The sequence below is a fragment of the Protopterus annectens genome, chromosome 10.part0 (genome assembly GCF_019279795.1).
Source record: "Protopterus annectens isolate FY-2018-M chromosome 10.part0, PAN1.0, whole genome shotgun sequence".
Classification (NCBI taxonomy): domain Eukaryota; kingdom Metazoa; phylum Chordata; order Ceratodontiformes; family Protopteridae; genus Protopterus; species Protopterus annectens.
In genome coordinates this window covers 1,807,890,936-1,807,963,024 of record NC_056744.1, presented here as the reverse complement: position 1 = coordinate 1,807,963,024, position 72,089 = coordinate 1,807,890,936, and the positions used below count along the sequence as shown (strand labels likewise).

Below are 72,089 nucleotides of genomic sequence, written 5' to 3'. Positions count from 1 at the left end.
GATACAAGTCTAAAATCTGTATTTGCCATTATTGCTTTTAGTAGTCAATTTCCTACATTCATGCATGTAACTGCAGTGCTGTTCCCACAGACATAGCTTGGGTGAGGATAGCCAGCCTGGGAGAAGGGTGTAAGTGGTGCCATTGTTAGATGCTGATCAATCGGTAGTGTAGTATCACGAATCAAAAATGAATGCTGACACTCCATATGTGGTGAGGGCTATATGGCCTAAGCTGTTGAACTGTAGTAAACCATGTAGTACCACGATTCAGAAATGAATGCTGACACTGCATTTATGGTCAGGGCTATGTGGCCTAAGCTGTTGAAATGTAGTAAGCTCTTTTTTTTGGTTGTCAGGTATAAGAGGACTTTTTTAAACTTAAAAGTTGAGGTTTTAAACTTAAAAGTTGAGGGGAGATGTTTCTTTCAGTGTTATCTTTGGCAATATTTGGTTATAATCAGTAGAAGAAACTACACAGAATGATGTCCCCACTCTTTAGTTCCACTCTTAGCTCTACTTCTAATATCGCTGGGATGACTTCTACAATTTTCTGATCATCCTTAGTACCACAATAATTACAAACATTATAAAACAGCTTTTCCTCTTCCTTCATCCCAATCCTTTGTACCCTGAATTCGTATCATTATATCTGCCATTAATCAATATCAATTTCTATATCGTCAATCAGTATAATTAGTGGGGTCATTAAACAATGTCACTGTCTGTATTATGAATCAGTATCATCTGTGTCGTTAATCAGTGCCACTGTCTGTATTATGAATCTGTATCGTTATCTGTGTCATTAATCAGTGTCACTGTCTGTATTATGAATCAGTATCATTATATGTGTCATTAATCAGTGTCACTGTCTGTATTATGAATCAGCGTCATTGTCTGTGTCATTAATCATAGTCACTGTCTGTATTATGAATCAGTGTCATTATCTCTGTCATTAATCAGTGTCACCATCTGTATTATGAATCAGTAACATCATCTGTGTCATTAATCAATGTCACTGTCTGTATTATGAATCAATATCATTATCTGTGTCATTAATCAGTGCCGCTGTTTGCATCAGAAATCAGTATAAAAATCTGTGTCATTAATCAGTGTCACTGTCTGTATTATGAATCAGTATCATTATCCGTTTCATTAATCAGTGCCACTGTCTGTATTATGAATCACTGACATTATCTGTGTCATTAACCGGTGTCACTGTCTGTATTATGAATCGGTATCATTATCTGTGTCACTAATCAGTGTCATTACCTGTATTAAGAATCAGTATCATCTGTGTCATTAATCAGTGTCACTGTCTGTATTATGAACCAGTATAATTTGTGTCACTGTCTGCATCATGAATCTGTATCATTATTTGTCTCATTAATCAGTGTCATTGTCTGTATTATGAATCAGTATAATTATCTGTGTCATTAATCAGTGTCACTGTCTGTATCATGAATCGGTATCATTATGTGTGTCATTAATCAGTGTCACTGTCTGTATTATGAATCAGTGTCATTATCTGTGTCATTAATCAGTGTCACTGTCTGTATTATGAATCAGTGTCATTATCTGTGTCATTAATCAGTGTCACTGTCTGTATTATGAATCATTATCATTATCTGTGTCATTAATCAGTGTCACTGTCTGTATCATGAATCGGTATCATTATCTATGTCATTAATCAGTGTCACTGTCTGTATCATGAATCGGTATCATTATGTGTGTCATTAATCAGTGTCATTGTCTGTAGTATGAATTAGTATAATTATCTGTGTCATTAATCAGGGTCACTATCTGTATTATGAATCAGTATCACTAACTGTGTCACTAATCAGTGTCACTGTCTGTATTATGAATCAGTGTCATTATCTGTGTCATTAATCAGTGTCACTGTCTGTATCATGAATCGGTATCATTATCTGTGTCATTAATCAGTGTCATTGTCTGTACTATCAATCAGTATCATCTGTGTCATTAATCAGTTTCACTGTCTGTATTATGAATCAGTATCATTATCTGTGTCACTAATCAGTGTCACTGTCTGTATTATGAATCAGTGTCATTATCTGTGTCATTAATCAGTGTCACTGTCTGTATTATGAATTGGTATTATTATCTGTGTCATGTGTCACTGTCTGTATTATCAATCACTACCATTATCTGTGTCATTAATCAGTGCCTCTGCCTCTATTATGAATCAGTATCATTATCTGTGTCATTAATCAGTGTCACTGTCTGTATTATCAATCAATATCATTATCTGTGTCATTAATCAGTGTCACTGTCTGTATTATGAATCGGTATTATTATCTGTGTCATTAGGCAGTTTCACTGCCTGTATTATGAATCAGTATGATTAACTGTGTTATTAACCAGTGTCACTGCATCAGAGTTCAGTATCATTAATTGGAACCAGTATCATTATCTGTGTCATTAATCAGTGTTGCTGTCTGTATTATGAATCAGTATCATTATCTGTGTCATTAATCAGTGTCACTGTCTGTATTATGAATCAGTGTCATCTATGTCATTAATCAGTGTCACTGTCTGTATTATGAATCAATAATATCTGTGTCATTAATCAGTGTCACTGTGATTATTCTGAATCAATATTATTATTTGTGTCATTAATCAGTGTCACTGTCTGTATTAGGAATCAGTATCATATGTGTCATTAATCAGTGTCACTGTCTGTATTATGAATCAATATCATAATTTATGTCATTAATCAGTGTCACTGTCTGTATTATGACTCAATATCATTATCTGTGTCATTAATCAGTGTCACTGTCTGTATCATGAATTGGTATCATCATCTGGTTCATTAATCAGTGTCACTGTCTGCATTATGAATCAATATTATCTCTGTCATTAATCAGTGTCACTGTCTGTATTATGAATCGGTATTATTATCTGTGTCATTAGTCAGTTTCACTGCCTATATTATGAATCATTGTCATTATCTGTGTCATTAATCAGTGTCACTGTCTTTATTATGAATCAGTATCATTATCTGTGTCACTAATCAGTGTCATTGTCAGTATTATGAATCAGTGTCATTATATGTATCATTAATCACTGTCACTCTCTGTATTGTGAATCATTGTCATTATCTGTGTTATTAATCAGTTTCACTGTCTGTATTATGAATCAGTACCATTATCTGTGTCATTAATCAGTGTCACTGTCTGTATTATGAATCATTATCATTATCTGTGTCATCAATCAGTGTCACTGTCTGTATTATGAATCAGTATAATTATCTGTGTTATTAATCAGCGTCGATGTCTGTATTATGAATCAGTATAATTATCTATGTTATTAATCAGTGTCACTGTCTGTATTATAAATCACTATCATTATCTGTGTTATTAATTAGTGTCACTGTCTGTATAATGAATGATTGTAATTATCTGTGTTATTAATCAGTGTCACTGTCTGTATTATGAATCAGTGTCATTATATGTGTCATTAATCACTGTCACTCTCTGTATTGTGAATCATTGTCATTATCTGTGTTATTAATCAGTATCACTGATTGTATTATGAATCAGAAGCATTATCTGTGTCATTGATCAGTATCACTGTCTGTGTTATGAATTGATATCATTATCTGTGTCATTAATCAGTGTCACTGTCTGTATTATGAATCAGTATAATTATCTGTGTTATTAATCAGTGTCACTGTCTGTATTATGAATCAGTGTCATTATCTGTGTCAGTAATCAGTGTCACTGTCTGTATTATGAATCAGTATCATTATCTGTGTCAGTAATCAGTGTCACTGTCTGTATTATGAATCAATATCATTATCTGTGTCATTAATCAGTGTCACTGCCTGTATTATGAATCAGTATCATTATATGTGTCATTAATCAGTGTCACTGTCTGTATTATGAATCAGTATCATTATCTGTGTCATCAGTCAGTGTCACTGTCTGTATTATGAATCAGTATCATTATCTGTGTCATTAATCAGTGTAATTGTCTGTGTTATGAATTGATATCATTTTCTGTGTCATTAATCAATGTCACTGTCTGTATTATGAATCGGTATTATTATCTGTATCATTAATCAGTCTCACTGTCTGTATTATGAATCAGTATCATAATTTGTGTCATTAATCAGTGTCACTGTCTGCATTATGAATCAATGTCATCTGTGTCAATAATCAGTGTCACTGTCTGAATTATAAATCAATATCATTATTTGTGTCATTAATCAGTGTCACTGTTTGTATCATGAATCAGTATCATTATCTGTGTCATTAATCAGTGCCATTGTCTGTGTTATGAATCACTATCATTATCTGTGTCATTAATCAGTGTCACTGTCTGTATTATAAATCAATATCATTATTTGCGTCATTAATCAGTGTCACTGTCTATGTCATGAATTGGTATCATTATCTGTGTCATTAATCAGGGTCACTGTCTGTATTAGGAATCAATATCACCTGTGTCATTAATCAGTGTCACTGTCTGTATTATGAATCAGTATCATTATCTGTGCCATTAATCAGTGTCACTGACTGTATTATGACTCAGTATCATTATATGTGTCATTAATCAGTGTTGCTGTCTGTATTATGAATCAGTGTCATTATCTGTGTCATTAATCAGCGTCACTGTCTGTATTATGAATCGGTATAATTATCTGTGTCATCAATTAGTGTCACTGTCTGTATTATCAATCTTTGTCATTATCTGTGTCAATCAGTGTCACTGTCTAAATTTAGAACCATTATCATTATCTGTGTCATTAATCATCGTCATTTTCTGTATCATGAATCAGTGTTCATTACCTGTGCCATTTATCAGTGTCACTATCTATATTATGAATCATTATCTGTGTCATTAATCAGTGTCACTGTTTGTATTATGAATCAGTATCATTATCTGTGTCAGGTAGCGACAACGTCCCACTAGAGATACAGCGTTCCTGCTGATAAAAACAATAAAATCAGCAAACCAGTCTCGTGCAGGAATGCTTCAGCTTGTATACGATACAACCATCAATACCCAACAAAATCAAGTAATGAAATAATGGCTCCAACTCATAGGATTAAACACCCAGGAACGTTCTTTATTTATGCCAGTTAGCGCTTATCATTATCTGTGTCATTAATGATTGTCACTGTCTGTATTTTGAATCTGTATCATTATCTGTGTAATTAATCAGTGTCACTGTCTGTATTATGAATCAGTGTCATTATCTTTGTCATTAATCAGTGTCACTGTCTGTATTATGAATCTGTATCATTATCTGTGCCATTAGTATGTGTTGCTGTCTGTATTATGAATCAGTGTCATTATCTGTGTCATTAATCAGTTTCACTGTCTGTAGTATGAATCAGTGTCATTATCTGTGTCATTAATTAGTGTCACTGTCTGTATTATGAATCAGTATCATTATCTGTGTCATTAATTAGTGTTGCTGTCATTATCATGAATCAGTATCATTATCTGCATCATTAATCAGTGTCACTGTCTGTATTAAGAATCTGTATCATTATCTGTCATGAATCAGTGTCACTCTCTGTATTATGAATCTGTATCATTATCTGTGTCATTAATCAGTATCACTGTCTGTATTATGAATCAGTATCATTACCTGTGTCATTAATCATTGTCACTATCTGTATTCTGAATCAGTACCATTATCTGTGTCATTAATCAGTGTCACTGTCTGTATTATGAATCAGTATCATTATCTGTGTCATTAATGAGTGTCACTGTCTGTATCATGAATCGGTATCATTATCTGGCTCATTAATCAGTGTCACTGTCTGTATTTTGAATCAGTATTATTATCTGTGTCATTAGTCAGTTTCACTGCCTGTATTATGAATCAGTATCATTATATGTGTTGTTAGTCAGTATCAGTGTATGTATTATGAATCAGTGTAATTATCAGTGTCATTAATCAGTCTCACTGTCTGTATTATGAATCAGTATCATAATTTGTGTCAATCAGTATCACTGTCTGCATTAGGAATCATTGTCATCTGTGTCATTAATCACTGTCACTGTCTGAATCAATATTATCAGTGTAACTAATCAGTGTCACTGTCTTTATTATGATTCAGTATCATTATCTATGTCATTATTCAGTGTCACTGTCTGTATAATGAATCAGAAGTATTATCTGTGTCATTAATCAGTCTCGCTGTCTGTGTTATGAATCATTGTCATTATCTCTGTCATTAATCAGTGTCACTGTCTGTATTATGAATCAGTATCATTATTTGTGTCATTAATCAGTGTCACTGTCTGTATTATGAATCATTATCATAATTTGTGTCATTAATCAGTGTCACTGTCTGTATTATGAATCAGTATCATTATCTGTGTTATTAATCAGTGTCACTGTCTGTATTATGAATCAGTATCATTATCTGTGTCATCAATCAGTATCACTGTCTGTATTATGAATCATTGTCATTATCTGTGTCATTAATCAGTGTCACTGTCTGTATTATGAATAAGTATCATTATCTATGTCATTAATCAGTATCATTGTCTGTGTTTAGAAGCACTATCATTATCTGTATCATTAATCATTGTCATTTTCTGTATCATGAATCAGTATTCATTACCTGTGCCATTAATCAGTGTCACTATCTATATTATGAATCATTATCTGAGTTATTAATCAGTGTCACTGTCTGTATTATGAATCAGTATCATTATCTGTGTCATTAATCAGTGTCACTGTCTGTATTATGAATCAATATCATTATCTGTCTCATTAATCAGTGTCACTGTCTGTGTTATGAATCATATCATTATCTGTGTCATTAATCAGTGTCACTGTCTGTATTATGAATCAGTACATTATATGTGCCATTAATAAGTGTCACTGTCTGTATCATTAATCAGTATCACTATCTGTGTCATTAATCAGTGTCACTGCCTGTGTTATGAACTGATATCATTTTCTATGTCATTAATCAGTGTCACTGTATTAGGAATCAGTATTATCTGTGTCATTAATCAGTGTCACTGTCTGTATTATGAATCAGTGTCACTATCTGTGTCATTAATCAGTGGCACCCTCTGTATTATGAATCAGTATTGTTATCTGTGTCATTAATCAGTGTCACTGTCTGTATTATGAATCAGTATCATTATCTGTGTCATTAATCAGTGTCACTGTCTGTATCATGAATCATTGTCATTATCTGTGTCGATAATCAGTGTCACTGTCTGTATTATGAATCATTATCATTATCTGTGTCATTAATCTGTGTCACTGTATTATGAATCAGTATCATTATCTGTGTCATTAATCAGCGTCACTGTCTGTATCATGAATCGGTATCATCATCTGGTTCATTAATCAGTGTCACTGTCAGTATTATGAATCGGTATTATTATCTGTGTCATTAGTCAGTTTCACTGCCAGTATTATGAATCATTAGTATTATCTGTGTCATTCATCAGTATCACTGTCTGTATTATTAATCAGTATCATTATCTGTGTCATTAATCAGTGTCACTATCTGTATTATGAATCAGTGTCATTATCTGTGTCATTAATCAGTGTCACTGTCTTTATTATGACTCAGTATCATTATCTGTATCATTAATCAGTGTTACTGTCTGTATTATGAATCAGTATCATTATCTGTGTCATTAATCCGTCTCACTGTCTGTATTATGAATCAGTATCATAATTTGTGTCATTAATCAGTGTCACTGTCTGTATTATGAATCAGTGTCATCTGTGTCATTAATCAGTGTCACTGACTGTATTATAAATCAATATTATCTCTGTCAATAATCAGGGTCACTGTCTGTATTATAAATCAATATCATTATTTGTGTCATTAATCAGTGTCACTGTCTATGTCATGAATCTGTATCATTATATGTGTCATTAATCAGTGTCACTGTCTGTATTATGAATCAGTATCATTATCTGTGTCATTAATCAGTGTCACTGTCTATATTATGAATCAGTATCATTATCTGTGTCATTAATCAGTGTCACTGTCTGTATTATGAATCAGTGTCATTATATGTGTCATTAATCAGTGTCACTGTCTGTATTATGAATCAGTATCATTATCTGTGTAATTAATCAGTGTCACTGACTTCATCATGAATCGGTATCATTATCTGTGTCATTAATCAGTGTCACTGTCTGTATTATGAATCGGTATCATTATCTGTGTCATTAATCAGTGTCACTGTCTGTATTATGAATCATTGTCATTATCTGTGTCATTAATCAGTGTCACTGTCTGCATCATGAATGAGTATAATTATCTGTCTTATTAATCATTGTCACTGTCTGTATTATGAATCAGTATCACTATCTGTGTCATTAATCAGTGTCACTGTCTGTATTATGAATTGGTATCATTATCTATGTCATTAATCAGTGTCACTGTCTGTATTATGAATCGGTATCATTATCCGTGTCATTAATCAGTGCCATTGTCTTTGTTATGAATCACTATCATTATCTGTGTCATTAATCAGTGTCACTGTCTGCATCATGAATCAGTATCATTATCTGTGTTATTAATTATTGTCACTTTCTGCATTAGGACTCAATATCATTATCTGTGTCATTAATCAGTGTCACTGTCTGTATTATGAATCAGTATCATTATATGTGTCATTAATTAGTGTCACTGTCTGTATTATGAATCAGTATCACTATCTGTGCCATTAGTAAGTGTTGTTGTCTGTATTATGAATCAGTGTCATTATCTGTGTCATTAATCAGTTTCACTGTTTGTAGTATGAATCAGTGTCATTATCTGTATCATTAATTAGTGTCACTGTCTGTATTATGAATCAGTACCATTATCTGTGTTATTAATCAGTGTCACTCTCTGTATTATGAATCAGTGTCATTATCTGTGTCATTAATCAGTGTCACTGTCTGTATTATGAATCAGTATCATTATCTGTGTCATTAATCAGTGTTGCTGTCATTATCATGAATCAGTATCATTATCTGCGTCATTAATCAGTGTCACTGTCTGTATTAAGAATCTGTATCATTATCTGTGTCATGAATCAGTGTCACTCTCTGTATTATGAATCTGTATCATTATCTGTGTCATTAATCAGTGTCACTGTCTGTATTATGAATCAGTATCATTACCTGTGTCATTCATCATTGTCACTATCTGTATTCTGAATCAGTACCATTATCTGTGTCATTAATCAGTGTCACTGTCTGTATCATGTATCAGTATCATTATCTGTGTCATTAATCAGTGTCACTGTCTGTATCATGAATCGGTATCATTATCTGGCTCATTAATCAGTGTCACTGTATGTATTATAAGTCAGTATCATTATCTGTGTCATTAATCAGTGTCACTGTGTGTATTATGAATCAGTATCATTATCTGTGTCATTAGTCAGTGTCACTGTCTGTATTATGACTCAGTATCATTATCTGTGTCATTAATCAGCGTCACTGTCTGTATTATGTATCAGTATCATTATCTGTGTCATTAATGAGTGTCACTGTCTGTATCATGAATCGGTATCATTATCTGGCTCATTAATCAGTGTCACTGTATGTATTATAAGTCAGTATCATTATCTGTGTCATTAATCAGTGTCACTGTGTGCATTATGAATCAGTATCATTATCTGTGTCATTAGTCAGTGTCACTGTCTGTATTATGACTCAGTATCATTATCTGTGTCATTAATCAGCGTCACTGTCTGTATCATGAATTGGTATCATCATCTGGTTCATTAATCAGTGTCACTGTCTGTATTATGAATCGGTACTATTATCTGTGTCATTAGTCAGTTTCACTGCCTGTATTATGAATCAGTATCATTATCTGTGTTATTAACCAGTGTCACTGCATCAGAATTCAGTATCATTAATCGGAACCAGTATCATTATCTGTGTCATTAGTCAGTATCAGTATATGCATTATGAATCAGTGTAATTATCAGTGTCATTAATCAGTCTCTCTGTATTATGAATCAGTATCATAATTTGTGTCAATCAGTATCACTGTCTGCATTAGGAATCATTGTCATCTGTGTCATTAATCAGTGTCACTGTCTGAATCAATATTATCTGTGTCACTAATCAGTGTCACTGTCTTTATTATGATTCAATATCATTATCTATGTCATTAATCAGTGTCACTGTTTGTATTATGAACCAGAATCATTATTTGTGTCATTATTCAGTGTCACTGTCTGTATTATGAATCATTATCATAATTTGTGTCATTAATCAGTGTCACTGTCTATATTATGAATCATTGTCATTATCTCTGTCATTAATCAGTGTCACTGTCTGTATTATGAATCAGTATCATTATTTGTGTCATTAATCAGTGTCACTGTCTGTATTATGAATCATTATCATAATTTGTGCCATTAATCACTGTCACTGTCTATATTATGAATCAGTGTCATTATCTCTGTCATTAATCAGTGTCATTGTCTGTACTATGAATCAGTATCATTATATGTGTCATTAATCAGTGTCACTGTCTGTATTATGAATCAGTATCATTATCTGTGTTATTAATCAGTGTCACTGTCTGTATTATGACTCAGTATCATTATCTGTGTCATTAATCAGTGTCATTGTCTGTACTATGAATCAGTATCATTATATGTGTCATTAATCAGTGTCACTGTCTGTATTATGAATCATTATCATTATCTGTGTCGATAATCAGTGTCACTGTCTGTATTATGAATCAGTATCATTATCTGTGTCATTAATCAGTGTCACTGTCTGTATTATGACTCAGTATCATTATCTATGTCATCAATCAGTGTCACTGTCTGTATTATGAATCATTGTCATTATCTGTGTCATTAATCAGTGTCATTGTCTGTATTTAGAACCACTATCATTATCTGTGTCATTAATCAGTGTCACTGTCTGTATTATGAATCATTGTCACTATCTGTGTCATTAATCAGTGTCATTGTCTGTATTTAGAACCACTATCATTATCTGTGTCATTAATCATTGTCATTTTCTGTATCATGAATCAGTATTCATTACCTGTGCCAGTTATCAGTGCCACTATCTATATTATGAATCATTATCTGTGTCATTAATCAGTGTCACTGTCTGTATTATGAATCAGTACATTATATGTGTCGTTAATCAGTGTTACTGTCTGTATTATGAATCATTGTCACTATCTGTGTCATTAATCAGTGTCATTGTCTGTATTTAGAACCACTATCATTATCTGTGTCATTAATCATTGTCATTTTCTGTATCATGAATCAGTATTCATTACCTGTGCCAGTTATCAGTGCCACTATCTATATTATGAATCATTATCTGTGTCATTAATCAGTGTCACTGTCTGTATTATGAATCAGTACATTATATGTGTCATTAATCAGTGTCACTGTCTGTATTATGAATCAGTATCATTATCTGTGTCATTAATCAGTGTCACTGTCTGTATTATGAATCAGTATCATTATATGTATCATTTATCAGTGTCACTATCTATATTATGAATCATTATCTGTGTCATTAATCAGAGTCACTGTCTGCATTATAAATCAGTATCACTATCTGTGTCATTAATCAGTGTCACTGCCTGTGTTATGAATTGATATCATTTTCTGTGTCATTAATCAGTGTCACTGTCTGTATTAGGAATCAGTATTATCTGTGTCATTAATCAGTGTCACTGTCTGTATTATGAATCAGTGTCATTATTTTATTTATTTATTTATTTACATTTGTTGACCGGGCTAGCCCAACTGGATACATGTCCTTTTTCAGTGGAGGCCCGAGGAGAAAAGCTCCAAGTACACAAAACATTTAATATCACAAGTTAGTTAGATCAACAGTACAATAATGTATCACAATACATTAGGAAAAATAAGATTGGTACATAGCATAATGGGACTTAATTATATTCAAATGATAAGAAGGAAAATACTAAAGAAAAGGTAGGGAAATAAAGGATAGTAGAGACATCTTCAGGATAAGACAACACTTGAAAGGATAGTTCGGTAGGTGGGTTAGGTTGAGAAGCTAGTGAGTAAAGCAGTTCTAAGAAATAAGTTTAAATAAGAAATTTTGAAGGAAAACAGGGTAGTACTTAGGAAAAGCAAGAGAGGAGAGATTAGTTAGGGTTATTGCAAGAACATAACCAGTGGTTGGAGAGGAAATGTTTAAGGTTAGATTTGAATAGAGGGAGAGATGTAATAGCTGTAAGGTCAGTAGGTAAGTAAGAGAAAGACGTTTGCATCTGCATTTTATTAGTAGAGCGTAATTTTTTTAAGTTAGAATATGGTGTTATGAGTGTGGAGAGAATTGGGATGTTATTGGGTTGATGAAGGACTTCATGGGCAATAATAAGTTGGTTGAATTGTAAAAGGTGAGGTAACTCTAGCCAACCTAGTTGTTTAAGGTTCTGACAGTGATGAGTCCAATATGGTGAGTTAGTGGCAAACCTGGCAATGTTATTATATGATCTAGCTAGTTTCTTAAGATTGTTTTGAGACAAGTTGGTATAAATGGGGGAGGCATATAATAGGGTAGAGATTAAGTGAGTTCTTGCAATTGTAGTTCTGGCTAGTGGTGTAAGAAATTGTTTGATTCTATACAGGGATCCTAGTTTTTTGTTAGTAGATTGTATTGTAGTGTGTATGTGAGTGTTGATCTATCTGTGTCATTAATCAGTGTCACTGTCTGTATTATGAATCAGTATCATTATCTGTGTCATTAATCAGTGTCACTGTCTGTATCATGAATCAGTATCATTATCTGTGTTATGATCAGTGTCACTGTCTGTATTATGAATCATTATCATTATCTGTGTCATTAATCTGTGTCACTGTATTATGAATCAGTGTCATTATATGTGTCATTAATCAGTGTCACTGTCTGTATTATGAATCCATATCATTATCTGTGTCATTAATCAGTGTCACTGTCTGTATTATGAATCAGTGTCATTATATGTGTCATTAATCAGTGTCACTGTCTGTATCATGAATCAGTATCATTATCTGTGTCATTAATCAGTGTCACTGTCTGTATCATGAATCAGTATCATTATCTGTGTCATTAATCAGTGTCACTGTCTGTATTATGAATCAGTATCATTATCTCTGTCATTAATTAGTGTCACTGCCTGTATTATGAATCAGTATCATTATCTGTGTCATTAATCACTGTCACTGTCTGTATTATGAATCAGTATCATTATCTGTGTCATTAATCAGTGTCACTGTCTGCATCATGAATGAGTATCATTACCTGTCATTAATCAGTGTCGCTGTCTGTGTTATGAATCATTGTCATTATCTCTGTCATTAATCAGTGTCACTGTCTGTATTATGAATCAGTATCATTATTTGTGTCATTAATCAGTGTCACTGTCTGTATTATGAATCATTATCATAATTTGTGTCATTAATCAGTGTCACTGTCTGTATTATGAATCAGTGTCATTATCTGTGTCATTAATCAGTGTCACTGTCTGTATTATGAATCAGTATCATTATCTGTGTCATTAATCAGTGTCACTGTCTGTATTATGAATCAGTATCATTATCTGTGTCATTAATCAGTGTCACTGTCTGTATTATGAATCATTGTCATTATCTGTGTCATTAATCAGTGTCACTGTCTGTATTAGGATTCAGTATTATCTGTGTCATTAATCAGTGTCACTGTCTGTATTATGAATCAGTGTCATTATCTGTGTCATTAATCAGTGTCACTGTCTGTATTATGAATCAGTATCATTATCTGTGTCATTAATCAGTGTCACTGTCTGTATTATGAATCAGTATCATTATCTGTGTCATTAATCAGTGTCACTGTCTGTATTATGAATCAGTATCATTATCTGTGTCATTAATCAGTGTCACTGTCTGTATTATGAATCAGTATCATTATCTGTGTCATTAATCAGTGTCACTGTCTGTATTATGAATCAGTATCATTATCTGTGTCATTAATCAGTGTCACTGTCTGTATTATGAATCAGTATCATTATCTGTGTCATTAATCAGTGTCACTGTCTGTATTATGAATCAGTATCATTATCTGTGTCATTAATCAGTGTCACTGTCTGTATTATGAATCAGTATCATTATCTGTGTCATTAATCAGTGTCACTGTCTGTATTATGAATCAGTATCATTATCTGTGTCATTAATCAGTGTCACTGTCTGTATTATGAATCAGTATCATTATCTGTGTCATTAATCAGTGTCACTGTCTGTATTATGAATCAGTATCATTATCTGTGTCATTAATCAGTGTCACTGTCTGTATTATGAATCAGTATCATTATCTGTGTCATTAATCAGTGTCACTGTCTGTATTATGAATCAGTATCATTATCTGTGTCATTAATCAGTGTCACTGTCTGTATTATGAATCAGTGTCATTATCTGTGTCATTAATCAGTGTCACTGTCTGTATTATGAATCAGTATCATTATCTGTGTCATTAATCAGTGTCACTGTCTGTATTATGAATCAGTATCATTATCTGTGTCATTAATCAGTGTCACTGTCTGTATTATGAATCAGTATCATTATATGTGTCATTAATCAGTGTCACTGTCTATATTATGAATCAGTATCATTATCTGTGTCATTAATCAGTGTCACTGTCTGTATTATGAATCAGTATCATTATCTGTGTCATTAATCAGTGTCACTGTCTGTATTATGAATCAGTATCATTATCTGTGTCATTAATCAGTGTCACTGTCTGTATTATGAATCAGTATCATTATCTGTGTCATTAATCAGTGTCACTGTCTGTATTATGAATCAGTATCATTATCTGTGTCATTAATCAGTGTCACTGTCTGTATTATGAATCAGTATCATTATCTGTGTCATTAATCAGTGTCACTGTCTGTATTATGAATCAGTATCATTATCTGTGTCATTAATCAGTGTCACTGTCTGTATTATGAATCAGTGTCATTATCTGTGTCATTAATCAGTGTCACTGTCTGTATTATGAATCAGTATCATTATCTGTGTCATTAATCAGTGTCACTGTCTGTATTATGAATCAGTATCATTATCTGTGTCATTAATCAGTGTCACTGTCTGTATTATGAATCAGTATCATTATCTGTGTCATTAATCAGTGTCACTGTCTGTATTATGAATCAGTATCATTATCTGTGTCATTAATCAGTGTCACTGTCTGTATTATGAATCAGTATCATTATCTGTGTCATTAATCAGTGTCACTGTCTGTATTATGAATCAGTATCATTATCTGTGTCATTAATCAGTGTCACTGTCTGTATTATGAATCAGTATCATTATCTGTGTCATTAATCAGTGTCACTGTCTGTATTATGAATCAGTATCATTATCTGTGTCATTAATCAGTGTCACTGTCTGTATTATGAATCAGTATCATTATCTGTGTCATTAATCAGTGTCACTGTCTGTATTATGAATCAGTATCATTATCTGTGTCATTAATCAGTGTCACTGTCTGTATTATGAATCAGTATCATTATCTGTGTCATTAATCAGTGTCACTGTCTGTATTATGAATCAGTATCATTATCTGTGTCATTAATCAGTGTCACTGTCTGTATTATGAATCAGTATCATTATCTGTGTCATTAATCAGTGTCACTGTCTGTATTATGAATCAGTATCATTATCTGTGTCATTAATCAGTGTCACTGTCTGTATTATGAATCAGTATCATTATCTGTGTCATTAATCAGTGTCACTGTCTGTATTATGAATCAGTATCATTATCTGTGTCATTAATCAGTGTCACTGTCTGTATTATGAATCAGTATCATTATCTGTGTCATTAATCAGTGTCACTGTCTGTATTATGAATCAGTATCATTATCTGTGTCATTAATCAGTGTCACTGTCTGTATTATGAATCAGTATCATTATCTGTGTCATTAATCAGTGTCACTGTCTGTATTATGAATCAGTATCATTATCTGTGTCATTAATCAGTGTCACTGTCTGTATTATGAATCAGTATCATTATCTGTGTCATTAATCAGTGTCACTGTCTGTATTATGAATCAGTATCATTATCTGTGTCATTAATCAGTGTCACTGTCTGTATTATGAATCAGTATCATTATCTGTGTCATTAATCAGTGTCACTGTCTGTATTATGAATCAGTATCATTATCTGTGTCATTAATCAGCGTCGCTGTCTGTATCATTAATCAGTGTCACTGTCTGTATTATGACTCAGTATCATTATCTGTGTCATTAATCAGTGTCACTGTCTGTATTATGAATCAGTATCATTATCTGTGTCATTAATCAGTGTCACTGTCTGTATTATGAATCAGTATCATTATCTGTGTCATTAATCAGTGTCACTGTCTGTATTATGAATCAGTATCATTATCTGTGTCATTAATCAGTGTCACTGTCTGTATTATGAATCAGTATCATTATCTGTGTCATTAATCAGTGTCACTGTCTGTATTATGAATCAGTATCATTATCTGTGTCATTAATCAGTGTCACTGTCTGTATTATGAATCAGTATCATTATCTGTGTCATTAATCAGTGTCACTGTCTGTATTATGAATCAGTATCATTATCTGTGTCATTAATCAGTGTCACTGTCTGTATTATGAATCAGTATCATTATCTGTGTCATTAATCAGTGTCACTGTCTGTATTATGAATCAGTATCATTATCTGTGTCATTAATCAGTGTCACTGTCTGTATTATGAATCAGTATCATTATCTGTGTCATTAATCAGTGTCACTGTCTGTATTATGACTCAGTATCATTATCTGTGTCATTAATCAGTGTCACTGTCTGTATTATGAATCAGTATCATTATCTGTGTCATTAATCAGTGTCACTGTCTGTATTATAAATCAGTATCATTATCTGTGTCATTAATCAGTGTCACTGTCTGTATTATGAATCAGTATCATTATCTGTGTCATTAATCAGTGTCACTGTCTGTATTATGAATCAGTATCATTATCTGTGTCATTAATCAGTGTCACTGTCTGTATTATGAATCAGTATCATTATCTGTGTCATTAATCAGTGTCACTGTCTGTATTATGAATCAGTATCATTATCTGTGTCATTAATCAGTGTCACTGTCTGTATTATGAATCAGTATCATTATCTGTGTCATTAATCAGTGTCACTGTCTGTATTATGAATCAGTATCATTATCTGTGTCATTAATCAGTGTCACTGTCTGTATTATGAATCAGTATCATTATCTGTGTCATTAATCAGTGTCACTGTCTGTATTATGAATCAGTATCATTATCTGTGTCATTAATCAGTGTCACTGTCTGTATTATGAATCAGTATCATTATCTGTGTCATTAATCAGTGTCACTGTCTGTATTATGAATCAGTATCATTATCTGTGTCATTAATCAGTGTCACTGTCTGTATTATGAATCAGTATCATTATCTGTGTCATTAATCAGTGTCACTGTCTGTATTATGAATCAGTATCATTATCTGTGTCATTAATCAGTGTCACTGTCTGTATTATGAATCAGTATCATTATCTGTGTCATTAATCAGTGTCACTGTCTGTATTATGAATCAGTATCATTATCTGTGTCATTAATCAGTGTCACTGTCTGTATTATGAATCAGTATCATTATCTGTGTCATTAATCAGTGTCACTGTCTGTATTATGAATCAGTATCATTATCTGTGTCATTAATCAGTGGCACCCTCTGTATTATGAATCAGTATCATTATCTGTGTCATTAATCAGTGTCACTGTCTGTATTATGAATCAGTATCATTATCTGTGTCATTAATCAGTGTCACTGTCTGTATTATGAATCAGTATCATTATCTGTGTCATTAATCAGTGTCACTGTCTGTATTATGAATCAGTATCATTATCTGTGTCATTAATCAGTGTCACTGTCTGTATTATGAATCAGTATCACTATCTGTGTCATTAATCAGTGTCACTGTCTGTATTATGAATCAGTATCATTATCTGTGTCATTAATCAGTGTCACTGTCTGTATTATGAATCAGTATCATTATCTGTGTCATTAATCAGTGTCACTGTCTGTATTATGAATCAGTATCATTATCTGTGTCATTAATCAGTGTCACTGTCTGTATTATGAATCAGTATCATTATCTGTGTCATTAATCAGTGCCACTGTCTGTATTATGAATCAGTATCATTATCTGTGTCATTAATCAGTGTCACTGTCTGTATTATGAATCAGTATCATTATCTGTGTCATTAATCAGTGTCACTGTCTGTATTATGAATCAGTATCATTATCTGTGTCATTAATCAGTGTCACTGTCTGTATTATGAATCAGTATCATTATCTGTGTCATTAATCAGTGTCACTGTCTGTATTATGAATCAGTATCATTATCTGTGTCATTAATCAGTGTCACTGTCTGTATTATGAATCAGTATCATTATCTGTGTCATTAATCAGTGTCACTGTCTGTATTATGAATCAGTATCATTATCTGTGTCATTAATCAGTGTCACTGTCTGTATTATGAATCAGTATCATTATCTGTGTCATTAATCAGTGTCACTGTCTGTATTATGAATCAGTATCATTATCTGTGTCATTAATCAGTGTCACTGTCTGTATTATGAATCAGTATCATTATCTGTGTCATTAATCAGTGTCACTGTCTGTATTATGAATCAGTATCATTATCTGTGTCATTAATCAGTGTCACTGTCTGTATTATGAATCAGTATCATTATCTGTGTCATTAATCAGTGTCACTGTCTGTATTATGAATCAGTATCATTATCTGTGTCATTAATCAGTGTCACTGTCTGTATTATGAATCAGTATCATTATCTGTGTCATTAATCAGTGTCACTGTCTGTATTATGAATCAGTATCATTATCTGTGTCATTAATCAGTGTCACTGTCTGTATTATGAATCAGTATCATTATCTGTGTCATTAATCAGTGTCACTGTCTGTATTATGAATCAGTATCATTATCTGTGTCATTAATCAGTGTCACTGTCTGTATTATGAATCAGTATCATTATCTGTGTCATTAATCAGTGTCACTGTCTGTATTATGAATCAGTGTCATTATCTGTGTTATTAATCTGTGTCATTAATCAGTGTCACTGTCTGTATTATGAATCAGTATCATTATCTGTGTCATTAATCAGTGTCACTGTCTGTATTATGAATCAGTATCATCTGTGTCATTAATCAGTGTCACTGTCTGTATTATGAATCAGTATCATTATCTGTGTCATTAATCAGTGTCACTGTCTGTATTATGAATCAGTATCATTATCTGTGTCATTAATCAGTGTCACTGTCTGTATTATGAATCAGTATCATTATCTGTGTCATTAATCAGTGTCACTGTCTGTATTATGAATCAGTATCATTATCTGTGTCATTAATCAGTGTCACTGTCTGTATTATGAATCAGTATCATTATCTGTGTCATTAATCAGTGTCACTGTCTGTATTATGAATCAGTATCATTATCTGTGTCATTAATCAGTGTCACTGTCTGTATTATGAATCAGTATCATTATCTGTGTCATTAATCAGTGTCACTGTCTGTATTATGAATCAGTATCATTATCTGTGTTATTAATCAGTGTCACTGTCTGTATTATGAATCAGTATCATTATCTGTGTCATTAATCAGTGTCACTGTCTGTATTATGAATCAGTATCATTATCTGTGTCATTAATCAGTGTCACTGTCTGTATTATGAATCAGTATCATTATCTGTGTCATTAATCAGTGTCACTGTCTGTATTATGAATCAGTATCATTATCTGTGTCATTAATCAGTGTCACTGTCTGTATTATGAATCAGTATCATTATCTGTGTCATTAATCAGTGTCACTGTCTGTATTATGAATCAGTATCATTATCTGTGTCATTAATCAGTGTCACTGTCTGTATTATGAATCAGTATCATTATCTGTGTCATTAATCAGTGTCACTGTCTGTATTATGAATCAGTATCATTATCTGTGTCATTAATCAGTGTCACTGTCTGTATTATGAATCAGTATCATTATCTGTGTCATTAATCAGTGTCACTGTATTATGAATCGGTATCATTATCTGTGTCATTAATCAGTGTCACTGTCTGTATTATGAATCAGTATCATTATCTGTGTCATTAATCAGTGTCACTGTCTGTATTATGAATCAGTATCATTATCTGTGTCATTAATCAGTGTCACTGTCTGTATTATGAATCAGTATCATTATCTGTGTCATTAATCAGTGTCACTGTCTGTATTATGAATCAGTATCATTATCTGTGTCATTAATCAGTGTCACTGTCTGTATTATGAATCAGTATCATTATCTGTGTCATTAATCAGTGTCACTGTCTGTATTATGAATCAGTATCATTATCTGTGTCATTAATCAGTGTCACTGTCTGTATTATGAATCAGTATCATTATCTGTGTCATTAATCAGTGTCACTGTCTGTATTATGAATCAGTATCATTATCTGTGTCATTAATCAGTGTCACTGTCTGTATTATGAATCAGTATCATTATCTGTGTCATTAATCAGTGTCACTGTCTGTATTATGAATCAGTATCATTATCTGTGTCATTAATCAGTGTCACTGTCTGTATTATGAATCAGTATCATTATCTGTGTCATTAATCAGTGTCACTGTCTGTATTATGAATCAGTATCATTATCTGTGTCATTAATCAGTGTCACTGTCTGTATTATGAATCAGTATCATTATCTGTGTCATTAATCAGTGTCACTGTCTGTATTATGAATCAGTATCATTATCTGTGTCATTAATCAGTGTCACTGTCTGTATTATGAATCAGTATCATTATCTGTGTCATTAATCAGTGTCACTGTCTGTATTATGAATCAGTATCATTATCTGTGTCATTAATCAGTGTCACTGTCTGTATTATAAATCAGTATCATTATCTGTGTCACTAATCAGTTTCACTGTCTGTATTATGAATCATTATCTGTGTCATTAATCAGTGTCACTGTCTGTATTATGAATCAGTATCATTATCTGTGTCATTAATCAGTGTCACTGTCTGTATTATGAATCAGTATCATTATCTGTGTCATTAATCAGTGTCACTGTCTGTATTATGAATCAGTATCATTATCTGTGTCATTAATCAGTGTCACTGTCTGTATTATGAATCAGTATCATTATCTGTGTCATTAATCAGTGTCACTGTCTGTATTATGAATCAGTGTCATTATCTGTGTCATTAATCAGTGTCACTGTCTGTATTATGAATCAGTATCATTATCTGTGTCATTAATCAGTGTCACTGTCTGTATTATGAATCAGTATCATTATCTGTGTCATTAATCAGTGTCACTGTCTGTATTATGAATCAGTATCATTATCTGTGTCATTAATCAGTGTCACTGTCTGTATTATGAATCAGTATCATTATCTGTGTCATTAATCAGTGTCACTGTCTGTATTATGAATCAGTATCATTATCTGTGTCATTAATCAGTGTCACTGTCTGTATTATGAATCAGTATCATTATCTGTGTCATTAATCAGTGTCACTGTCTGTATTATGAATCAGTATCATTATCTGTGTCATTAATCAGTGTCACTGTCTGTATTATGAATCAGTATCATTATCTGTGTCATTAATCAGTGTCACTGTCTGTATTATGAATCAGTATCATTATCTGTGTCATTAATCAGTGTCACTGTCTGTATTATGAATCAGTATCATTATCTGTGTCATTAATCAGTGTCACTGTCTGTATTATGAATCAGTATCATTATCTGTGTCATTAATCAGTGTCACTGTCTGTATTATGAATCAGTATCATTATCTGTGTCATTAATCAGTGTCACTGTCTGTATTATGAATCAGTATCATTATCTGTGTCATTAATCAGTGTCACTGTCTGTATTATGAATCAGTATCATTATCTGTGTCATTAATCAGTGTCACTGTCTGTATTATGAATCAGTATCATTATCTGTGTCATTAATCAGTGTCACTGTCTGTATTATGAATCAGTATCATTATCTGTGTCATTAATCAGTGTCACTGTCTGTATTATGAATCAGTATCATTATCTGTGTCATTAATCAGTGTCACTGTCTGTATTATGAATCGGTATCATTATCTGTGTCATTAATCAGTGTCACTGTCTGTATTATGAATCAGTATCATTATCTGTGTCATTAATCAGTGTCACTGTCTGTATTATGAATCGGTATAATTATCTTTTTCATTAATCAGTGTCACTGTCTGTATTATGAATTAGTATCATTATCTGTCATTAATAAGTGTCACTGTCTGTATTGTGAATCAGTATCATTATCTGTGTCATTAATCAGTGTCACTGTCTGTATTATGAATCAGTATCATTATCTGTGTCATTAATCAGTGTCACTGTCTGTATTATGAATCAGTATCATTATCTGTGTCATTAATCAGTGTCACTGTCTGTATTATGAATCAGTATCATTATCTGTGTCATTAATCAGTGTCACTGTCTGTATTATGAATCAGTATCATTATCTGTGTCATTAATCAGTGTCACTGTCTGTATTATGAATCAGTATCATTATCTGTGTCATTAATCAGTGTCACTGTCTGTATTATGAATCAGTATCATTATCTGTGTCATTAATCAGTGTCACTGTCTGTATTATGAATCAGTATCATTATCTGTGTCATTAATCAGTGTCACTGTCTGTATTATGAATAAGTATCATTATCTGTGTCATTAATCAGTGTCACTGTCTGTATTATGAATCAGTATCATTATCTGTGTCATTAATCAGTGTCACTGTCTGTATTATGAATCAGTATCATTATCTGTGTCATTAATCAGTGTCACTGTCTGTATTATGAATCAGTATCATTATCTGTGTCATTAATCAGTGTCACTGTCTGTATTATGAATCAGTATCATTATCTGTGTCATTAATCAGTGTCACTGTCTGTATTATGAATCAGTATCATTATCTGTGTCATTAATCAGTGTCACTGTCTGTATTATGAATCAGTATCATTATCTGTGTCATTAATCAGTGTCACTGTCTGTATTATGAATCAGTATCATTATCTGTTTCATTAATCAGTGTCACTGTCTGTATTATGAATCAGTATCCCTATCTGTGTCATTAATCAGTGTCACTGTCTGTATCATGAATCAGTATCATTATCTGTGTCATTAATCAGTGTCACTGTCTGTATCATGAATCAGTATCATTATCTGTGTCATTAATCAGTGTCACTGTCTGTATTATGAATCAGTATCATTATCTGTGTCATTAATCAGTGTCACTGTCTGTATTATGAATCAGTGTCATTATATGTGTCATTAATCAGTGTCATGTCTGTATTATGAATCAGTATCATTATCTGTGTCATTAATCAGTGTCACTGTCTGTATTATGAATCGGTATTGTTATCTGTGTCATTAATCACTGTTACTGTCTGTATTATGAATCAGTATCATTATCTGTGTCATTAATCAGTGTCACTGTCTGTATTATGAATCAGTATCATTATCTGTGTCATTAATCAGTGTCACTGTCTGTATTATGAATCAGTATCATTATCTGTGTCATTAATCAGTGTCACTGTCTGTATTATGAATCAGTATCATTATCTGTGTCATTAATCAGTGTCACTGTCTGTATTATGAATCAGTATCATTATCTGTGTCATTAATCAGTGTCACTGTCTGTATTATGAATCAGTATCATTATCTGTGTCATTAATCAGTGTCACTGTCTGTATTATGAATCAGTATCATTATCTGTGTCATTAATCAGTGTCACTGTCTGTATTATGAATCAGTATCATTATCTGTGTCATTAATCAGTGTCACTGTCTGTATTATGAATCAGTATCATTATCTGTGTCATTAATCAGTGTCACTGTCTGTATTATGAATCAGTATCATTATCTGTGTCATTAATCAGTGTCACTGTCTGTATTATGAATCAGTATCATTATCTGTGTCATTAATCAGTGTCACTGTCTGTATTATGAATCAGTATCATTATCTGTGTCATTAATCAGTGTCACTGTCTGTATTATGAATCAGTATCATTATCTGTGTCATTAATCAGTGTCACTGTCTGTATTATGAATCAGTATCATTATCTGTGTCATTAATCAGTGTCACTGTCTGTATTATGAATCAGTATCATTATCTGTGTCATTAATCAGTGTCACTGTCTGTATTATGAATCAGTATCATTATCTGTGTCATTAATCAGTGTCACTGTCTGTATTATGAATCAGTATCATTATCTGTGTCATTAATCAGTGTCACTGTCTGTATTATGAATCAGTATCATTATCTGTGTCATTAATCAGTGTCACTGTCTGTATTATGAATCAGTATCATTATCTGTGTCATTAATCAGTGTCACTGTCTGTATTATGAATCAGTATCATTATCTGTGTCATTAATCAGTGTCACTGTCTGTATTATGAATCAGTATCATTATCTGTGTCATTAATCAGTGTCACTGTCTGTATTATGAATCAGTATCATTATCTGTGTCATTAATCAGTGTCACTGTCTGTATTATGAATCAGTATCATTATCTGTGTCATTAATCAGTGTCACTGTCTGTATTATGAATCAGTATCATTATCTGTGTCATTAATCAGTGTCACTGTCTGTATTATGAATCAGTATCATTATCTGTGTCATTAATCAGTGTCACTGTCTGTATTATGAATCAGTATCATTATCTGTGTCATTAATCAGTGTCACTGTCTGTATTATGAATCAGTATCATTATCTGTGTCATTAATCAGTGTCACTGTCTGTATTATGAATCAGTATCATTATCTGTGTCATTAATCAGTGTCACTGTCTGTATTATGAATCAGTATCATTATCTGTGTCATTAATCAGTGTCACTGTCTGTATTATGAATCAGTATCATTATCTGTGTCATTAATCAGTGTCACTGTCTGTATTATGAATCAGTATCATTATCTGTGTCATTAATCAGTGTCACTGTCTGTATTATGAATCAGTATCATTATCTGTGTCATTAATCAGTGTCACTGTCTGTATTATGAATCAGTATCATTATCTGTGTCATTAATCAGTGTCACTGTCTGTATTATGAATCAGTATCATTATCTGTGTCATTAATCAGTGTCACTGTCTGTATTATGAATCAGTATCATTATCTGTGTCATTAATCAGTGTCACTGTCTGTATTATGAATCAGTATCATTATCTGTGTCATTAATCAGTGTCACTGTCTGTATTATGAATCAGTATCATTATCTGTGTCATTAATCAGTGTCACTGTCTGTATTATGAATCAGTATCATTATCTGTGTCATTAATCAGTGTCACTGTCTGTATTATGAATCAGTATCATTATCTGTGTCATTAATCAGTGTCACTGTCTGTATTATGAATCAGTATCATTATCTGTGTCATTAATCAGTGTCACTGTCTGTATTATGAATCAGTATCATTATCTGTGTCATTAATCAGTGTCACTGTCTGTATTATGAATCAGTATCATTATCTGTGTCATTAATCAGTGTCATTGTCTGTATTATGAATCTGTATCATTATATGTGTCATTAATCAGTGTCAGTGTCTGTATCATGAATCAATGTCATTATCTGCATCATTAATCAGTGTCACTGTCTGTATTATGAATCAGTATCATTATCTGTGTCATTAATCAGTGTCACTGTCTGTATTATGAATCAGTATCATTATCTGTGTCATTAATCAGTGTCACTGTCTGTATTATGAATCAGTATCATTATCTGTGTCATTAATCAGTGTCACTGTCTGTATTATGAATCAGTATCATTATCTGTGTCATTAATCAGTGTCACTGTCTGTATTATGAATCAGTATCATTATCTGTGTCATTAATCAGTGTCACTGTCTGTATTATGAATCAGTGTCATTATCTCTGTCACTAATCAGTGTCACTGTCTGTATCATAAATCAGTATCATTATCTGTGTCATTAATCAGTGTCACTGTCTGTATTATGAATCAGTATCATTATCTGTGTCATTAATCAGCATCACTGTCTGCATCATGAATGAGTATCATTATCTGTCTTATTAATCAGTGTCACTGTCTGTATTATGAATCAGTATCATTATCTGTGTCATTAATCAGTGTCAATGTCTGTATTATGAATCAGTATCATTATCTGTGTCATTAATCAGTGTCACTGTCTGTATTTTGAATCAGTATCATTATCTGTGTCATTAATCGGTGTCACTGTATTATGAATCAGTGTCATTATATGTGTCATTAATCAGTGTCATGTCTGTATTATGAATTGGTATCATCTGTGTCATTAATCAGTGTCACTGTCTGTATCATGAATTGGTATCATTATCTGTGTCATTAATCAGTGTCACTGTCTGTATTATGAATCAGTATCATTATCTGTCTCATTAATCAGTGTCACTGTCTGTATTATTAATTGGTATCATTATCTGTGTCATTAATCAATGTCACTGCCTGTATTATATATCACTATAATTATCTGTGTCATTAATCAGTGTCACTGTCTGTATTATAAACCAGTATCATTATTTGTGTCATTAATCAGTGTCACTACCTGTATTATGAATCAGTATCATTATCTGTGTCATTAATCAGTGTCACTGTCTGTATTATGAATCAGTATCATTATCTGTGTCATTAATCAGTGTCACTGTCTGTATCATAAATCAGTATCATTATCTGTGTCATTAATCAGTGTCACTGTCTGTATTATGAATCAGTATCATTATCTGTGTCATTAATCAGTGTCACTGTCTGTATTATGAATCAGTATCATTATCTGTGTCATTAATCAGTGTCACTGTCTGTATTATGAATCAGTATCATTATCTGTGTCATTAATCAGTGTCACTGTCTGTATCATGAATCAGTATCATTATCTGTGTCATTAATCAGTGTCACTGCCTGTATCATAAATCAGTATCATTATCTGTGTCATTAATCAGTGTCACTGTCTGTATTATGAATCAGTATCATTATCTGTGTCATTAATCAGTGTCACTGTCTGTATTATTAATCAGTGTCATTATCTGTGTCATTAATCAGTGTCACCGTCTGTATTATGAATTGGTATCATTATCTGTGTCATTAATCAGTGTCACTGTCTGTACTATGAATCAGTATCATTATATGTGTCATTAATCAGTGTCACTGTCTGTATTATGAATCGATATCATTATCTGTGTCATTAATCAGTGTCACTGTCTGTATTATGAATCAGTATCGTTATCTGTGTCATTAATCAGTGTCACTGTCTGTATTATTAATCAGTGTCATTATCTGTGTCATTAATCAGTGTCACCGTCTGTATTATGAATTAGTATCATCATCTGTATCATTAATCAGTGTCACTGTCTATATTATGAATCAGTATCATTATCTGTGTCATTAATCAGTGTCACTGTCTGTATTATGAATCTGTATCATTGTCTGTGTCATTAATCAGTGTCACTGTCTGCAGTGCTTTGTCTAGGGATAACAGGTTGAAATGCATTGCTGTAAGTATTGTTCTTTTTCATTTTTTCTTAATAAAGTAACATACATGTATTCTGCTGGCTATCACATGGGGATGGAGTAAGGGTGCATGCTGTGTGTATATGTTGAACAGCGACATGTTGAAATATGTTATTGTATCTATTTGTTCATTCCCTTAAGTTTTTGTCTGGCATCAGAAGCATACATAGAAGATGAATGACTTTTAGGGATAGAGTTGAGGAGGCATGTTGTATAGATGCAGAACATCAGCAACTTGAAATATATTGCTGTGGTCATTTCTTTTTCTGCTTTCATACTAGACTAACACCAGAGGGTACAAGGCAGGTGACTAGCTCTTTTTTGGGGGTGAAGGTGGAATTGCTGGAGACCATCACTATTCACTTATATAATATATGTATTGTCACAGGTATGTTTCCTCATTTTACTGGGAGCTACTTTTATGTCCGCATTGAACAATATGCCTTCGACACAACTTATTTCATCCTTGAAAGAAAAAAAATGACACTGTTTCTTTTTAGTCCTGATTTTTGTACACTTCATAATTGGCTAAATAGTTTGGAAAGAGATCTGAAATGCTTCTTATAACATATAGAACCCAGTGGCTTCCAAGGGGTCTAGAAGCACATAGGCCACTGGCTTAATTTAGTCATTTCTTCCACAATTATTACAGTACAGGGTTAACCAGTTGGGATGTGTTGAAAGCGTGCAGGAAATGGTTGAAGAGGATTAATGATACTTTTCCTTTATTTATTTATGTTTCATTTATGGGCTGGGCTTGTAAAGGCTGCAGGGCCTTTAACCTAGTACACACCTATGAAGCTATTTCCTTCCACAGTCATGATTTTTGTTCAGGTCATTATTTGGTCAAAATGTTAGGGGGGAGCTCTAAACCTCACCTCCGAACATCTATGAACCTGGGTTCTTGTCTGTGGCTTCTTCTCAACACTCTTCCTCTATCTGTGTGGCTCTGTCCACGTGCTCTGGTTTCCTCCAACACCCAAAAGATGTGACATAGATGAACTGATGTTCTCATCAATGAAAGAGGGGGGTTGTCAGGGTCAGTTTTCAAGATGTTATAAAGATTCTGTCTGTCGCTGGAGGCTTTGTGGAAACTACCACTCATCTTGAAAGTTGGAGACAGAGGTCAGTAATAAACTGTGTGCATTTAATATATTTTGAAAATGTTTCAGACAAAGGATTCAGTAGTCCATTTGAAGTCTGGCAAACTCATAATTTTTAAATATAGTTTCTTGTCTGAAGAGGGATTATCAGCAGGCCAGGTCAAGTATCTTCCCCCAAGATGATGACAGACATTGAGAAGGTAATGTCTTCTGGGGCTGAAAGAGGGGACTGGGACTCGGTGTAGACAAGGTCAGAACCAGGATAAGGAGAAAAGCCAGTCAGGCCAAAATAAAACTCCTCTTCCTCCTAAGACAACATGCAAGATGGGCTCCTTTTTCTGATTAATTTCACTTATATGAAAATACGACAAAAAGGCCATTAAAAAAACTTTTGATATAATTGTTTTCTAAGTATAATAGAAAAACAGTATTTAATGTTTGTTTTAGATATTAATTAAAGTGTTTTATAATTGATAGTTAATGTTTGTATAAAATGGCACTGTTTTTTCCTTACTGATGTACTCCTAGAAGGCATTTCTTACCAAAGAGCTAGAGACTTGAGACATTCTTGTTAATAAACTGCAAGTTGGTGATTTTTATACTTTTTACTGGCCTTTTTCTTGTATTTTCATACTTTTGGGACTTTCTTGTTGTATTTTAATTTCACTTATATTTCTGTTGCTGGTACTGCTGAAGGTTTACATGTTTCCATATGAAGTACAGACCTTCTCTGATCCATTGCAGATCTATGCTACTGACGAGTGGTCTTTTATACCATGTAGGAGTATTCTTTATACACTCTGGAGTAGAAACAGCTGGAGTATTTGTATTCTTTATACACTCTGGAGTAGAAACAGCTGGAGTATTTGCAGCATATGCTCTGTTGAAGAGGTTTGTGAATTTTTGGTTTCTCTGCTATGAAGCAATCCTGGTCTGGAACCTCTTTTATTTGCAGAATTATTGGCAGTGTTTATTGAAGGATTTAACATTTTTCCACCAAAAATGAAGCTAATACATTACTTTTCCTCAGCTTGGCAACTTTGTTAAATTTAGCATAAACAGAAAAACAATTAGAAATGCACCTGGGACCAAAATAAAAATAAGGAGCAATCTTTTGAGGCAATTTATATACTATCAGCATGCCTATTATAGATGTAAGAGACAAAATCCTAATTTTAGTTCATGTAAGACTTTCTTGATGATGGTGATAGAGAAAAGCTTGTTTTTGTTTCAAAATTATCAGCTTTCTTTGGTGCACAAACCACTGCAAAGTGGAAGTTATTCTGGTGTAAACTGAACTAACAGCAGTGGTTAGATGGTGAGAAGTGAAAAAACAGGATGGCATCAGTATTTTGTGGGAGGCTTATGCCACAGGAGTCAGTAGCAATGGATACAGGAGACCAGCACTGGTCATCACAGGAAAAAGGGACAACTACGGAATGTCCAGCAGGACCATGGGATACAAGGGACAACTAAGGAATGTCCAGCAAGTCCATGGGATACAAGGGGCAACTAAGGAATGTCCAGCAGGGCCATGGGATACAAGGGACAACTAAGGAATGTCCAGCAAGACCATGGGATACAAGGGACAACTAAGGAATGTCCAGCAGGGCCATGGGATACAAAGGACAACTAAGGAATGTCCAGCAGGGCCATGGGATACAAGGGACAACTAAGGAATGTCCATCAGAGCCATGAGATACAAGGGACAACTAAGGAATGTCCAGCAGGGCCATGGGATACAAGGGACAACTAAGGAATGTCCAGCAGGGCCATGGGATACAAGGGACAACTAAGGAATGTCCAGCGGGGGCCATGGGATACAAGGGACAACTAAGGAATGTCCAGCGGGGCCATGGGATACAAGGGACAACTAAGGAATGTCCAGCAGGCCAATGGGATACAAGGGACAACTAAGGAATGTCCAGCAGGGCCATGAGATACAAGGGACAACTAAGGAATGTCCAGCAGGCCCATGGGATACAAGGGACAACTAAGGAATGTCCAGTAGGTCCATGGGATACAAGGGGCAACTAAGGAATGTCCAGCAGGGCCATGGGATACAAGGGACAACTAAGGAATGTCCAGCAGGGCCATGGGATACAAGGGACAACTAAGGAATGTCCAGCAGGACCATGGGATACAAGGGACAACTAAGGAATGTCCAGCAGGGCCATGGGATACAAGGGACAACTAAGGAATGTCCAGCAGGGCCATGGGATACAATGGACAACTAAGGAATGTCCATCAGAGCCATGAGATACAAGGGACAACTAAGGAATGTCCAGCAGGGCCATGGGATACAAGGGACAACTAAGGAATGTCCAGCAGGGCCATGGGATACAAGGGACAACTAAGGAATGTCCAGCAGGGCCATGAGATACAAGGGACAACAAAGGAATGTCCAGCAGGGCCATGGGATACAAGGGACAACTAAGGAATGTCCATCAGGACCATGGGCAACAAAAGGTGGGCAAACTCATTGATTTTCTGTTACACTGATCCTTCCCAAATAAAATCATAATGTAGTTATTAACCAGGAATGTCTGATGATAATAGCTGACAAACTATCTGTGATAGAAAGCTTAGTCATCTGATTAAAATTTGAAAATGGGGTGGGAAGAACAGACATAGTCTGAGGAAATGTTACCTTTTTATAGTGGTGAACATCAGCTAATACAGCATGAGGTGTATGTTACATCTCAACAGATGGATACATGGATACACGTACTGCTGGGGGAAAAAAAACAGGAAAAGAACCAACTAAGATTGGTGCATAAAATTCACGTGCATCCTAATACTGCAATGGACCCCACTGAAGTTAGATTAGAAATAGTGGTGGACACTAACTGGGCTAATAAGGACAAGACCATTTTCTGTAAGAGCTTTGAAAATGGTCTGTACTTAGGCATGACTTCAGAGGACAGTCAGCTGTATTTATTTCATTTTGTTAAGAAGGTTAGGTAAGTACTAGGCTAGCTGTCCTTACAGGCTATTTTAGGCCTGGCTAATGTCTAGTCCAATGATGAGAATCAAACTCTGCACCTTGTGTCTAGGAGGTAAACAACTTAACCATTATACCAACTCCCACTACAGCTTCCTGGGTTTTCTTTTAGTTGGAACTCAGTACAGTATTTTACACTGAACTTTGACATGGTCACCATGGAAACATGCCTACTCTTTCATCAACAAGTGCAGAGGGTTTTTAACACCCAACTGAATTACCATCAATGCAGAAATATGGAACCTCAGCTTAACATCTTTACCTAAGGATGGCACCTCAGGAGTGCAGCAACCCCACCTTTGCTCCATAGCAATGTTAGTGCTGGAATGCTAATAGAAGCAGCAGGTGAGGCTAGAACCTGCAGCTTACTGATCTTCCTAGCTTCAAAAGTAAATGTGCAACCTGCTTAACTACTGGCATACTATTTTATCACATTTCCTGTGTTGTCTCTAATGCTTATATCTGTTTATACATAAATCTGGGTTTAATTTATTAATGTGAACCATTGTAAGTGCTCCTATTCTGTGATACTTGCTTTTACATTTGTGGTACTCAGTGATGTGGAAACCTGCGCAGTCCTGCCTGTTCCCCACCAGCAGATTGTTACCAGTTATACATCACAACAAAGCACGTTTGTCTTATCAGGACTTGGGTCAACACACAAAGGTACCATAGCATTGTTTATACTGCAAGAAACTACAAGTACTGCAAGTTTGTTTCTAAAGTGATTAGTTTTTTTGCTGTTGACAATTAAAAGGAAAACTTTTGATATAAATTTGTAAAATCTGTAAGAGGCAAACAAGAATCCACAGTTTAAGGGCTCCAGGCAAATACAGGTTTTCAAACCTGTAAGACTGTTCCTCAGCCAGTAGCTCGCTGTTTATCTTTACATCCAAAGTTCAAAGTTTATGTCAAATAAGTAACAATGAAAATCGAAACTAAATCAAGTTCTTGTAAAAATGGCAATGACTACAGACATTTCTAGCCTTGTAGAGGAACTAACGTGCGCTGTTTGCCTGAATTTATTCCAACATCCAGTGACACTGGAGTGTGGACACAACTTTTGTAGATCATGTATCGACAGAAACTGGAAAAGTAACAACATTCCATCCTGCCCTGAGTGTAGAACAGAATTTCAAACCAGGAAATATGCTGTCAACAAACAGCTAGCTAACGTGGTGGCGAAAACAGGGAAAAAATCTATTCAGAGTTCTGAAGCTCATGTTACACAAAATGTAAATCAGTTTTGTAAGGAACACGAGGAAAAAATGAAGTTATTCTGCATGCAGGAAGAGACCCCCATCTGTCTGATATGTCGAGATTCAGTTAAACATGCTGGTCATAACTTTCTGCCTCTTAATGATGCAGTCATCCCATATAAGGTGAGTTCAGTTAGTTAGTAAATATAGTATGATTTTTCTATGGGCAGTGATTTACAACAAGATTTGTATGGACATGTAGGCCAACTTCTACTCTGACTCTTCCCTGCCCCCACACTTGTCTGTCAGGTGAACGTTAACATCCTTGGTAAATAAGAATCCAAACAAAAAGTAGAAGCGACATTAAAGTCTAATATATTTTTTTATCGCTGACCATGTAACTGGTCAGTCTGTCCTTAGAATCACTTTATTAGTAATATCAGTGCAATATCACCACCACTACTTTTAATGTATTAGCATTAAAGTAGTTCAACAAAGGCCTACATGCAGGATGAGAAGGTGCATGCATTTCAATATCTTTACATCATGTGTCCCTCTGTGTAGCAGTCTCTTGACATGCATCTGTCATATTAGGACTCCCTCTCCCAAAGATTAAGAACAAAGGATCATACATCACTCACATAGCTGGCATTAGGCATCTGCCAACTAGGTGGTGGCCTAGGGTGCCACTCTAGCAGGGGCACTTTTCCAATATTTATTTCTTTATTTTTTTGTAGTAAAGAAATGGTTTCTTTAAAATATGCTAAATGAATACAGGAAAAAACTGAAGAGTAACACAAACTATGATAAAAAGGAAGAAAAAAGTAATCTGGGTAGCGTAGGTAGACCAGGATGGGGGCAGCAGGTGGTGTGTGTGTGTGTGTGTGTGTGTGTGTGTGTGTGTGTGTGTGTGTGTGTGTGTGTGTGTGTGTGTGTGTGTGTGTGTGTGTATCTATGCGTGTGTGTGTGTGTGTGTGTGTGTGTGTGTGTGTGTGTGGAGGGGGGCTGTGGAGCCCTTTTCCCTAGGGCACCAGTTGACCAAAGGCCTGCCTTGATCACCCATATTAAAACCATCCTCAAGTGACCCGGATGAATCTTGCTCAAGCAGGCCAGTCTCTTCTAACAAACAGCACTTTTGCAGTCATTATTTTTAATGCCGCCTGGTCAGTCCTGGGCACAACTTAGTAATGACCTTGTTTGAGATATTCTGGACTAAGTTAGTCAGGTAGTCGCTACCTTTGATGAGATATTGGCATACAGTGATGTCACAGTGCTGTATTTTCTTTTTCACTTCATGTATATTATCTTTACAAGGATTCTAACATGCTTATTTCTTTCACCATATTATTTCATCTTCTTGTATATCCCACATTATTACTAAGCAGTGCTGTTTTATGCTTCTGTTTTTCTGCATTAGGTTTTGGTGTGTGCATGAAATACTGTTTTTCAGTGCGTGTTCTACACTTAACAGGTGATCTTGCATTCTTTTACTAACATGAAGCACTATATACATACCACCTCTGTCTTCTTACTGGGACATGTGCATATCTGGGATCCACACTGACACAAAACCTTTGTAAATGAACTGCCTGTTCTTAATATTGTTGTTAATATGAGGTTGCAGTTCTCAGAGTCACATTGTACACCATCAGGTGAGAATGCTGCACTCATTAGATGCCATTAAGGTATTAAAATGAGGTCCCATCTGTCACTTCTTGTAATTCGAGCTACTGCTAACTATCCCAGGACACTTTTCTTGAAGGGTGGAGTCGATCCTTAAAAAACATTTTGCATTTCAGTTTGTTCTTACAAAAATATAAATATGCTATAATGAAAAAATGAAAACTGTGTTTGCTACGACAAAGTTTCACTTTTGGTTACGATCCTCCTATGACAAATTTTCACTTTCAGTTACAATGCTTCTATGAGTACTCTGTGGGTATCATTTACTGTTTGTTTTAATGTGACTTCACTTGAAACTGGCGTTAACAGGTTCGTCTTGTCATTCCTTTTACACCCATACCACCATTCTTTTTAGAATTTAATTTTATTATTTCTCATTTAATGAGTGCCTTTCACGAAGTGTAAAATGCCACCTCAAATCACCATTAACAGACAGATAAAGGATCCAGTGATTTTAGCTACTCCATTAAACAAAGGCAAATAAATAAATAAAGCGGTGTTGTTTGTTTATTATTAGGAATAACCAGCTGAGCAAAAGTCCATTTAGAGAGCAGGCCTGGGGCAAAATAACCCAGTTACAGAAGCAGTCAGAAAAGTATAGCTGATGGCAAACAGCAATGCATGTAAATAAAGTTCAAAAACAGTACAGTGTTATAGGTTATACATGTCCTAGACATTCCATAGTTGCTATGGTTGCAGTAGCCACTGACAGATACGACAGGATACTGATATTCACTACCTGGCTCTGTGGCATAGAGAAATAAAGTCCTGGTTGCAACCCATGTGATCCAAGTTCAATTCCAAGTAGCGGTTCCATTGCTGGAAGAACCAGGTAATGGCTATCAGAAGTGAGAGACTCACACAATCCCATCCTGGTGGTGGGGAGAGCTACTTTCCAATCAGTCACTTGCTCCTGTGCAAGTAGGGTCTCGTGTGTGTGTGTGTGTGTGTGTGACAGTAATGGCCGTAGGGCAGTGGTTTGTGTGCTTGGTGATCTTAAGCCAGTGAAGGTAGCTAGCATGAGCATGGTAGCACATATACACAGGATAAGGGCATAGGATGACCCTACAGTGATGCACCTGCTCATGTCAGCCCCCAGAGATGGGCACTGACCAATGAAACTGGGAATGCCCTCCCCTTAGACTTTTAAAATTTGAGTTAGCCTCTGTTTCATGCATTGTCTGGTTCTTACTGGCTATTTAAACTGTACTTGAGTCATTTTCATTTTGATACATTTATTTCTGCAGTTTCTGCCACTTGTCTCATGTTGTATCAGCATTCATTTCTTCTGGGAGTCTTGTAGCTTCAGCTGGAGTTGTGGGATAATTGTGAATTACTGCAGGATCCGAGCATTGTTTTATATTATACTGCACTCCTACCTCCATAAGTAGAATTACTTACAAAAGTTAACTGTATTTTAAGTCAGACCAAGACTTTGGTCTTGCAGTTTCATTCAGAATTGTGGGAGAATTGTGAGCTACTGCTAGATCTGAGCATTAATTGGTCATTATTGCATTTTTTTCATAAGCAGTGCTACTGGAAGATTTTTGGTCTGGTGCCTTAGACTGTAGTTTGGACTGCAATAGTGTCAGTATTGTAGTTTTTGCTACAGGATTCAAGCTTCTGTGCTTCTATAGCTGTTTACATTGGGTCTATATTAGATCATCGAAATGGCAGAATTTCAAATGATCTAATATATTTATTTATTGACTTTTGTTAACCGGGTTAGTCCAGCTGGGCTTGTGGCCAATTTTCAGTAAAGACCTGAGGAGAAAAGCTCCGTGTGAACACAATACAACATCAATGATATAGTAAAATATTACACAAAAAGAAAGTTAAAAGATTCTTACAAACCACTGGCATTTCCAGTACCGAAGACAATATACAATAAGTAGGAATACATGTAAAAAAATGCACTGATCTTATTTTACAGACTAACAAGAAACAGACATTTGCTTATTTACATATTTACAAGTAAATGAGTGGTTCAAAGATAGGAATTACAGAGTCAAAGTAATTCAAAGTAGGTGTCCACCGTATTTGTGAGGGGAAGACAATTTACAAGGTGAGCAGCAGGTACAGAAAAAAGAGGAGAGGAGAAATTAGGTTGGAGCATTACAGGGACAGGCTTTGGCGTTAAACAGATGGAGTTTGATTTTTTTCTTTCAAGTGGGATGGATGAATGATGGAACAGATATCTCTGGGAAGTTTGTTCCATGCTTGGGCGATGGAGTATTTATAGAGGAATTTGCGTACACTTTTTTTGGGTTGGTAGATGTGTAGTAGGTCTTCATTAGAGGTGCGAAGAGAACGTGTAGGTGTGTAGATAGAGATGAGGGAAGAGAGAGTAGGGCATGAAGAAGGGCTGTACTATATGGAATGAAGCATTTGAAGTTGTGACAGCAAGAGTAGGTGGGGGAAATTCAAGCCAATTGAGAGAGTTTAGGGCTGGGCAGTGATGTGTCTTGTAAGGAGAGGTTGTGATGAATCTAGCTGGCTTGTGGTAGCTTTGTTGGAGTTTGAGTAAGGTAGTAGCTTCAATGTTGGTGAACACTGGAGCAGCATAAAGAAGGGAGGGGAGGAGAAGAGCTTGAGCTAGGGAGAGTTTAGCATTAGGAGTTAATATTTTATGTCGGTATAGGGCACCTAGTTTTTGGTGAGTCTTCTTTATAGATTGTAGGAGGTGCATGTTAAATTTAAGCTCATCATCAATGATGACTCCAAGGAGTTTTGTGTGTGCTTCAGGCTTGATAATAGTGTTGTTAGCAGAAGTTGTGGTGAAAGTAGATTTGTGGAGAGAGAGGGAGCAGGGAAGGAATAGTAAGAGTTTGGTCTTTTTTGGGTTGAGGATGAGGAGGTTACTGCTTAGCCACTGTTCAGTAGATAGAAAGGCTTGTTCAGTAAGAGTATGCAGTTCTGGGATGTTATCAGGGATGGAGATGAGAGTCGAGTCGTCTGCATACTGGATGAGGGAGGATTGTTTACAAGATGTATGGAGGTCATTTGTGAAGATGATAATATCGAACCCAATATAGTGAATGCTGAAAATAGTGAAGCTGCACAAAACCAAATTCTTTCCTAGGGAAAGAGTTTGGTTGGCCATTGTTGTGGCTTCCCTGTTTTCAGCGATGCAGTGGAAAGTTACGGGTTGGGTTAAGGTAAGTGTGTGATTGTGCGGATGTTCAGGTTAGGGCACGGGTTGAGTGAGTTAGAGTTAGGGTGTGGATCAGGTAAGTGTGCGATTGTGACAGAATTTGGGGTTAGGGGTGGGTTAATTGAGTTAGGGTTAAGGCGCGGGTGAGGTGAGTGTGCGATAGTGAGAATTTGGGGTTAGGGGAGGGTTAAGTGAGTTCGGGTTAGGGCATGGGTAAGGTGAGTGTGCAATAGTGAGAATTTGAGGTTAGGGGTGGGTTAAGTGAGTTAGGGTTAGGGGGCGGGTGAGGTGAGTGTGCGATAGTGACGGACCTTAGGGTTAGGGTCTGGGTTAAGGTAAGTGGATAGATAGTAGTGCATGTGCAGTGTAGTGTAGGGTTAGATGTAACTTTTAAATGTATGTGTTTGGATTGCTGCTTTTTAGTGTGCTGGTGGTGTGTGTGTGTTTCTCGGAACAGCAAATTTTTTCCTGGGAAAAGAATTTGCTGTTTTGAGGTTTCGATATTGTTAGGGTTCGGGTTTTGCAGTTCGATATTACAGCATTCGATAATGAGCCTTTTCGATGATCAGATATAGACCCATTTACATTTCATCTTTGCTGCTACAGTCTTAAATTCTGCTTATCATTTGCATGCTTAAAGTTTTATTACAGTGTGTTTGTTACATTTGCTACTGTGGATACATTTGCTACTGTTTTTCCCCTTTTCTTATGTCTGCTACATTGTTACAACCCTCAAAGCCTCCACTGATACATTAAGTACTGTTGTCCTGTTGCTCTCTACTGTTTGTACACTAATTGCAGTTTTTCCCCGCCCTACTGTAAAAGTTTCTGAAATATTAATGTACCTAGGATCATTGACCTGTAGTTCAGAGTCACAGGACAAATTAAACTGTGATTTGCTACAGGTTCTGAAGCCAGAGAGCTCCACCATTGGCTTCATTTGATTGAATCCCCCTCTATGACATCTGCAATAACCTGCACAGATCTGCACCTACCCAAGGTTTTTTATTTAAGACTTTGATAAGTATGGTATTTGCAGAAAGAAAAAGATGATGCCTTCTTGAGTTGCTATACCAGATGTTAAACTGAGGTCCCATCTGCCTTCCAAATAGAGTAGGGTAATATTTATTTAGTATGGCAAGCTAACGGCTGCACCACCACGGCCCATCAGTGTCACTACTGGAAATAAATCCAAGCACCTGGTATGGGACTAGAACCCACAGCCTTTTGATCTTTTAGAAACAAAGGCAAGTGTTGCCTACTGAGCTGTTGACATCAGTCAGAGGCTGAATGAGAGTAAATGGCCTTATTAACTCTATACTACAATACTCTTGTGAGGTATAATTATGTGACAAATGGAAGTATGTGGTTGATTTTACCTTGGTTGAGACAGTAATGTTATTTAATCACAGAGCACTGATAGCACCTATTACGCCAACATTAATAAGCTAAAATGTAGATATTTATTTCAGAGCGGGTAGCATTTTATCCAATGTTCACTTTAAGGTAGTATGTATTATATCAGTTTCATATTTATATGTTCTACCTGCTGCAAAGTCCTGGTGCTATAGATTCACAGCTAAGTAGTAGGCTAGCTGCCCTTGTGGGCCATTTTAAGCCTAGCCAATTTCCCTTTTCCTGCTTAAAATAACCTATCCCATTTGGTTATAGCATGGCCTTACCCAGTTCACAGTCAATAATTATATATTATTCCTAATGAGAATAACCAGGTTCATATCACAGATAATTTGAGCAGACCCGTGCATGGGATAGCATTTGTGACCTGCCTCTGTCCATTAGTAACACAAGTGATACTCATGGGTTACATTTTCTGTTTCCCATTCATAGATCTAAGTTGCATTTGAAAATGGAAAAAGATGAACTTTGTTTTATCTGGATGGGAAGTCTGTTCCACAGCAGCAGTATCTTCTGTGAGTTATACCTGTCCCTCTAAACAATTCTGTTGATGTTGCAGAAGAGGTTTGGATCCCTAGACTGAGTATTTTTATGTCATTTGACTTGCTGATATGCAGTAAATCCATCAGTAATGGCTCAGAGAATCCCTTGTATGCCAGACACAGATCACTTCTTAGAAGTCTGTAGAATACAGTGACAGGGTTTTATATCAGTCCATTTTAATAAGTTATCTCTGTGGGCATTCCAGTTACTGCATGTGTTTGGACAGATTCATTACAAAAGGGACTTTATATTCAATGACTGGCCTAATGAAGACTGAGTAAAGTGGGACAATGACATCCCTAAATCTAGACACAATCCCTTTGTTTATAATCTGTGCAATATAGAAAGACTTTCTTACAAAACAGACACAAGTTGGCTAAAGGTTAGGTCACTGTCTACATAATTTTCCAAATCCCTCTTATCTTAGCGGACTATTGTCAATGCAGTACTTCCATTAGGTAGATGACTTCTCAAAGGCTAAAATAATGCATTTTTTGGTATTTAATTTCAGACTGTGATTTTAAACAAGAGCGGCTGCTATAACCTCATGTTACACAGAAACATGTAAAAGAATGAAAAGACGTCACGCACTGGCAGCATGTCAGCTGACAAGCAAATCTATTAAACCACTGAGGTAAAGGAGCCATAGCAGTCCCCCTGTAGTAATGATTGACAGGTGTCATTAAAGTACAATGATGCCAGATTGTCATGCATGAACCAACAACATGCATGAACAGGTGCAGTATTTTAGGTATTTCACTAAGCAGATCCCGACTAGCACTATCACCTACATGCTGGGTGATGTCATCGTGGCCAGATGTAAAATGGTAGGAACTGAGCAGTGACATCATAAGGCTCTAACTGTTACATCAGCTGACACAGGACCACATGTGTTTATATCATATCAGTGCTGCTTAGAAAGGTCTTTCTTAGTAACAAAAGTTTTCATACAGACTGACCACACTTTGTCCACAGTGGTGTGACAAGGAAATTCATCCTGTTATACTAACTCCCAGTGGTTAAAGGGTTAATCACACTTAATGGAGCAGCCATCTTAATGCAGTGACACTGTAATAGTAAATTGTTTTTATATTTAACATGCCTGTATCATAATATAAAACTATCAATTAAATGACTCAGAAACAAAGACACTGTGAAATCAATATGTGACACTCAGAATGTGAATATATTACTTCATTTCAAAAATAATTTCTGACAGTCTATTTATTTTCACAGGACAGACTGAAAGTCCTCTTAGCTCCATTAGAATCACGACTTAAAGAGCTCTACAAACTTCACTCCCAACAAAAGCAGATGATATTGGAAGTTTCAGTGAGTATATTAACAATTAACTCAACAGCTGTAGTCAGAATAAGACATTAAAATATGCTACTAAGACATTTCTGTGTCTGTTTCAGGTAATTTTATGATAATTTTTCTTTGTAATAATGTAATACTGTTCACATTTTGGTGTAGAGCTTTATCCAGTTTCCTTCTTGGGATATTACACACTATGAAATCACAACGTCAAAACTTAAAGGTTTATGACACAATCCTTCATCAGTATATCACTTCAACGTAAGAACACATTTATATACAAGATAAAAGAGTCACATGATATCACACAGCAATGACACTTAAAAAACTATTTAAATTAAAATTATTTCAAACACATTTGTTTAAACTTTAAAACTGGTTTGATAGAAACCATCTTATTTATGCCAGGGGGTGATCAGCATTTAAATGCAAACTCTATTCATATTCCTTTAATTCTAATGTATTATTTAAATCACCATCTCTGGCATCGTTCGGAATCACATCAAGAACTCTAAATGTGAAAATATGGTCTTCCCCATGTTGTTTTAAGTGTTGAGCCAATGCATTAGTTCCAGTACCTCTACGGATCTCTGATCTATGTTCAATCACTCTTTCTTTTAACTTTCTGCTTGATTTGCCTATATAAAAGGCAGAACATAACTTACAATTTGCCAAGTAAACAATATTATTAGTGTTGCAGTTGGCATAACAATTTAACATATATGTCCTGTTGGTAATAGGATGTACAAAACACTTCTCTTTATTTATAATCTCACAAACCAAACAATTATAACAAGGAACAGTTCCTTGCCTATTAGATACCACTTTTGCTTGCTAAAAAAATGTTTATAACAGAAGCTCTTCTTAAGGCTGGGGCAATTCTTATAAGAAAAACTTGGAAAATTATTAATAAATTTAGTTAATTCAGGAAGGGATAATAAAACACACCAATTCTTCCGTATAACATTTTCTATAACCCTGCTACATTTATTAAACCCGGTGACATAAAACAATTTATTGCTGTTATCATTTCTTGATGTTAAATGATTCAAATCTGTAGAACTGAAATATGGTTTTGCTACATTCCTTCGCTCACTGAGAACTTCATGATGGAATTTTTCCAAAAGGGGTTTGTTATACCCTCTGTCAATGACCTGTTCCATTACTTCATGCATTTGGGTATGGCAGATGTCATCATCAGTATTCAATCGACTAATTCTTCTATATTGCACTTTTACAATAGTGTTAAAGATAAAATGTGCATGCATACTTCCTCTATCAAGGTACTTGTTTTATGCAATGGTTTCCTATATACAGTAGTATGCAAACCTGTATTATTAACAAACAATTCAACATCCAAAATGTCAGTCTTATGTCCGAAAGCTTTGTTATTAAAGTTTTAACATTGTGATTTCACGTGGTTTGTTTTATTCTAAAGTTTTGCATGTTTTTGCTTTATCACGTTCTGCAGTTGCTTTTTTGATATTGCAGACTATAGCTGTACCCAATGACATTTCACTGGCCAAGAATTTGAAATATAATTGAAAGGAAACAGATGACTGTAAAAGAAAATATGCACTACAAGCATCGCCTTAACATATTAAAAATAACGAAGAGCTATAATAAATTGTTAAATTAAAAGATATCACAAAATTATATTGTATGAAATTGTTGCTTTAAAATTGCGTTGTATACCGTTGTATAATACATTTTTCTTTCATTTCTAGGCATCCTTCCTATTTATTGAGAACTGTCTCACCAAGAACTAGCTAATACTAATTCCAGAAAGACAAAACTCCTGTTATTTATCCCTAAAAATATGAGTAATCTTAAATCTTCCTTCTTATTCACATCCCACAATAACACTTCTATTGCTGTGGAATCACATACCAAACTACTTGGGGTCATCATTGATCACCAACTGAACTTTGACCTGCACATTCTCAACAATATTAAGAAAACCCACCAAAAACTGGGACTCCTTTAGAGGACTAAGAAATTCTTAATCAATAAAGCCAAAATTGTACTATCCCATGTCTATCTTCTCCCCAGCCTACTCTATAGCACACACATCCTCACCAACCTTCAAACCACCCTCCTATCGAAACTAGAATCCACCTTCAACAAAGTGGCTAAATTTGCTGCAGACCACCCCTACTACTCACATCACTGCCTAGCTCTCAAAACGTTAAACTGCCTAGAGCTTCCTCACAACCTACTCCTATCTCAGCTTCAAATGATACATTCTATACTGTATCTTCCCTCCTTCTGTCCCAGCATTTCCGTACTCATCTCCCCGTACTCTCCACCAAGATCTCTCTGTAGTGCTGAACAAAATCTTCTCACTATCTACAAGCCTAAAACCAAAACAGGTCAAAACCTGTATAGCTACTCCCTGGGTCAAGCTTGGAATAAACTTCCACTGTGCATTTGAAACATCAATCATTGACATCATTTCAAAACAGCTATCAAAAACTAAACAAAACTTGGATCTGTCAAGGTAACCACCCTCCTTGACCAACTTCCCCCTCCATTCACCTCTTCTCTCCTAACATTTCCTTCTCTTTTCTACCCCTTTTACTGTGTATCCGCCTTGACATAATTAGGTCTTGACTGCATTAATACTGTACTAGAAATGCATCTATTAAATGAACTTAGGTCTCACTCTCTTTAAATGTTGTACTGGAGAACATTTATAATGTTTATTGTAAATACATTGAGATGTTACCATGTGTTGTACATGATTTTCTTTTATTGTTTTTGAGTATTCATGTTATACTGTTCACATTGTACTTGTTTATACTTACTTGTGGAGCTTTTCTTCCAGGGCCTCCACTGAAAAAGGGCTTTGGCTCAGTCGGACTAACCCAGTCAACAAATGTCATATAAATACATAAATAAATAAATGAATAATTTATACTGTTATCTTTTATGACTCTGTATTGTTTTATAACTCTCAACATCTGTAATCATTAATTGTAAATTGTACTTTTTGTACTGAACTTTTCTCACTGGGCCTCCTCTGAAAAGGGTTTTTTGAGGCAAATTCAGACTTACCAGGTAAACAAATGCCAATAAATAAGTAATTTTATTTATTTATGTCATAAGCTAATAGTTCAAAAATATTTTACTAGGAAATGGATGTAGTTAAATAATTTAGACTCAAAATCATAGGAAAATATATCAATATGATATATTAAGGACGGTGACTTAATGTATATGAGGACCCATCTGCCACATGGTTCCATGGGATAGGGTGTTTATTTATGCCACCAGAAACACAGGTCACAGGTTCGTTTAACAGAGTGGGTGCCAGAGGTTGAGTGGGGGTTAAAAAGACTGGCTGGCCAAGGACCTTGAAGATGAGAATGAGGGAGTGGACTCCATGATTCTGTGGTGACCCCTAGAAAAGGGCAGGAGCTGTTATAGGCATTGTAGATGTGGAAGGATGGAGCAATCCTGACCACATACAGGCTATAAGAACAAACATTTCTGGAAATGATATACATGATAAAAGTAAACAAAATATCCCTGTCTCTGATAAGATACAACTAAAGTTAGTGACTTCCAAGATGGCTGCACACTGAGTAACAGCTTATTTTCATCTCTCCCACTGTGAAAACAGAAACTCAGAAAACAGAGCAAATTAATTAGTCTTTTTGGGTACATTTCAGTTACTGGCTAGTAAGTGCACTGCCTAGATGCCAGAAAAGAAGAAATTTAGAGAATCTGAAAGAAAATCAACCACAAAAGGTGAGCAGAAGACACTGGCTGGGAAAAATCCTGCAGCTGTTCAGCAAAAAGCAGATCAGACTCCAGCTTTAGGGTAAGGCTTCCAATAATCTAGAAGAAAAAATAAGTCACATCTGCTCAGAGCTGATTAAAATAAATGAATCACTGAAGGTATGTATCAACTCAAAATAACAAAAGGTTGGAAAAATGGAAGAATCTTTAAACAGATATTCAGATGCACTGATAAAACTGCAACAATCAGAGGTCAAAGTGAAGAAAAGGCTGGCCAAATATGAGACTGCTCAAGAACAGATGTTTCAAAAAATGGTAGAATTAAAGGACAGAACATATGGGGAAAGAAAAGGACTGTATTTATTTTATGAAAGCACAAATAAGCAACTGGATTGGTATTTCACAGAAGTTAATTGAAAGGGCACATTGTGTGTAGGCTCCAAACCTGGTCATGAGAAATCAGCGAAGACCTGTATTAGTAAAGATGCAATCCTACCAGCAGAAAGAGTTGATTCTGACAAAACTGTGGCAGAAAGGCAAAGTTTTAAAAGTGGGAGACATAGTGATTGTTGAAAATTATTAATCACTGCACACCAGGCAGAAGAGGAGCTAATTTATTCCAGCAATCAGGGAGTGATGAGAGACAGATGTGAGATGCAAACTGCTGTATCTTGCTATTTTCAGAATATATTTTTCCTGGAGGATCAAAGTCATTTTTGGATCAGAATAGGCTAAGGATGAAATACAAAATGTGTCCATCAAAAAGAAAGCTATCAAACAGAAGGGGACTCTGCTTCTTATTCCTCAGATAATAAAGCTTGTAAAGAGAGTTTGCCAGTGAAACTTTTTCCAATGTTCCAGTGGAAAATGCTTGAGAGACAGAAAACACAGGAGTTGACTAGAAGTATGGGGAGTACATTGGAAATGATTCAGAGACTGGAGTTGGGAGATGGAAGTCAACAAAAAAAAATAAAAGAAAAAAAGAATTGAACAACAAATGTATGAATGTGGAATTATAAAGTATCAATTACATTTGTGAACTATAACTGAAAAAGAAAACTTAGAAATATTGGACTTTTTTGACTTTTTGAACTTGTGTGTTATGTTTCTATGGAAACAAGCTGATAAGAAAGCTATAAACTTTTAAGGCTGAAAGGTAATATTTTCTGAAAGCATTCAAGTTTTCTACATCTGGGAGAAGAATAAAGATAAGACAAAAACAGAGAGCACTTGGTGTAAGTAGAAGCATAGGCTGTACCACACATCTTGACATGCATAACCTTAACTATAGGTCAGTTGAAGCATGTGAGTGTAGCTGTCTATCTGGGACAATTGTTTATATACTTGAAGGGTGGAACATCATTATTTGAAGATGTACATAGTTTTGTGTGTTTTACTAAGTCAATAGGTTATGGGGTAGTGTGTGGATGTGCTTTTTTAATGTTTTCATTAAAACAAAAAGTCTTTCAAATGCGACATAGATTCAAATGGATAGACAAGAAACAAGTGTATAAAAGATCAATCTGCCAAACATTAATGCATGCATGTTAACACAAAACCTGAAAAACAACTTTTAAAAAGCTGTTATACATAACATGTGGGAACAATAACTTCTTATTACAGTGGCACCTTTTCCCATATTATCATGAACATGAATGGCCTCACAGGTATAGGTTCATAGGTTCATAGGTTGGTACTAGGCTATCAGCCCTAGGGCCTATACAAGCCTAGCCATAACAATTCCCTGGCTATTTCTTCCCACACTATTTACTTCCCTGGACCCCTGTCTAGCAGAGTGACTGACGTGATCCCCAGGGTGAATTTCCTTTCTCCCATTCAATCGTCAAGGTTCCTTTTGAAGAGGGCCAAAGAGGCACTCTGCTTGACATGTATGGGCAATCTATTCCAGAGTCTGGGGAGTCTCTGGGTCAGGAACCTATCCCTCCAGCATGTTTTGTTTATTGTGATGACAAGGTTTAGATCCCTGGAGCATGTGGCTGTGAGGGATTGGGATTTTTTAAGTGTAGCATGTCCAACAACTCTGGGTTTGACATGGCCTTGTATGTTAAGCAGAGATCACCTCTGAGTAGACAATATGCGACAGAGTATAGCTGGAGAGGCGGTCAGCGTAGGGCATCTGTTTTGGACTGTGATTCTTTTAGTGATGTATTTGTGTGGCCTTTCCAGTTGTTGCAGATGTCTTGAGAGGTACATATCAAATGGGGTGTTGTATTCTATAATGGGTCTAATGCGGGATGAGTACAGTGGGACAATGACCTCCTTTTTTCTGGATGAAAAGCCCTTAGTGATGAGGTGTGCCACATAGAAGGATTTCCTGACTGTTGTGACAATGTGGTTATCAATGGTGAGACCACTGTCCACCTGTGTCCCTAAGTCTCTTATCACACTTTCGGTGTTTAGTGTACTGCCACCTATATGGTAATTCACGGGTACATGTTTTTTCCCAAAGGGGATAACTATACATTTCTTGGCATTGAGCTTGAGCCCATGGATCTGGCACCAATCATCTGTTTCTGTAAGGCCCTTTTGTAGAGTATCCACATCATTTGGGGATTCAGTAATGGCTCCCAGTTTGCAGTCATCTGCGAACTTTGTTAGCCAGAGTCCCTTAGTGTTGGCCTGTACTTCAGAGACATAGATACCAAACAAAAGTGGTCCCAGAAGTGAACCCTGAGGTACTCCACTTGTTGCTTGTCTGGAGCTGGATTTGGAGTCGGCTACTTTTACAGTGTGGGTTCTATCAGTAAGCCAGTTAGCAACCCATTGGATGACGTAGGGATTAATGCCCAGCTTAGTAAGTTTATCTATGATTCCAGAGTGGGGGATGGTGTCAAAGGCCTTGGCAAGGTCTAGATAGGCTCTGTGGCCCACCTTACCCTTGTCCATGGCTCTGGAGACTGAGTCAAAGAAGTCAGTCAGGTACAGGAGACATGATCAGCCCTTCACAAACCCAAACTGGGTGGGGTCCAGTGTCTGAAGGTTGCCAATGTCTTTGTTTATAAGGTCCATGACAATACTCTCCATGGACTTGCAGATAATCATTTCACAGAAAACTCATTTCATTGAAAACTCATTTCGTTGAAAGGTATATATGGCCTAATCCCCACTGTTGTGAAATCCTGGAGTTAGTATATAATCAGGCTTCAGCTTTAGGGCAAGAAGATGCACTGATAAAACTGTAACAATCAGAGGTCAAAGTGAAGAAAAGACTGGGTGAGTATGAGACTGCTCAAGAACAGATGTTTCAAAAAATGGTAGAATTAGAGGACAGAGCAGGTAGGGAAAGTAGAGGACTGTATTCATTTTATGAAAGCACAAATAAGCAACTGGACTGGTATTCCACAGCAGGAGTTGCTAATTGAAAGGGTACATTGTATGCAGGCTCCAAACCTGGTAATGATAAAGCAGCCAAGACCTTTATTAGTAAAGATGCAATCGTTGATTCTGCTGTAGAGAAAGGCAAAGTTTTAAAAGTGGGAGATACACTGTTTGTTGAAAATTATTACTCACTGCACACCAGGCAAAAGAGGAGCAAATTTATTCCAGCAATCAGGGAATGAAGAGACAGATGTGAGATGCAAACTGCTGTATCTTGTTATCTTCAGAATATATTTTTCCTGGAGGATCAAAGTAATTTACAAATCAGAATAGGCTGTCCAGCAAAAAGAAAGCTATCAAACAGAAGGGGACTCTGCTTCTTATTCTTCAGATAATAAAGCTTGTAAAGAGACTTTGCCAATGAAACTCTTTCCAATGTTCCAGTGGAAAATGCTTTGTGGAATTATGAGGGATCTCAGTTTGTTAATGAGGCTGAAAAGAAAACTTGGAATTATTGGACTTTTTTGACTTTTTAAACTTGTGTGGGTCTCCAAAACATGTTCCCTACTTCATGTCATGTTTGGAAGAGTAGTAAGTAGAGAGGAAGAGGAAAAAAAGAGGTAGCTGTATGTAAAAACATTTTTGTTCTAAACAGTACTTTTATAAAACATTTCATGACATAAACTGCATGTTACAGATTAAAGCATTTCAGTTATTTTTGTGTGTTATAAGGATACTAAACAGATGCCCATTTTTTCCTTTTACAGTTTTAAGAAATGTAGGCATTGCAGTATAAAAAGAGAAGAAAGCCTGAACAAAAGCATGTTAAGCTAATATGCTCTAGTCTTGGTTTGCTGAGGTGGAGGATGGGGTATAAAAGTATATACATTCTGATATTAGTAGTGTTGATATGTTTTGTCATACTTTTGTGTAGGAGACTGACTGGATTAAGACCCTTAACTTGATCTGACAGTAAGTTTTAAATGGAAGCAAGTAAATAAGAGAAGACAGAATATAATGAAAAGTTTTCCTTTTGTAAATAAATGTTTACAGTGTAACATGAAAAGCTTGGAGATGAAAGAAAATATGTATCTGGTTCTTATGTTTCTATAAAAACAAGCTGATAAGAAGGCTATAAACTTTTAAGGCTGAAAGGTAACATTTTCTGAAAGCATTCAAGCTTTCTACATCTGGGAGAAGAATATAGATAAGACAAAAACAGAGAGCACTTGGTGTAAGTAAATGCATAGGCTATACCACCCATCTTGGCATACAAAACCTTAATTATAAGTCAATTGAAGCATGTGAGTGTAGCTGTTAATCTGGGGCAATTGTTTATATACTTGAAGGGTGAAACATCATTATTTGAAGATGTACATAGTTTTGTATGTTTTAGTAATTCAACAGATTAAAAAAATAATGTTAGATTTGTGATAGTAAGGGGCTACAGGCAAGGGAGGAGGATTATGCTGGCATATATTAATATTATAGCTAAATCTGCTACAATGAAGCTAAATAAAGTTCTGAGAGAAATAATCAGCTTTTAGCAAGGAATATTACTTATAGGTGGGAAGTGGAATTTGATTTGAAACAGTGGGAATGTATCCGGGCGGGCCTAGAAGGGAAAATATAACAAAAGAGGGTAGCTTTTTGAAGAGATTTATGAAAATATTTGGTATGGAAGACATTTATTCAGTAGTAGGAACACAGAGAGAATTTACATATTATTCCCCAAGGTGCAAAAAATGGGTTAGGCTAGACAGAAATTATATTTCACAGGAACATGTGGATTTAATTGAAAGTCTTGATACCTATCCAATAACTATATCAGATCATACTCCAATAATAACTAAGATAAAAATGCAGGATATCTGTTATTAAGAGAGGAATTTAAGGAATGAGTACTGGAAATTATTTGGGAGTTTTCAAGGAAGATAGACATTTCTTCAGAAGATATAGTTAGGGAGTGGAATAAAATGAATGTGGAGTTTGAAAATATGGTAGAAATAATAGAAAAAGAAGCATGACATGGTTAAGATGTAATGAGAATTATTTAGCGGGACTGACAAAGGTTAAAGTATTGTAGAATAAGGGGGATCTCACAGAACAAGAAAACATACAACTGCAGAATGCTAAGCAGAAAATAAGGGATTACCTTGATAAAATGCATGAGTTTAGAAAGACTGCTTTAAGCAGCTGTTTTTTGATAACACCAGGACACAAATGCTTTTAGCACAGTGACTCAGGCAACAGAAAGTAGAAGGGGCTTTTGCAAAGCTTATATAGCCTATAAAGAGGAAAATAAAAGAGAGATCCTGCAGAGTTCCTGCAGAATGCTAAATAGAAAATTAGGGATTACCTGGATAATATTTTTTTATAATAACTCCAGGTCACAAAAGCTTTTAGTATAATGGCTCAAACAACAGAAAGTAGAAGGGGCTTTGCCAAACTTAGGGAGCCTATAAAAAGGGAAAACAAAAAGATCCTGTAGTGTTCTTAGAAATATTTTGGAAATTTTATGAAAATCTGTATAAACCAGAGAACTTGAAAATCAAGAAAAAGCAAATGGAATATTTATGGAAGAATTAAATATGCCAAGATTAGAGGTAGATGAGGCTCATTTATTAACTGTTAGGATAGGAGAAGGTGAGATAAAAGTGGTGATGCATAACTAATCTGCTGGAAAGTCTCCAGAAATAGATGTAGTCCCGCGGAAGTTTGGAAGGTATGAAGGAAGAAAGAGATAAAAATCTGGAAGGTTTTGTTTAACAGTATTTTAAAAGTAGAAGTACCAACATCCTGGAAGAAAGTGATGTTAGTTGTAATACCTAAAGAGGGTAATGCTCCATCAAATCCAGCTTCATACAGGCCCATTTCGATTCTAAGCCATAATTATAAAGTGCTTATGTCTGTAATGGCTAAAAATGGCAAAGGTGTTGCCAAAATTGATAGATATGAATCAATGTGGTTTTGTGAAGGTGAGGCAAACATTTGACAGCAGTAATAGAATAATGATGATCCAGAAGGAAGCAGAATGTAAGAAAATACCACTATTGTTGTAGGGTCTTGATGTACATAAAGCATTTGACAGAGTAAGATGTGATTTTGAATACGGCAGTGGAAGCATTTGAATTTCCTGACACAATAATAGGGTTAATTAGGAGGACATATAAGGGATCAGAGGTGAAAATTAAAGTGTTTGGTGGGTTCATCTAAGTTCTGTCTGAACAGAGGAACCCTTCACCCTTTGTTATTGGCATTATATTTTGAACCATTGGCAAAAACAAAATAAGAGACTCAGAAATGTAAAGAAGCAATTGGTATAGTAATCAAGAAAAATTGGCTTTATTTGCAGATGATATTATTTTGAAGCTGATAAAACCAGAAGAGTATGTCTCAGTTTTGTGAAACATTTTGAAAACATTTCAGGTCTTTTGTGGATATAAATTTAATGAAGATAAAACAAAGGCTATAGCTGTAAACTATTATCCCACATGTGAATTGGTTCAGCAATACCCATATTTATGGGGATGAGATAAAATGAAGCACCTAGGAATATTTATTAAAAATAATTGTGTTATAGCATCCGAGGATGTGTTGGAAGAGATTAAACAAAAGATAATACAAAAACTGAGAAACTGGAAGCTCTTACCTATGGATGTGGGCAGCAAGAGAGAAGCAGTAAAAATGTTTTAGTCCCTTTAGTTTTATACTCAGGTCAAGCATATTTTTATCAACCAGAGGAGTTGTGGATAGTAATTAATGAAGAGTTGAAGGATTTTATCTGGGAGAGGAAGAAGGCAAGTGTCAAGTCTATACACATCACAAGCAGAAAACTATAACTCAAAGTGAAAAGGGATGATGATGAAAAGGGGAAGCTCAAGAAATAACAACAGAGTGGAGTCTGGACGCAGACCCTTAAGAAGAATAACAATAACCATACAGAATATTATATTCATAAAGTAGCAAAAAGTATACTAAGAACAAATCCAACATGGGAATGGAAAAGGAGATTCTGCCAATAGGGATGACTGCCATTGGGGTGCAAAGAATAGGCAAGAGGGGGCAGGAATTTACTGGAGAAAAATGGCAAAAGAAACAAGGTATTGGGAGCAAATAATTAGAAAGAGAAATATGACAGAATGGGAAGAGGCCAGGAATTTATTTGGACTACAGAATAGAGATTGCCTTCCCTATCAAGGATTGATATTAGAGTATAGACAAACATAAAGAAATAGGGGGATCCCAAGTGAAGGTCCAGCACTGCTAGAGTTTTTAGTGGAATCTATAACAGAAGCTGCAGCTAAAAATGAATAATTACTAGAGCATATAAAGTATTGCATCATAAAGATTAAAATCAATCAGTGGAGGTTAGAAAGGATTGGGAAGAGAGACTGGATAAGCAATTCACAAGAAAACAATAAGAGAAATTGAGTATGGCTCTCAAATAAGCAACAAATTCTAGAATACATAGGATTTTTGCTTGGATCTCTTTACTAGATATTTTTATACCCCAAGTGGACACCAAAGAATTATTCCTCAGATTGCAAATATTGGATGTGTGATGGGGAAGAAAGAGGTACTGGGAACATATTGTGGGGAGTGTAACAAGTTGACGGGCTTTAAAAAATTCCTAGAGACTATTCTGTCAGAAATACTGGGTGACTAAACTGGTGTAGCTACATTTAATTCAGGTGGCTTCCCAAAAAGCAATTACTAGAAAATGGAAATCAAAATTTAAATATACCTTATTTGAAGTAGTGAATATAGTAACAGAGAAAAGGAAACAGAAGTGGGATCTTTAGAAAAGGCTAGGAGCAAATTACATAGAAAAAAATGGGATTGTGGGAAAATACATGCAGAATAACGTTTTGAAGGAGGAATGAGGTTTAAAAGAAGGCAGGATATGAATAAGCTATGTAATGACAATGAGTGGATAGATTATAAGTGATGTATAATGATTGCAATTAAAATTATGTCAATATGATTTGTTTTCATTTATATAAATGTGTGATTTAGATGAGTAAAAAATGGCAGTGCCCAGGGAGGCTGTGTCAGCTCATCAAAGGGAATGCTCAATCTTTCTTATTTTTCTCACAAAAATGGAGAAAATAATTTTCCAGACTTTTAAAATTGGATACACTAACTTACAGCAGAAGAAAGTTACTGGAAATTAAATGTTTTAGAGTGCAGACTGTGACACCCCACCACTGGATCAGTAATCAAGGAGCCTCAATCCTCACTACTGGCACTGGTGGGGCCATACATTGGGAGGATGACAAGGTACACACACAGTATTTCTAGATGCAGCTCTCTGCATCAAGTGTAATTTCCTTTAAGAGCACACAGAGACCACAGTCAGTCTGGGGCTGGTTTCTCCCTCTTTCTCCAGATCCCCAATAAGACTCCCCACTGGTACAACTATAGAGTTAAGAGCTCAGCTGAGTGGCCAAGCCAAGAACTCCAGCACCCTCTCTGTCCAACCAGTGTTTTGTGTCCCTGCCCAAGTAGCTGACACACACACTCTTTAAGGTTTGATTTACACACACACACACACACACACACACACACACACACACACACACACACACACACACACACACACACACCTGGGAAAGGCAGGCACAGGTTTACTAGCTATGCCACTTTTTGCCCAGACTATAAGGTAGTTATCACTGCCACCAGCCATCTCCTTATCAGCTACTTTTAGGCCCTTAACAAAGGGATTTCCAATCTTACTTGTAATGTTACTATTAATACAAATGGTAGTTTGACCAAGAGGAAGGCTATTAGGAGTGGCCTACACAGTGTTACCAAATATATATGCAAATACTCTCAGAACTTAAATAACTTTACAAATATCAGCCACAATGAAAGGTTTAAATATATTTAATGCTTGTTTGTCTTTTCGGCTTTTCCCGGTTAGGGGTCGCCACAGCAGAACTCCGGTCCACTAATGATTGGCAGTAGATTTTCATGAACGGCAAGGTGCCAGCTCGACGTCCAACCTTCAACAAAGGCATGCCCATTTACACATGTCTTTTGAATGCCACCCAACCGCGGGGAGGACATGCAGACTCCACATAAAAGGCACTCCTAATAAATAATAATACAAGAATAAGAAAATACTCAGTATATATTTACAGTGACAACATTGCAGGACAGTCTCAAATAAATAAATAAAAACATCTAAACTATGCTTCAGTATATTCCTGACTGAATCTAAGAGAATTACTATGCCCTAGTTAACTTACTTACTATAGAGCAAGGCAGATGTGGTGAATGGATCTTGTAGTTGTTGTCAGGTCCAAAACAGAATATAGAATGCTGTCTCTCACTAAGAGTTCTCAGATTAATATCTCAAATATTACTGCTGGGCTAGCTTGCAGAATTACATCATTTCTTGTCATCTGACTTCGACTCCCCAGGCCCAAAACAACCACTGATGGAAGTTGGTAGCATTTAGCATCTACCTGTAAAAATACATAGACAAGGAATTTTCCTCAGATCTTTGGCAAATGCTGGAAGTCATAAAACAATAAAAACACTTCCAAGACAATACAGAAAACCTATCAGCACAGACTCTGTGTCTCTGGCCTAGTCTATTAAGTAATTTAATTTCAGCTACTTTTCTAAAATTTACTAGACTGAGGTTAACCTCCTGTATTGCAGTTTCCACTGTTAAAATATACATTTCAACAGTTACAATACTGCATGTACATTTCTGTTCTTTTCCAGAACAGTACCCTGTGGACACATTTTCAGCACTTTGCAAAAGCATTTTCAACACACACGTCTGTACCAGCAGTTTGGTATACACATGAAAACAGTTCTAATACATTTGCAACACAAGCATCTTATACGAATCATGTTGATATTCACAAATGATGTATAATTATTTACAAAATTCCCGATGGCTGTGCTGGCAGTATCTCCTTTGGTCACACAGACATGCTGACTGGATTCCCTGCTTTCTGGGGAATGTTTGGGGCCTACTTAACTCACAGAGCTATTGGAGCTTTACATTTTATCCAAACAGGCTGTAAAGTACCCAAATCAAGCAGCAACAGGATCTGGATCAGTCAGAATGAGGGCTAAAGGAAGAGATGTGGCAGAATCTTAGACTTCAGTTCTCTACTGCAAACAAGGTGAGAAATACCTGTCTACTAATATTTACAGAAACCTGGCTCCATAACAAAATCAATGACAATGCTGTGAACTTAGAGGATTTGCTTTGTTTAGAGCTGATAGAAACTAATCTGTATGTGGAAAAGCTAAGGGAGGTGGGTTATGCATCTATGTAAATGAAAACTGGTGTATGAACTGTGAAATTTTATGAGTACAATGCTATGGAAATGTAGAATTCTTGACAGTGAAATACAGACCCTTCTATGTACCCAGAGAGTTTAATGGAGTCTCTGTAGCAGTTGTGTATATACCACCTAGTGCTAATATCTCCGAGGCACTTGGCATACTGCACAATTCCATATCTGAGCTGCAAAGTAAAACTCCTGACTGTGCATATGTGATAGCTGGGGACTTCAATAAAGCAGACCTCAGAGAGGTGCTACCCCACTACCATTAGTTTGTGGTCTTTCCCACAAGAGGAACAAATACCCTTGACAAGGTTTGCACCAACATAAAGGGGGCATACAAAGCAGTGCAGCAGCCAAACCTGGGGAGCTCTGATCATATTTCAATAAGATTAATACCTGCTTACAAACCTCTGCTGATCAGAGAAAACCCCCTGAGAAACTGGTCAGGGTCTGGAATAAAGGGCAATGGAAAGTCTCAGGGACTGTTCTGATAATACCTGCTGGGACGCCTTCAGAGAAGCAGCCACTTTCAATCAGCATGTGAACATAGCCGGGTACGCAGGCACTACAATGGCATATATTTCATAATGTGTGGAGGATGTATCTACAACCAAGAAGATTAGAATCAGAGCCAATCAAAAACCTTGTCTAACCAGCAGAGTGTATGAGCTTCTGAGGGCAAGGAATGAGGCATTCAGGGCCAAGGACAAGGTGGGTCTACGTGAAGCAAGGGCTAACCTAAAAAGGGGCATCAAAGAAGCCAAGAGGGAGTATGGAAGAAAGGCACAAAGTTGCAGTCATGAAGGATATCAGGAGCTTCCGGCAAGGCATTCAGCAGCTGACTGACTACAAGAACAAGTCAGTTCAATGTGATGCCAGCACAGAATTTCTGGGCAAGCTGGACTCATTCTATGGCAGATATGAAGAGAAGAACAACCTTGAGGCTACAAAGCTACCTACTGGCAGAATGAGACAGTGCTCAAACTTAACCATGGAGAAGTGAGAAGTCAACTTTAGAAACTGAACCCCAGGAAGGCTGCAGGCCCTGATAACATTCTGGGCAAAGTATTTAGAGAATGTGCAGACCAACTGTACCTAATCCTTACAGATATTTTCAATACCTCCTTGGCTCTTGAAAGAGTATCAGCATGCTTCAAGGTAACTAATATAATCCCGCTGCCCAAAACAGTCAACCCAACTTGTTTAAATGACTACAGACTGGTGGCACTAACCTCAAATGCCATGAAATGCTTCAAAAGGATAGTGAAAAAACATCTGTCAGAAGCTCTGCTACCAGTCTTTGAAACTCTGCAGTTTGTCTGTTGGTTAAACAGATCCACTGCAGATGCCATTTTGGTGGCCCAGCACCTCTCTCTGGAACATCTTGAACAGAGGAACAACTATGTCAGGCTGTTGTTCATTGACTTTGGCTTGGCATTCAACACAGGAGTTCCGATGCAACTCACAGGCAAATTAATTAACCTTGGCATCAATAGGAGCCCTTGCAACTAGATCCTTGACTTCTTGATTGGAAGACCACAGAAGACATGTGCTGGTAACAACACATCAGGTACCATTACACTCAACACGGGTGTGCCCCAAGGGTGTGTACTTAGTCCTCTACTATTCACCATCCTTACCCATGACTGCTCTGAGAAATTTCCCAATAACCATATCATCAAATTCACAGATGATACCACTGCAGCAGGTCTCATAAGGGATAATGATGAGAGGGAATACAGGAACAAAGTCAACTCTCTGATCAAATGGTGTGAAAATAACAACTTGGGTCTGAATGTCAGCAAAACTAAACAAGTTATCATTGACTTCAGGAAAAGGCCAGCCATTCAATCTCCACCTGAGATCAATGGTGAGGTGGTAGAGACAGTTCAGTCTACAAAGTCCCTGGGGGTACACATCTCAGAAGACCTCTCTTGGTCTGTGAACGCAGACCAGATAATTAAAAAGCTCACCCACTCCTGCACTTCCTGAGAAGGCTCAAAAGAGCAAAGCTTCCTCTGAATGCTCTACCCACTTTCTATGAAGGAGCGTTGAAAGTATTCTCACCTGCAGCTTTACTGTGTGGTAAGGAAACGGTACTACGGCAGAGAGGACGAAGCTTCAAAGAGCGGTGAGGACTGCGGAGAAGATAACGGGCACGAATCTTCCAACCGCGCAAGAACGTTTTACAACAAGAAGCATAACGAGGGTATACAGAATACTTAGAGACACATCACATCCAGCATTTGGCTAGTCTGCTAGACTTTCATCTGGCAAGAGGTATCGCAGCATCCGCTGTAGGACCTCCGGGCTCTTGAACAGCTTGTCTCCAACAGTAATAAGGCTCATAAACTCTGACATCAACTTGGACGTCTCCTACCTCCAAACATTATCTCACTAGTAATAGTTTACTGAAAGTGATACGTTATTTAATTGGTTACCTATTACCAAATCGAAGTTACAGAACTTAGAATACCATATGGTCGACACAATATGATCGAAGTTACGTAACTTCAAAATTAAAAAAAATAAATAAATAAAAGAAAGAAAACGTACCCTGATGGGTTAAAGCAGGGGGGCAAGCCCCCCTGCTCCCCCACCCCCCGCTACTTAAATATACCAACTCCGAGATTGCACTTTAATGAACTACGGTATGGAAAGGGAAGATTTCCCTTTCCTACACTGTAGTGCGATCTCGGAGTTGGTATATTTAAGTAGCAGGGGGTGTGGGGGGTGCAGGGGGGCTTGTGCCTACACCCTTTACTTTTTCTTTTTTTTTTAATGTTTATTTTGAACAGTTCGAATTTTCAATTGTTCGATCATTAAAGGTCGACCTTCAGTGATTCGAACAATTGAAAATTCAGTGTTCCAGTAGGCACCCATTTAATTCAATATAGTTAATATATTCTTACAGAAGTGTAATATGTTTCTCCTAAAAGTGCAATTGCAAAAATCTGTCATGTGCAATATTAGCAAACTGCCTTTTCTTCTCTTTTTCTGTGTACAGTTTTATTTGATCATATGTTTAAGTTTATATGTACGGGCAGTTTTGCCTGACTAGGAATAGGTTATAAGGAGTATTTTTTATGTGTATTAGAATAGTTGTCTGTATGTCATGTCTTATTCTTTTTATACTTAAATTGCCTCTGTACTCTGACTATGAGCTGATACGTGAAATTTCGTTTAGGTTGCACTTGTGTTTCCTAAATGACAATAAAGTTTTCTTTGAATCTTTGATTGCCTGTGTCATAAGCGATAATTCAATAAAGATGTTTAAAAAAGAAAGCTAACAACTAAAATCCCTGACTGTCATCAAACGGTGACATGAGTGTGATCATGTGACAATGCATCTAGTGTTAGGGAAAAGGGAAACAACAGAAATATAAAACAAAACTAAAAAAGGATCGATCATTATGAAAGAGTCTGTGAATCTAATACCTGAAAACACTAGAGATGATGAGAAACCTTTAACTGGGCCAGCACAGGTTTGCAGCACTGCAACCAAAGTATTTGGGCTACATGAGCAGTTCCCTGGGTGCGATTAAATCAAAGGTTCACATAGAGCAGGGTGCACTGTGAAACCTATATCGCTTCAGTCTATCACATCACATCTGTGTTCTAGTATTTTCTGTCAGTGGTCCAGCACTGCACTTTTCCTGTATATTTAACACATGAATACATATCTCATACCCTCTGCATACAGTCCTACAGAAGGCTAACTCAGTTTTCTAACTAGCTTTGTGGCTGAAGCTCTGACATGCTTTTTTTTCTCCCTCTCTCCACTACATCAATTTGGAGTCCTTTTGTTTGTTGATTATTGTTTTGATGAAATATGACTCACCATTTGTATTATTCCTATATTTAATAAAAAATGCCTATTGAGTTTAGTGAGACTTCAGTGCACGGAAGTAAGGAAGCTGTCCTTACCTCCAATGTTGGCTGATGTCAGAGTTAGGATAGTTACAGCTGTAGGGATGTGGGACATAGTGCTTTTGCACTTTTAATTCAGTTATATACAAACGTGACTGTTTTTAGGTGACCTAGTTCTTGACAAACGTTAATTCATTGTTTAGCCTTCTATCCCATCTGACCTCCTCTTTATTCTACCAGCTTGATGCACCACGTTTCCTTCTCATCTGAGCCCCCTCTGCAGCCACCCAGAGGACTAGCTGCATTATCAGATCACCTGTACTGTCCAGCATACTTTTACTGAAATAATGCTTCCTTAGTGCTTCCTAAAAGTTTCTTCTGTACCCTCTGTTCAAGTCAATTCCTTCACCTAATGTTCATTTTCTTTTTCCTCCCCTTTCCAAGTGCATACTTACTCACTGTTGCTTTAACCCCCCTGGTTAGGAACTGCACCCCATCTGTCTCAGTTGCCCTAATGAATGTACCAACAGTCCTCAGAATTATTTCATTCTCTACACCCGGTCTGTATCTCTAACCATATCAGTTGCCTGATATGAATACCCTTGAGGACTTGGTTATTTGTTACTCTTCAGAAACATCTCCAGAGCTGCATATTAATATCTGCATTTCTGACTCATCAGTAGCTTATCTGTAAAATAACTGAACCAGTCAATCCAATATAATACATAACTGGAAACAATCACATTCTACAATTAAGAATTAGCAGTACATAAAACAGACTGAAATGCAAAAGTCATTTAGTACAGACGGACATAAAACGTTGTTAGAAGTGCAGAATCAGCACTGCGCCAAACTTATTGTTCACACGTGCAAACTCCATGCAAGAATTCAGAACAAATGTATAGTTTAGTATAAGATGCATAACTTGCTTTATGGAGGTGTGACTCAGAAGAAAAATATAATTGGGAACATATTTTTTTAAGATTGTGGTGAATTGGCGGACTTTAAGGATTCCCTGCAGGATGCACTGTCAGAGATGCTGGGTCGGTGAATTGGTCTGACAATAGAGATGATTTTTTCTGAGCTATGATACAGAATCGGACTTGCCTAGTCATAGTAAGGCCTTGCGGTGTCTAATAATGGTTGCTGTCAAAAAAAACAATTACTAGAAAATGGAAATCAAAATCTAAACCGACTATACTAGTAGCAGAAATAAAACAACTGGAATTGAGATCTTTAGAAAAGGGTAGGAGCAAACAGTTTACTATCACATTTCTGAAAATCACTCGGTCGAGTAATGACTTAATCGAAAAAAAAATACTGAAAATAAAAACATTGCCTAGGCAAAATGACGAAAACAGTAATGTTGACACATCCATATGCGACATTGTCGACATTACCCAATTTACCTTGGGTAATGGTGATTTCTAACCAACGTTTTGCAGGGGGCAAGCCCCCCCCGCACCTCCTGCTACTTATATATGCAAACTCTCAGACTGCAGTACAGTGAGGAAGAGGGTAAATCCCCACTGTACCGCGATCTCCAAGCAGAACATCAACCTCACAACAGCGAATGCACACTAGCATTCGTTGTTATGGACTCGACTATTTTCTGTTGGGCATTATGAGAACTGGAAAACAGCCTTTTTGACCTTCCCAGTTCAAGTGACTGCCATTCAAAAATGTGATTGTTAATCGGAGCAAAGTACATAGGAAAAAATGGGAATTGCGGGAACAATACATACAAGGGAGAAATGAGGTTTAAAAGAAGGCAGGACTTAAATGAGCTATGTAAAGTTTGCCAGAGAACAATTGGGTAGATTATAAGGGATGTATAAAGTTTACAGCTGGGAGCATGTCAGTATGGTTTGTGATGTAAAATGCTTGTAACAAGGATTCTGTCTGTGTGGTTTGTTTTCATTTATAATAAATGTATGATTGCTTGTGTAGTAAGTCATGGTTTAATAAAGATGTTCATTGTTTAAAAAAAGGCAGGAATTAAATCATTTATGTAAAGTTGCTTAGTTTATATGCCATATAGCAATATATGTGAAGTATAATGTTTGTAAATGTTAATATAGTTTGATAACTTTTATATGAATGTAAATTTGCCTATGTCACAAGTGATAATGCAGTAAAGGTGTTTGAAAAAAAAGATGCATAACTTGCTTTAATGTCTTCATAAGTGTGACTGCACTCAGAAAGCTGGATATGTTGCAGAATCTAGAAACAGGAAATGTCTACCATTTAAAGGATGAATTGCAGAGAACATCAGTCTGCTCCAGTGTACACGGTTCCTATGAAATGTTGCTTATTTTAATTTAAAGAGTCTGATTCTACCACAGACTACACTCCAAGACACAGTTTCTGCCCAACCAAGCACCCCTACAAACCTTTCCTGCACCTGTCACCCTACCCCCATGAACATAAATTAAACATCACTCATGTACTGGTGTTCCATCATCTTGCACCAGCTGCAAACATTTCATTGTCTGACAATTAAGGTTTACCAGAATATGTCTGCTGTTGGAATCAGGTACTATCCTTTGTCATATGAGGCCTTCATCAACAGCATGACATCTTCTGTAGAAGCTTCAGGACACAGATTCTGGAGCTGGTACTGAAGTCCCACATGATGGGAACTCGATACAATCATGATGGGACCACCTAGCACTGCTTAAACATTGATTGTCTTCTTTATTCTAAGTCAGCAGTTTTATGATGCTAGAGACCTGGGGTACTCATCCTGCTTCCTGTTCACACATACCATTATAGTGCGAGACCTGGGGTACTCATCCTGCTTCCTGTTCACATGTACCATTATAGTGCGAGACCTGGGGTACTCATCCTGCTTCCTGTTCACACGTACCATTATAGTGCGAGACCTGGGGTACTCATCCTGCTCCCTGTTCACACATACCATTATAGTGCGAGACCTGGGGTACTCATCCTGCTTCCTGTTCACATGTACCATTATAGTGCGAGACCTGGGGTACTCATCCTGCTTACTGTTCACACGTACCATTATAGTGCGAGACCTGGGGCACTCATCCTGCTTCCTGTTCACATGCACCATTATAGTGCGAGACCTGGGGTACTCATCCTGCTTCCTGTTCATAGGTTCATAGGTAGGTACTAGGCTATCTGCCCAAAGGCATTTATAAGCCTAGCCAGAATGTGTTGGCTTTCTCCACCCCCTTAGATTAGTTTCCTGTGTCTCTGTCCAGCAGAGCCACTGAAGTGATCCCTGGGGTAAACTTTCTGTTTCCCATGGTACGCGGTTCACATGTACCATGCTAGTGCGAGAGCTGATGTACCCATCCTGCTTGTTGTTCACAAGTACCAAGCTAGTACGAGAGCTAATGTACCCATCCTGCTTCCTGTTCACACATACCATCCTAATACAAATGCTGATGTACCCGTCTTGCTTCCTGTTCACACGTCACATACTGATGCGATAGCTGATGTACCCATCCTGCTTCCTGTTCACATGTACCATGCTAGTGCAAGAGCTGATGTACCAGTCCTGCTTCCTAGTCACACATACCATGGTAACACCAGGATCTAGTGCATTTTGGCCAAAATACATTGCTATTGTGCTTCCTGTTCACATGTACCATGCTAGTGCAAGAGCTGATGTACCCATCCTGCTTCCTGTTCACACATACCATGCTAGTGCGAGAGCTGATGTACCCATCCTGCTTCCTGTTCACATGTACCATGCTAGTGCAAGAGCTGATGTACCTGTCCTGCTTCCTGTTCACACGTACCATGGTAGCATCAGGATCTAGTGCATTTTGGCCAAAATACATTGCCATTGTATTTCTTGTTCACATGTACCATGCTAATGCAAGAGCTGGTGTATCCATCCTGCTTCCTGCTCACAAGTACCATGTTAACGCTAGGATCTAATGCATTTTGGTCAAAATACATTGCCGTTGTGTTTCCTGTTCACATGTACCATGCTAGTGCAAGAGCTGATGTACTCATTCTCCTTCCTGTTCACACATAATATGCTAGTGCCAGGATCTAGTGCACCTTGCCAGAATACATTGCCATTGTACAATGGGCATGTGGTGCCACATAGATGTGGGTACTGCCCTTGGTGCACTAGATTTTGACTCCTCAAAGTCAATATACACACCAGTCCTTGTTAGCCGTCCAAACATCAGTTTGTCCTTAAGTCACTATACCCAACTGTCCCTGTTACCCGTGCAAACATCAGTTTGTTCTTAAGTCACTATACCCACCAATCCCTGTTACCCATGCAAACATCAGTTTGTTCTTAAGTCACTATACCCACCAATCCCTGCTATCCATGCAGAAATCAGTTTGTTCTCAAACCCAGTTTGTTAAACATACATGTACTCACCCTGAAACCAGTACACCAACAGGTGGTTAATGTCTGGATAACAGATTTTAAACTAAGTACTGGTAACTCAGTGCCGTATTCAGCTGCTGTTGTTCAGTAATATTTACAACCAGAGTCACCTAGCATCATCTGTGTTGGTCTTAAGCTGATCACATCTTAAATAGAAATTAGAGCATAATCTGGTAAAATGTTTCTCCCCTCTAGGATAAGGCCTTGGCTCTGGAAGTGAACATTAAACTACAATTCACTAAAATGATTAAGTTTCTCAATGACAAGAAAGAAAACTTGATCCAACAGCTAAGGCAGGATGAAGCACAGATCCTGAAGGAGATGGATAAACATCTGAAGAGCATTAATGTAGAAACTGACCACATGCACAAGTTAATAAAAGACATCCAGTCACAGCTAGAGAAACAGGACTCACTAATGTTTCTGATGGTAAGACATTAAAAACTAATAATAATAGTAATAAAATAATAATAACTGCATGTAAAACATTAATTTTCTTTACTAGATAGTCTATCCTTTATTATGGTTGTTTTGTTGATGATGTATTTATAATCTGGGGTGGACCAGCTCTAGCATTAAATGAATCTGTCAGTTATTTGCACAACACTACATCTTTTCTAAAATTTTGATGTTCTCTTATGAGCATATTGAATTTGTGATGTATGTTTTATGAAAAATAGTAATAAACTATCTACAGTATTTATAAAAAACAGTAATGGATAATGTGTTACACAGAGATGGTATGCATCCCTGTCACATACATAGAAACGTTTTAAAGAATCAGATCTATAGGTCAGCCAGACTTAACAACAGAGATATTATGTTAGATACTTTTAAAGAAATGAAAGTTGACTTCTTAGCTAGAGGCTGTAATGAAAGTGAAACTGGTCACACTATTGATGAGGTAACTGATCACACTATTGATGAGGTATTATCACATAGAGAAGATTATGTAAGACCTTACTTCTCTGATAATAATATTGTCCCTAGAAATAACATTACGTCTAATAAGTTTAGGATAAATTTAACATATTCCAATAATGTACATTTAGTCTATGACATTATAAGAAAGAACTGCCCAATTTTATTGACAGATTACAAGTGCAAATCTTTTTTAGATGATACTCCGCACTTTTGTTTTATAAACAGTCATTCTTTAAACTGTAGATTAAGTTATAATATAGGTAGAGAAGAGAATCCTAAGTCCGACAGAAAAGGTAGTTTTTCTTGTAGAACATGTAATATGTATACATTTATTTGTAATGACAAATGTTATGTCCATCCATCTACTGCTCATGTTTACTATTTCAGTTTTTTATGCTGACTGTAAAAGCAGTAACTTAGTGTATTTAGCAATCTGTAAACTGTGTAGTAGGTTTTATGTAGGAAAAACAAAGAGGACACTTAAAGATCACATAAGAGAGTATCTGTACTATATAAAGAAATGCAATCTAAGGAATGCTTTGTATAGGCATATACATGCAGCTGGTAATGAACGTACTTTTCATTTTTTAGTTCTACAATTGCATAAAGCTTGCAAAAGGGGAGGGAACATTAAAAATCACACAGAATGCTTAGAAGTTAACTGGATACTTGAGTTCTGAGCAGACAAGGGCTTATGTCTTAATGAGGCTGTCCCTTTAATACCAGTATTGAAGTCACGTGCATTAGCCAGCTAAATTTGTAATTAATGATTTTTTCAATAAATTGTGTTTATTAGAACTTGTATTAATGGTCTGAAGAAGCGCTGTAAAGGCATGAAAGTACTTACCATCTTTTGTGTGAAATAAAGTTGATTTTAAGCGGTGCTAACTGGTTTTATTATTTTTGACTTTGTTGCATGATAAATATACTAGGAGTATGAGATGTACTGCAAAGTAACATTTTGTATGAAATAACGTTTTAAGAGAAAATGACCTCGGAACTCAGCTCATGAAACAGCAGAGGTTAGATTGCATAGTTTCCAGAGTTCATGCATATCACAGTAAGCAATGCTTTATTTAGATCTGAAACAAAAATAATTTGATGTGAGCTCACTTTGATGTACTTCTCCACTCTGTTCAATGCAGGAAATTAAGAGCACCTTGAAAAAGTATGAAAAGTGAGTATATATGTTCCATTATCTGCCTTCATAAACTAAGCTACATCATCCTTGTATATATATTTTAAATAAATTGGCCTTTTTATTTATTTATTTATTTTTTTACAGATCTAACTTAACAAATGTGGGGAGTAAGTTGGTAAAGCGTGACTTGAATGTTGGGGTATACAATGGCCCCCTGCAGTACTATGCTTGGAAGGAAATGAAATCCATTATACAACCACGTAAGTGATCTATTCTGATTACTTTTTAACAGTTAATTTATCCCTAGTACTTGATAAGTTAGATTTTAAACCCACAACTAGAAATAATGTATTTATTTTACATCCCTTAAAGTGATTTGCCAGTGTCTCTACGTACATTGTGACATCTGAGTCAGGTGTCACTTATACTTCCTTTTATTTTTGGGACTGGTTGTTTAATAACCTTTGTAAACTTTTCATTAAACCATGGCCCAAATAAATTTAGTTTTTCTTGCTGTGATGTCACCTTTGGCTAACGTGCAGTGTATCCATAAACTTTAATGAAGTACCTTCACTCATGCCCAGAGATACACCCTTTAAAGTCTGTGTACACAACTCACATTTTTCATATGCCAACATCAGTGAGGTTTAAATTCCCTGTTTTTACTCAGTGATGTTATCATATGGAAAACACATTTTAGAAGTATTTTTCTTGGTGAAGAATATTCCAAAACTGTTCCTTGATGGGGGAAAGTACTGTTTAGCAGCTAAGGACTACACACTCTGATGCAAAGGTAAGTTTCCAAACATCAGCAAATCACTTTAACTGGGTTAGTGCAATGGTCTACAGGCCCCTTTCAGGCACAACCTTGGCTTAATGGGGTAGTATAAGAATAAAATAACACTGAAGTCAAAGTCAAAGAAAGTTTATTGTCATTCAGATCTACACAGCAGTGTAGCTGAATGAAATTACAATGCTTCATTCTCAATGCAGGAAACAGTTGCACATATAGACAGTGAAAAATTAATAAAATATGACAGTAGAATTTTAAAAGGAGCAATTTTTAATTAAAGCAGGATAGCAGTGACCCACACCCATCCCAGAACAGGAGACAAGGAAGATAAGGCACAATATGAAGGTAATATTGTCAAAGTAAAGTTGAAACAATAGCAGCATATCTATGATTAGACTGAATTATTGCACAGTTTGTATATTGCACTTTACAGTCCTTCTGTGTGTAAGTGAACTACCTTAATATTGCACTTAGTTATTGCACATCCATAAAATGCCCTTTGATAGGCTAGTTATGTAACAGACATCATGGTTCATTTTTCCCAAGAGTTCGTCTAATGGAGAGTGGAATGAAACTGTTTTTTAGTCTGGTGGTCTTACAATGCAGGCTTCTGTATCTCCTGCCTGAGGACAGGTGAGTGTACAGACCATTGGCAGGATGCATTGATTGCTGGAAATCTTTTTGGCCCTGTCGATGCACCGGCATTTGTGTAGATCCTCCAGAGGTGTTAGGGAGGTGCCAATGATTCTTTCTGCCGACCTTACAACTCTCTTGAGAGCCTTCCGATCCTGATTGTTACAGCTTCCATACCAGACTGCAATGCTGTTGGTCAGGACACTTTCAATGGTGCCCCTATAAAAGGTCTGAAGTATGGAGCTTGGTAATTTTCCCTTCCTAGGTTTCCTTAGAAAGTTCAAGCATTGCTGAGCTTTTTTTACTGTGCTGGATACAAGAACTGACCAGGATAAGTTACCTGTGATATGAACACCGAATAACTTTGTACTCTTGACCCTTTCCACTGTCATCCTTTTCATCACTAGAGGTTTGTGTGGTACTTAAGATCTTCTGAAATCAACAATCAACTCCTTTGTCTTGCTGACATTCAGTGCTAGATTGTTGCTGTCACACTAGACCAGTAGTTGATCAATCTCTTTCCTGTAGGCCTCCTCCTCTCCATATTTGACCAGGCCTATAACTGTGGTATCATCTGCGAATTTGATGATTATATTCGTCTCATGTGCGGCCATGCAGTCATGTGTCAACAGAGTGAAAAGTAGAGGGCTTAAGACACACCCCTGTGGTATTCCTGTGTTCAGGATGATACTTCCAGAGCTGTTGTTTCCCACACAAACCTTTTAAGGCCTTTCATTAAGGAAGTTCAGAATCCAGTTGCATAAATAAGAGTCTATGCCCAGTTGAAGTAGCTTAGATATCAGATTCTGAGGGATGACAGTGTTGAAGACAGAACTGAAATCGATGAACAGCAGCCTTGCATAGCAGTTTTTGTCTTCTAAGTGGGTCAGTGTTTCATGGAGAGCTAGTGAGATGAGTTATTTTTTAAAATCCCTCTGCTCTGGCCAAAAGTCCCTAGCTCTCTGGGTGGTGTGTGGACTGTAACTTTTATGTCCTGTGTTGAGACACAGCCGGCCCCTCTACTTGAAACCCTGTAAGGCTAATAATATCCTACTGAAAAGTAGGGAAACTCAGCTTAGAAGCCCCACAGGATCTACCTGGACCCTCTACATTCAGCCTCACAGTCTTTTATGTCCTGTGTTGAGACACAGCCAGCCCCTCTACTTGAAACCCTGTAAGGCTAATAATATCCTACTGAACAGTAGGAAAATTCAACAGAAGCCCCTCAGGATCTACCTGGACCCTCTACATTCAGCCTCACAGTCTTTTATGTCCTGTGTTGAGACACAGCCAGCCCCTCTACTTGAAACCCTGTAAGGCTAATAATATCCTACTGAACAGTAGGAAAATTCAACTTAGAAGCCCCTCAGGATCTACCTGGACCCTCTACATTCAGCCTCACAGTCTTTTATGTCCTGTGTTGAGACACAGCCGGCCCCTCTACTTGAAACCCTGTAAGGCTAATAATATCCTACTGAACAGTAGGGAAACTCAACCTAGAAGCCCCTCAGGATCTACCTGGACCCTCTACATTCAGCCTCACAGTCTTTTATGTCCTGTGTTGAGACACAGCCGGCCCCTCTACTTGAAACCTTGTAAGGCTAATAATATCCTACTGAACAGTAGGGAAACTCAACTTAGAAGCCCCTCAGGATCTACCTGGTCCCTCTACATTCAGCCTCACAGTGTAGGTGTTATCCTACAATATATGTATGTTTCAAATATAACCTTGTGAGTGTGATAACTTTAAATTACTGGTGTCTGCAATAAATTGTTAACTATTTTGTAAGGACCAGCACACCCGTGGACCTACCCCTCCTACCATCTCTCTATTAACTTATCCCCCCCTTCTCCTACTATCCTAGTGGAGTTAGTGCTTTCCCCACTCTATCCACTAGAGGGCAGCAGATCTCAGGCTTTGGAATACCATCTCTCACTGGTTGTAGAATCCAACTAGCTCTGTTGACCAGCCAGACTCTGCTATCTGTGCTTGTACTTTCTATTCATGTACTTTCCCCCATCCCATGATTGCTTGAAAAGGGAATTATCCTAGGCAAGTCTGGGAGCTATAATAATTAGACACCTCTGACTATCACTACTTTTGTTACTGGGCCCCTCAATTATCCCTCTGTGTTAACCTCCTTTCCTGCCTTTGGCAATTTCTCTAAATATCTCTCTCTCTGTTCCAAAACTGTTTTACATAACTGTCTCCCCAGCACAGCTATACCTTTGTTCACCTTGTTTTCTCTGCTACTTAGTAACAATATATGTCTCTTACCTTTCCTATGCCTGTAGAACTCAGTCACTCTCCATAACTGATTGTCTCTCAGCCTCTCTCAGCTGTAACCCGCTCCATTCACCCTATGGGCTCACTCTGCTCCCCTACCCTACCCCCAATTCCCACCCACCCCCAGGGGTCCTACACTTATACTTCCCTTACCACACCCTCTCTCTCTCTTCCAACCTATCCCATACATCACCCCACTCCACAAACTCTAGCCACACCCCTACCTCCTTAACAATCACTTACAATAAGCCACTCCTTAGAGTACCTCTCCCATATCCTCCTACTCTTAACTCATCCATATAATATCCCTCTCTCTTCTCTTCCTGTACTCCTGTTATCTTCCTCTCCTCCACATCTCACTCCCTATTATATCCCTACACTTGAGTTCTTATTTTACAATCTCCTCCAAGATGCCTCTCCCTAATCTAACCAAGCTAACACTTACAATCATACTCTCAACTATTCTCATCTCAACCTACCTTCTTACCTCCTTTGAAAAACTGCACTATTTCCATCTTAACCATTTCCACAAACAAACTGCAATCTATACACACATATCCTTCAACAGACATTCTAACATAACTTCCACTCCCAGTTACCTACTACCTAAATACCACAGACTCTCCCACATCAAACTTAACCTACCCTCAGAAAAAAACTGAAACTGTTAACCTACCTTAGGTAAAATTCAGGAACAAAACTAAATAATCCTTCCTTAAAAGATGGCGACGTCCACCCCAACCCTGGTCCGACCAACCTTACAATCCAAACAACTCACCCTAAACTCAATAGCTCTCTCCTAATAGGGCATCTTAATATCCAAAGCATCAATAATAAAGCAGCTCACCTTCATGCCCTCCTAGATATTCACTCCTTTGATATCCTCTGCCTCACTGAGACTTGGTTGAAACCAGAAACTAAAGACAATGAAATTATTCCCCAAGGCTATACTATAATGAGACAAGACCAAACAAAACGTAAAGGTGGTGGAGTAGCAATTCTATTTAAAAATGGACTTCATATCTCTACCCTGCCATCTAATCCAACCCAGGATAGCAACACAGAAATCCTCATTACTAAGCTTCAAATCAATGTAAATAAATCTTTATGCATTATCTGCATTTACATACCACCCAGAAATAATATCACTACAATTGAGTCTTTTCCTAGCTGGCTGTCTTCTACTTACCCCCAAGAAACAATAATACTAGGTGAGTTTAACATTGACTGGAAAAGTGTTAGTGCTGAAAACCCTACCTCTCATATTAACCTCCATGGCTTTACCCAAACCATAACCTCTACAACCAGAATTAACAAACCTAATATGAAAGAGAGTACCTTGGACTGGTTTCTCATAAACAAAGTGAAACAATCTTACAAAGTAGGAACCCTGCCAGATGATGTAAGTGATCATTCCTTGACCTACATCACTAGAGAAAAGAAAGACTTTCCAAACCTCCCAATCTTTAGGACAGCACGCTCTACCAAACACTTTAAGGCAGAATTATTTCAAACTGAGCTTAAAGCATGCAATTGGAACCCATTAAATTCCCTTCCACTTGAAGAGGCTGTACAGTATTTTAACACTGCATTCTTATCTATCCTGGATAAACATGCTCCTAAACATTCCATCAGAATGAAGTTCAACCCAGCCCCATGGCTATTGAATGAAACTAGAAATCAAATTCTACTTAGGAACAAAGTCTGGGCTAAATGGAGAACCTATAGAAATAGCTCTGATCATCTACATTTTAGGCAGCTTAGAAACAGCACAAAAAAGACAATACTTACAGATAAAAAAAACTACTATTGTAAACTTCAGCAAACTCATCAAAATAATCCCCAACAGTTCTGGTCTTGCATTAATAAGCTCCTTTCCCCAGGCAACTCCTGCACACCCACCCCACTTGATGCAGATCCAAATACTCCCCATCAAACTGCCAATACATTTAACTCTTTCTTTACTGACACTATACAATCTCTAGCTAGTGAACTTATCTCAGAAAACTCCAGCATTCCCATCGACCTACCGCACTCTGTCTCTAAATTCAAAATACAACCCATCTCTACTTCTCTCATCTATAAACTTATTCTAAAACTTAAGCCATGTACTCCATCTGCTGACCAACTTCCTTCCCAATTTCTCCAAAAAGCAGCCAAGGTAATTGCTTACCCTATATCTATCCTTATAAATAGGACAATTCAAGAAGGAACCATCCCAGATGTTTGGAACATCTCCCACATTATCCCCTTACATAAAGGTGGGAACTCTAATGATTACTCTTACTATCGGCCAATTGCTCTCTTATCACCCTTAGCAAACATTATGGAAAAATGCATTCACCAACAACTTCTACACCATCTCGCTCAACATAACTTAATAGCAAACTGTCAACATGGCTTTAGACCATCACATAGTACCACTACTGCCCTTCTATCCTTCACAGATACCATCAATAGAAACCATAATAAAAACCTCCTCTCTTCTGCACTCTTTATTGACCTCTCTAAAGCTTTCGACATGGTTAACCATACCCTCTTAATCAATATTCTTGAATCTCTTTCCTTTGATTCTCTGGCCATTAAATGGTTCAGATCATACCTCAGCAACAGGCAATAAGCAGTCCTGTGGGAAAATCAAGTCTCATCCTTTTTACCTGTTACCATCGGGGTCCCTCAGGGCTCTATTCTTGG

At 36.4% G+C, this 72,089-nt stretch overlaps 1 protein-coding gene across 1 annotated transcript; it reads left to right on the top strand.

Annotated features, from left to right (window-relative positions):
- Positions 1–32,555: 32,555 nt before the first annotated feature.
- On the top strand, positions 32,556–65,942 carry LOC122814048 (zinc-binding protein A33-like; the record flags this gene model as incomplete). Its single annotated transcript, XM_044086652.1, is given in 5 exon segments — positions 32,556–33,037; positions 40,887–40,982; positions 63,813–64,046; positions 65,687–65,718; positions 65,827–65,942. Coding segments are annotated over 5 exon segments (901 nt in total), but the record flags the coding sequence as incomplete, so codon positions are not given.
- Between the last annotated feature and the right edge of the window lie 6,147 nt (positions 65,943–72,089).